Here is a 72,089-nt window from a genome sequence, read left to right as displayed (position 1 = left end):
TCTCACTTTTGCCCTCTTATTGCCTCTTTTTAAATCTCCTCCTCTGTACTTTCTATATTCATTTTTGTTGTACAATGAGGACTAGCTGCCACCAGTGAGATTAAAATGTCCAACTTGTGTGGTTATTTCTGTAAAGTTGGCCCAAAAGACGATTAGTAACTGTCTGGTGTTGTGTGAACTGGAAGATAAGGATAAATCTGGCCCTGCTGTGAAGGAAAAGCTTATGAATGTGTTGTTGTTAACATTATTTAATTATTCTATGCCTTTTTCTGAACAGTCCAATAAGTGCTAGTGATGCGTCTATAATTTTCTAAAATTATTGTAATCTCGAACGAGGATACCATTTTTTGATTAGGGCAGTTGTTCTCGAGCTTTTTTGTCCGCAGACCACTTAGGCGGGGCAAAAGACCCCGTGATCACTTAGGTGGGCAAAAGTCCTTGTGGACTCCCCAACGGTTCTACCACACCCACTTTCGCTCGCCTCCGCAAAAAATTCAGCAACATGAATGGGAAGAATGGCTGTAGCATATTTGCTTATGGAAACTGTAAATATTGTACTTCTTAATGATGAAATGTAATGAATTTATGTGATTTATGTGTGTTATCATTATTAAATATCATAAGTAAAATTATGAATTCATGCCAGAAACAAAAATGTAGCTATTTTTATATTATAAGCATTAATACACACTTATTTAAAACATTCTAATGTTATAAAATCATCACAATAAACTTTTCTGAGAAACTAATACTTAGCTTTATGTATATTAATCAAACAATATCAACAGTAACATTAATCTTGTTTATAAAACAACAGTGTTGTTGCTCATGCTTATGATGACTTGTGCTGTGAACATGGGAGGCGGTCTTGTTGTGTGATATCACGCAGGAGGTGGGGATGAGGGTTCTGGCCTGTGCTCTTGTATGGCCTCAGCCATGGCCTTGCATGTCACTCGACTTGCATTTTGGACCAGCCTGCGCCACACCGGGAAGACCCTTGCCACACTTTGTTGAACCTTTGGATTAGGGTAGGATGATAGTGTGTTCTAGCGACTTATTAATAATATACTAAGTCGTAAGCATTATTTATGTGACTTTGCAACTAGAAGACAATGCTTTGTGACCCTTCCTGGATTATCAAAGAAGAATTATACTTAGCAGAAGGTAAACATTTACTACAGGGAAGGAAAGAATGAAAAAATCTACAACTGCTTGACCCTGGAACACTTTCATATTTCTTCACTGGATCAGAAACAGATTGGCCGCTTGGTCAGGCATTAGGTGTTCCAGGTGGTTTTCATCAATAATAGAAAATGAAAATGCCAAAACTCTGTAAAAATCAAAAACAAGTTTTTATAGTCCAGTAAAATATATTTCAGTATATTATATAAATGTTAGTATTTTTAAAAGTACTTTTAAGACTTAACATATCTGGTACACAACTGATTGCAGCACCTTGTGCCAGATCTAGCAGGACCACTTCAAGCACCATTAGGCCTTTCTCTCCTCTGCCAATACTTACTAAAAACTGCTGGTTATTCTGAGTTTGGCCTTGAAAACAAAGATAATCCCCACCTTTTTATGTCTACGATCTACTGTCTCCTTTACCTTGCCCCTCACCTTTATCACTAAAAATAATTTGCATTTATATAATGCTTTTCATGACCACCATTTGTCTCAAAGCGCTTTATACAAAGTACTATTTTAAGTGTAGCAACTGTTGGAATGTAGGAAACACGGCAGCTAATATACACACCACAAACAGCAATCTGATAATGACTGTTCTTTGTGATGTTGATCGAAGATAATTATTGGTTAGGATACTGTGGATAACTCCCCTGAGAGCGAGACTATCCAGTTATCTGTGCCTGCCACACTCCCCCTTCCCCTTGCCCACCATGTCATATCTCCTCCAAAGACATCTTTTGCTTAAAGTCTATTATCTATGTTTCTTACATTTGGGTGAAGAGAGGTGAACTGAGGCAAGTTTCTCTGAAATGGGAATGAGGCCACAATACTTATATTCAGCCAATCCTAAGTATTTCTAATAGTTTGAGATGCGAATATATGTTTTCATCATTTTTTAAAAAAAATTGCATTTTCAGTATGGCTGATTGACTTGAGATTTTCATGGGTGTTTGACTGTATTTAGTTCTTAGTTGAGATTGAAGCAACTCCAGTGTTAGTCCCAAACTGATGCTAAAATGTGGTCATTCACTTGGCTGCTCTTTTTCTTTGTAAGTGCCAAAATTATGGCAGAAGCACATTTTCAGACAAATAAAACTGCATTTTTAATTGTTTACCTAATTTATGAAGATACTGTTTGTAAGTTGAGGAACTTGTTTAAAACATCCCTAAAGTGAGATTGTTGTACCTCAGTCTTTGTTTTTGTAGTGGCATCAAACTAAATAATTGCCCCATTATATTTCCCAAAGTTAGGTAAGCTGCCGTGATCTTTAAAATGATGGCCTAATCCATGATGAGCAATATCATATTCCATATAGCTATTCCCTGAACTTGTTGCCAATGTGATGCAATATTAACTGAGCTCTATTTGCATTCTTAGGTGGCCTAAAATGTCACTACTTGAAGCGCAAGGTACATTCTCCTGATTTCCTGGCCAATAGTTAGGGGGAGTTGGTGACGTAGTGGTATCGTCACTGGATTAATGACCCAGAGACCCAGGTTAATGCTCTGGGGACCTGGGTTTGAATCCCACCACAGCAGATGGTGAAATTTGAATTAAGGGTCTAATGATAACTATGGGCTGAATTTTATGCTGATTGGGCGGTTGCGCGCTTGCGTGATATTTCAGTTGGTGGCCGCGCATAAAAGTCGGAAGCACGCCCTCCAACAATTAAGAGGGCAGTTAAGCCCATTATTGGTGGAATTGTCTGCCCAGCCTTATGGTTGGTGGACATCCAAGGGCGGGATGAGGTTTCCATTATTAAAGAAATTAAAAATAGAAACCTGTGGACACCATTTTTATAATCCAAATGTTCAGATGCCTGATTGTGATGCTTGGGTGTTTTTTTCCTGATTTTTAAAACTTTCCTGGGTTTCAGGTCTTCAGCTCTCTGAGGCAGCTCTCTGCCTTCAAGGAGTTTTCTGTCAGCTCTTGCCCGCGCCCGCATTGACGCATTTGCCCGCCCTCCTCCCTCCCCCATTTTGACACGCTGGCTGTTAATTGGCCAGCCAGCGTGAAATCGTGGTCGGGGGCAGATTGTAGTCGGTGGTTCGCTTCCCAACCGCTCCCGGGCCACTGATGACACCCGCCCGCCAAGCTGAAAACTCAGGCCCATGAAACCACTGTCGATTGTCATAAAAATCCATCTGGTTCACTAATATCCTTCAGGGAAAGAAATCTGCCGTCCTTTCCTGGTCTGGCCTACATGGGACTCCAATGGCCTAGTAAGACACTCAGTTCTCAAGAGCAATTAGGGATGGGCAATAAATGCTGGCCTAGCCAGCAACACCCCATCCAATGAAGGAATAGAAAGAAACCAATAACAGTAAAAACTGATTAGAAGGCCTTTGATCTCCTTGTTGTTTTGAGAGATATTGCTTTGACAACAGTGACTATTTCATTGGCTGTGAAGAGCTTGAGAAAATCTGGAGAATGAGAAAAGCATTTAGACGCATTATAAATTCAATTCTCTCTTTTTATGTTAATACCCTCTGACACTTTCAGTTTATACATGTGAGGATCCATTAGCTTATAACTTGGATATTTCTAAAGACTTTTGCAAGGTGTAATATAGTGCACTTCTAAGCAAATTCTATCGTATGGCTTTCAATCAAACTGTTATTGATTATCAGTTTGCCTTTGAATTGCCTTCACTGTCCTGTGGTTGATGGCACATCCTCTGACTCCTGATCTATCAATTCAGGAAATAAAAACTGAAAATGCTGGAAATACTCAACAAGTTTGGCAGCAGCATCTATGGCTGAACTTTCTCAGAGTCCTGTGGAGGTGGAGGTGGAGTTGGAGGTGGGGGTGGGACTGGGAAAATGGGATGGAATCGTATCAAGACAGCTCCCCGACGCATTCCCTTTTCTGGGGCGCTTTCCTGGGGTGGGCTGGAACTGGGTTGGCTACCTGCTCCATGGACGCAGGTAGCCAATTAGAGCATTTAAAGCCCCACTTAGGGGCCATATTGCAATGATGTCGATCGAATCCCCCCTCCATTGGTGCACTCCCACAGTGCCCCAGCCACACCCCCATTGCAGAGACCACCAGTTCAGTCAAGGCAGCCTCCCAGTGGCAGGCCAGGTGGCCTTTGAAATGGGAGGCTCACAGCAGCTTTCCTAATTTTGGGAAATAGAACTGGGCAATTATTTATCTTGATGCCGCATGGGGCGACATGGATGAAAGGCTGAACCACATCCATAAGTGGATGGGTTTCCCCTCCATCCTATCAGACTTACTAACTTTGGGCTTCTTTATTTGATGGCTTCTCTGCAGGCAATTGTGGGAGCCTCCCTGTTGAAGTGCCCTCGCGCTCACCTGCCTGCCTCAACAGTGCTTACTTCTCTCCAAGGGCTGCTGGCCTCACATCAGTGTGGGCCCTCTGAGCTTCCAGTCTCAGGAACCCATTCGCCATCTTAGTAGGATGACATGTGACCAATCAGGGCTCCCAATGTCCACTGGAAAATTCAGTCCAATGTTTCAGGTTGGTGACCTTTCATCGGAACTGCAATCCCTGAGTTTCTCGAGACTTTCTTCATGTTACTAACCTTCTGCTACTTTATTGATTTATATCTTGATACTAACTCCTTTTAGAATGCGCAGTGCATTACCTCTCAGAGTAATGAAGAAATTAGCAAGATTTTCTCTATGCTTTTTGAGGGGCCATGAAAATTTTGATATGATTTTAACCCCTTGCTTGCCCAGCAGCAACCAGACAGGTAAACAGTTAAATTGGCCTTTGTTACTTACCCGCCTGAAAGCCGCCCAGAGAACCAAAAGTGATTTGTATTCAGGCTTCTGGATGATCACCTGTGATTTTAACTCAGGCTAGAGCAAAAAGATCACTGCCAGGCTGAAGACAGTTGGGATGTGCTGAGTAAATGAAGAGGTCCAAACAGATAATGTTGTTGCTTTGTTCTGTAGGGCCAGGCAGACCCAGAATCTTCCTCTGGGCCCCAAAAAGGAAAGTTATAGCCTTCCCTGCTTTGGACTCCCCAACTTCCACTTTCCTCTCATGAGGTCTCTCTAGCTCCCACATTCCCACATCTACCTTCATGATAGCAGGATATCTTGGGCAGACTTAGAATAACCTGGGTGTCAAATTTTCTCCAACACGCATTTTCTGTATTTTCATTATGCTTCCCACTCGCCCTTCAAGTTAAACATCAATACCTTTGTTTCATTTGTTTCTTCAAAAGCACAGATTTTTTCATATCTCACACAAATCCAACAAACATTTACTATCAACATTCTCTTTAGATGGAGTGCCCATATTTTTTTCATGCTAGATGATCGGTTTCCTTTTATGTGCCAGACATGTTTTCCCTAAACAACTATTCACCCTCAATAAGGCCCACATCCATCCCAGACTTGCATACTATTCACTTATCTTGAAGGCTCTTTTCAAGCCTCTCATGCTACCGAAGAAGAAAAAGCTTGTTATCAGATGTATATTCTCCCTTATGTACCTCCAAACTTCTCTCTCCTTTCAGATCTTTTCTTTGTGCGGACGTTTGCATCTTTCTTTACTTCGTGAATTCTATTATCATTAATATTTGTTATGATTATCCATTGTGTTCATTTTGAGCTATAAATAAAGAAAGAAGGATTTGATTAATTGCATCACATTGATTAATCGCATCCTCAGAATGTCCAGAAACACTTTACAGTTAATGGGTTAACTTTGAGGTGCAGTCACTGTTAAATGCAGGCAAGCATGAAGCCAACGTGCCTATAGCAATAACCAATGAACAGTAAATGAGTGATCCACCAGTTAATCTATCACTTTGTTGAGGGACAGAAGTTGGCATGGTTACCAGGCGAACTACCTACCTAAGTAGGTAAGCAACTAACAACCACCAAAATTTATATAACCTTTTTAATGTGCAAAAACTCTCAAAAGTACTTCACAGAGGTGTCAGGAAAAAAATAGTTGCTGAACCAAGCAGGGAGATATTTGCAGGAGTGACCAAAGGTTTGTTCAGAGCCCTGGGTTTTAAGAAGTCTTAATAGAGGAGATTGAAGTGGAGAGAGGGAGGGAATTCTAAAGAGTGAGACCAGTATGACTGATAGCGCAGCCTCTAATGATTAGGTAAAGTCAGGATAGGAGATCCATAAGAAGGCAGGGCCAAAAGAATCCAAAATTTGAGATGTTTTTTTCCATCCATGGGATGTGGGCAATGCTGGCAAAGACAGCATTTATTCCCCATTTCTGTTTGCCTTTGAAAATGTGGCAGTGAACTACCTTCTTAAATGGTTGCAGTCCGTGTGGAGTAGGTACATCCACAGTGCTGAAAGGAAGGGAGTTCCAGGATTTTGACCCAGCGATGCTGTAGGAAGTACAGTATGCTTCTAAGTTAGGATGTGACTAAGGCCAGAATTTTCCTGCCACGTCACAGTGGGACGGGGCTGTAAAATGCAGCGAGCCATTCTAATCTCCATTGACTTCGGTGGGAACGTAAAATCCTGCTACCATAAAAATCCGCCCTAAATGTGTAACTTAGTAGGAAAGTAGCAAGTGATGATGTTCCCATGTGCCTGCTCCCAAATGGTAGAGGAAGAGGGTTTCAAAGGTGCTGTTGAAGGAGGCTTGGCAAGTTGTTGCAGTGCATCTTGTAGATGGCACACAGTGTCCTAATCCATATAGCCAGGGTGGTGAAGGATAGAACTGGAGCCTAATCTTTATGCAATTTTAAGTTTTATTTACCATGACATATATTACAAACATCCACCTCTTAACCTAACCACCACAGTGTCAGTCTGTTCCTATATATAGAATACAAGTGAATCCTCAGTTGATGTCCACCAGCTGAATACAACTAAATATTCAATTGTTGTTACAATTAACACACAGTGCAGCCGTGCTGTACTGTTGGTGGAGGGAGTAAATGTTTAAGGTTGTGAATAATGTCAATCAGGTGTGCTGCTTTTGTTCTGGATGGTGTAGGCATGTTTGAGTGTTGTTGGAGCTTTACTGATCCAGGCAGAGGAGAGTATTCCTTAACATTTCTGACTTGTCCATTGTAGATGATAGGCCATGAGGTGAGTCATTTGCCACAGAACTCCCAGTCTCTGACCTGCTCTTATAGTCACAGTATTTAAGTGGCTGGTCCAGTTAGGTTTCCAGTCAGGATGTTGATGGTGAGGAATTTGGCAATGATAATCCAGTTAAAAGTCAAGGGGAGATTGTTAGATTCTCTGTTGTTGGAGATGGTCATTACCTGGCACTTCTGTGGCACAAATGTTACTTGCCATTTGTTAGCCCGAGCTCGAATGTTGCCCAGTCTTTCTGAATGCAGGTATGGACTGCTTTTGTATATGAGGAATTGTGAATAGACTTGAATATCCTCATTTCTGACCTTTTGATGGAGGGAAAATCATTGGTGAAGCAGCTAAAGATGATTGAAGTTGTGGCGCTGGAGGAGGTTACAAAGATAAGGAGGGCCAAGGCCGTAGAAGGATTTGTGGTCTGATAATACAATGAAGTAAAGTATTTGTATCCTTTCTAGAAATTATCTTCAATCTATTTTTGGTGTTACATTTTGTTCCATTCTTACATCAGCTTATATATGTTTCCTACCACAATTATCTACCAATCTAACGATATCAACTATATCGGAACATCCTGTCTTTTTCCATGCATCTTTCGTTTTTCAGTGTAATGGCTAAATCAACAATCCTATCCTTTCACTAATTATATCTTTTGTAGATAAGCAGCATATATCAAACTGGATATATTTTTTCTGAGTTAATACGCAATCCAGTTTTAAAAGGATGTGTGTTCCCCCATTCTCAAACAATTGTGACATGAGCAACAGGGAAATCTTGTTTGCACTGAATTTTTCATTAATATGAGTGAACAGAGGAAAAGATATACATACTTATGCACCTATCTCCATAAGTGGGAGCGTGGTCATAGGTTTCTAGACCTGGCATACAGTTACGATTCAGAATCCAAAATTCTTTAGAATAGTGCGAAACATTTTTGTTCCTTATACTGCCAATAATAAACAAATTTTCTTGAAATTCTTTCATTTTAATTTGTGAATGCTGACTAAAGATTTGTCCTATCATTGTTTCCTTAGTGTATGAAAGTTCAAAGTAAAAATATTAGCATGAGTTCCTGACATTCATTTGAATTCATGCTTATTGCTTATAATGTACTAATGTATTTTGCTTTCATAACAAAACAATCTTAGTCTCTGTATTTTGATTGGCCAAATTATGACTGGAACCATATACTAACATGAGATTAGTGACTAGGCACTTTACAGCCTTCCAGACTTAATATTGAGTTCAACAATTTCAGATCATGAACTCTCTCCTCCATCCCCACCCCCTTTCCGATCCCCCCTTTACCCAATATTTAAAAAAATGTTTTTACAAATATATTTTTCTTTTCCCGCCTATTTTTAAATTTATTTCGATCTATTGTTTCATCTCCACCTTTTAGCCCATTTTGATCCCTTCCCCCCACCTCATCCCCACTAGGGCCATCTGCCGCTTGCTTATCCTGCTTTCTACCCTTAATGTCCCCATTAGCACATCCTTTAGATAATATCACCACCGTCAACGCTCCTTTGTCTTTTTGTCTATGACATCTTTGGCAGTCTCTCCTTGGCCTGCACCTATCATTTGGCCCCCTATCGAGCTCTACCTGTCCCACCCACCCCCCTCTACCAGCTTATATTTCATCTCATTTCTATGTGTCTTAGTTCTGATGAAGAGTCATATGGACTCGAGACGTCAACAGTATCCCTCTCCGCAGATGCTGTCAGACCTGCTGAGTTTTCAAGGTATTGTTGTTTTTCTTTGAGATTAGTGACTCTGGGTCTGCTGGTGATCGTGAAATGTACCCTATCCTCGTGGAAGTGTTCTGGACCCCTCAGCTTCAAGAACATCCTGATTGCTGACTAAATTGAACAGTGGGTGTACAAATAGTGTTTTATCTTCAGATAAGACGACCAAATCACTAACAAAAAGATTGTGATGTTAGCTGCTAACCTAAAACATGCAGTTAAAATATTCAGCTCTTTTGCTTGGTATTATTGGTGCAGTTGGGATTACTCCTGCATGTGAGTCAAGAGCTTGAGATTTAATTCCCTCTATGATCTTAAACTGGAGTGCTATGTTGTCAGAGATGCTGTTTTTTTGACATTTAACAGAAGCAGGTCTGCCAGTTCAGATAGACATTGGGCGGAATCGTCCCAGGTTTGCACTAAGTGCAGAAGCAGGTGGGAAAAAGAACGTTTTATCTGCCGGCCACAATGGTGGCTTTTCAGGCCGTAACATCCCAATCCTGCCTCATTAATCATGTATTCCCGGGAAACACACTGTTCTGATGGTGGGCGGACTCTCATTCGCCCACCATGTCGTCACCTCGCTGCTTCCTCACGCCGGTTAACATATTTAAAGTGCAGCTGCACATACACACCTCAGTACTTCCAGTCCAGGACTGCTGCGCAGAAGACATGGCCCAGAAAGGCAAGAAGATTGCAGCCCCCCGATCCAGTGACGCATCCCTAGACAGCATGGGGGCCTTATATCGTGTCCTCCACACCTGCTTTGGCCACAGGAGGGGCAGCAACATCACCAATCTGGCTTGGGAGACGGTGGCAGTGGTGGTCAGTACCAATGCCCTGTGAAATATGACAGCACCCAGTGCCGAAAGAGGATGAATGGTCTAGTCTATTCTGCCAGGGTAAGTAACTCATGTCATCACTCTCAACTCATGCACTCACAAACCCATCACACATCCACAGAGGTCTCACTCAATAGTCAGTTCAAGGGGCATCACCATTCACTCTCTCACACACACCTTCATTGTTCTCAATCCATCCATGGCACTACTCACCACCCACACATGCTAGACATTCTTATCATCTGGCCTGGCAGGGCATCCTACATATACTCTATTCATCTGTATTTATGCAGGACAAGCTGGTACACAACAAGACAGAGAGGTCACAGACTGGTGGAGGAATACCCGACATTAAGGTTCTAACAGAATTTGAAAATTGAGACATCCAGCTGGCTGGCGAGGATCTGGATCATTCTTGTGCTGATGTTGAGGTCAGCGCTGCTCTACCAAGTGAGGATTCAGCAGTGCAACATCCATCAGACAACCATGGTGTGAGTGATGTGTCCTGTTTCACAGGACACTGCCATGCGCTAATTATCTCCCCTTGCTTTTGCAGGCACAACTGGGAAACAGCCAAGGGAGTCCATGACCCAAATCCTCAATTCAAGCCCCGAAGATACCTCAGAAGGGGAATCTGCTGAAACTCCAACAGAAGACACGTCAGAGCACTCACCCACACCCTCCATCAGCGTAGGGGGACACACCTAGCTTTAGAGCAGCCCCGGGATCACAATCTGGTGAGCACATTGCGTTGGCTGATCCACAGCAGGTGGAGGCAGGGACTTCCCAGGTTTCTGGCACTTGGAGGCCAGAATTCTGCTGAGGTTGAGTCAGATGAGGAGCCTCTGGACTCGGTCATGTCACAGTTGCTGGAGCTGCAAAGGCAAACTCAGGAACATCCGGAAGGGATGTCTGCTGCACTCCTCAGATTGCAAGGCACAATGGAGGAGTCCGTCTGAGGTGATGGTGCTGGCATGCCAACGCACTGAGGAACCACTGGTAGGATGGCGGCCGCCATGGAGACCTGGTCCAAGACATCACTCCTGCACAGGCTGAACTCCATCACTGACGCCATTGTTGGCCTCCAACAGTGTCAACGTGTGAGGGGTGCAGGGCAGCTTGATCTCACTCTTCAACTTCCCTTCTCCTCAAGGAGTCTGCCAGGGGCCCTCGGGCACGCATAGGGAGGAGGTGCAGCAGATGCACACCCCGGGACCATCCACCCAGGTGACTTGAGAGTGTCTGACCCTCCGAATCCCCTCTTCCTGTGACCTCAGCAGCTCCAGCTCCACAGGCCAAGGGGGTGCCACTGTCACACCCCAAAATCAGGCTGGAGCCCTCCAGTACTCGGTCCTCCAGAGAATGCCCATCAAGGTCATCACAGACAGGGCGTAGCTGTCAGCAGGCTGCCTCCACCTCCACCTCCACTGTTGATGTCTGGGGAGAACCAGGACGTAGCAGCAGGGTTAGGAAGGTTAAAAAGATAAGTTTGCACAGCCTGGGCATGAGTATTAATCATATGTACATAATGTTCACTATTGTAAATAAACTTCTAAGAGTGTCTCCTTGCCTATGGTTCCTTGTTCTGATGAGCAGTGTTCACGTCCCTCAGATGTGAAACCTTGGTTTTTGCACAAGGTAAATGCAGGTGTCTCGGTCCAGAGCCTCTTCCCTGTGCAGTGTGCAACCTTCAGACCAAAGTGATGGCCCGACTTCACACTCACTGTGCACACTAGTGATGCCTGCACCTCGATGGTGCTTGTCATTGTTGCCAGAATGTCGTAGGCAGGTGTCACAGAGTTCCATCATTCTCTCTGTGGCTCTCAGCACCTTTGAGATCGGGCTGACCCCCCATCTCTTCAACATCTGTAACCAGTGATGCTGTGCTCCTGAAGGCATCAGGTCCTGAAGGCTGACAAAGGATCAGGTGCATTTAAAGTTTCATGGCTGTGTCTCTATGATATGACCCTGGTCATAGAGTGCAACTGAGCTCCCTTCAGTCAGACAGGAGTCAGACATTCACAGAGCCTATGTGAAGTTCTATGGAGTGTCCTCATGACATCATCCTCCTCTTGGAATCTATGACTGTTAGAGCCTCTGCTGTGTCTCCATGACAAAAGCCTGAGCACTGAGGGTATGTGCACTGCCATCAGCCAGACTGGAGTCAAACGTTCACAGATGCAATGTGAGGATCGATGGTGTCTCCTCACTGCATGTCGCCATCACCCCCCAACGAATTTAGCAGCTATGAGGGCCTCCCGAGCGTGCCTGCCTTGTCTGGCCAGTGTGTTGGCCTCTTCACCATCACCTTCACCTTTGAGGACCTCCTCACCCTCATTCCTGTTGATGTCCTCATTGGAGGAGATGTGCAGCTCCTCCATCTCCTCCTCAGCCAGCTGCTCTCCCTGTTGCAATGCCAGGTTGTAAAGAGTGCAGCAGGTGATAACGATGTGTGACACCCTCTGTGGACTATATTGCAGGGCTCTACCAGACTGGTCCAGGCACCGGAATCAGATTTCCAACATCCCGATGGTTTGCTCCGCAAGGGTGCAAGTTGTAGTTTGAGCCTCATTGTACCTTCTCTCTGCTGCATTCTGAGGCCGCTGCAGGGGTGTCATCAGCCATGTCCTCTGCGGGTGGCCCTTGTCTCTGAGGAGCCAACTTTTCATCCTCCGTGGACCCTGGAAGACTTAGGGGTCTGAGACCTGATGAGAATGTAGGAGTTGTGGACACACCCTGGGAATCGTGCACAGACCTACAGGATGTGTTTGTGGTGGTAGCACACCAGCTGAACATTGAGCAAGTGGAAGCCCTTGCAGTTGACATAGTTGTTGCCATGGAGATCTGAGCGCCACGTGAGTGCAGTCGATAGCACCCTGCACCTGTGGGAAACCTGAGATCTGGGCAAATTCCAGCGCTGTTACATCCTGGCTTTCCTGGTCCTGGGCAAAATGCACTAAGTTATGTGCCTTTGTGAAGATGGCATCCATGACCTCATGGGCGAACTTGTGGGTGGTGGCTTGTGATATCCCACAGAGCTCACCTGTGGAGCTCTGAAAGGAGTTACTAGCGTAAAAACTGAGCGCCGCGGTCACTTTCACGTCCACTGGCAGTGGATGCCCTCCGTGTCCCCATGGCGACAAATCCTGCAGCAGCTGGCATATGTGACCCTCCAGTTCCCTAGATATGTGCAGTCTTCGGCGATACTAGTTCTCAGTCATCTGCAGGAATGAAAGGCGCTGTCTGTAGATCCTGCTTCTAGCTAGGCACGGACCAGTGACTGCTCACTATGGCTTATCAGCATTAGCAGGAGCCACAGCTGCTTTTTCCTGTAGGTGCTGTTCCTCCCTCTGCCCAGTCAGGGACTTCTGTCACTCTCTTCTCCTTCATCTTCACTCTCTGTATGCCATGAGGCATACATCTAGGTCACCAGGCTCCATGATCATGATGTACTCCTCCTGCAGGATGAAAAAGAGAGATACATGGGTGCTCTAAGAACCTCTCTTGCTTAAGTCTGAAGGCCCCCTAAAGCATTCCAACGAGTACTAGCAACAACTTGGATGGCCAGAGTTTAGTGCCTGAACCCCACCCACCTCCGTCCCACCCCCCCCGACCAATTGGCAGCAGCTTTGCCCATTGGACTGCACACTGCACTCTCAGCTCAGGCACAGGCATTCTCCTAACCCACACTGCAAGGTTGCACTGTAAGCTTGAAGCATAGGGGAGACCGGACCAAACCTGAGTGATTACATTTTGAGGGCCTGTGAGCACCTCCACCAATGACTGCTCCATGGCCAGCTTTTGCGAGGAGGTTGTACAACTTGCGCAGTCGTCCAACTGTTCTGCAGCCCACTAAAATGCTCATTAGTTTGCAGTCTGTGCCCGGGGAGTGAAAAGCTCTGGAGCACTTGATGGTACTTTTATGCCTCCGCATTGCTTGAGCAGGCAGATAAGCTAAAGGCTCAACTCCGTGCATGTCACTGTCACTGTGGCTGCACCTGAACAGTCTCAGCTGCAGAGGAATGGTCACTTTTTATAAATGGTTTCCCTAATGTGTAGCTGCTTCTCTTCACCCCACCCCGCATGTGCTTGTGCACTACCATCAACTGGAGTGCAGCTCTAGCCCCCTCTCCAAAGTCACCTGAACCACATGGCAGCCCTTGCCCCCACCCCCCAACTTGCCCCTACCTCAGGGCAGCCCTTGCCCCCCCTCTCCCAACTTGCCTCAGCTTGCAGCCCTTGCCCTGGCACTGCACTGTCAGCCAGCCGGGGAAAAGCAACTTGCGTGTGCCCTCACCTGAATGCATGGCGCCTCAACCTTGAGGTCCAACAGGCGACCCTTGCAAGCACTGCGCAATGTTACCATGCACTCACCTCGAAGTGCAGCCCACCAGGTGAGTGCCTTATAATGCTGTTGTAAAACAAATTGCTGTGCAATCACGCTGACGTGCTCGGATGGTCCAGCTTGTGGGGCTGATTCCAGCGAGCTGGGCTTTTAATGGTATGCAGATGTATTTCAATGAAGTTCCCAAAGTCCAGCAGCGGGAAACACAGCTTGCCATTAACAGGTAGAGCAGATGGTTGCAAATGTGTATCACGGTGGTGTGAAACTGGTTTTTGATCTTCCCACCATATTGTCCACTCATGCCAACCATGATGCCCGACGCCAGCGGGCACGGGCAATTTCGTCCATTAGCTTGGGAAAGCCTGAAGATGTGAAGGTGCTAGATAAAAACCGGTTGATTTTTTGATAATCTGATTTTAACTAGTTGAAGTGTGCTGGCTTTTTGAAAAAGCTGTCCAATGTAGACTCATACTACCCCAGTTTTTTTCCCAAAATCTTGAAAATAATCATCTTAAGTACCTTCTATTTGATTTTGAAAGTCTCTACGGACTCTGATTCCACCTCCTTTCCAAGTCATGCATTCCACATCTTAACCTACTATGTGAAAGAATTTCTCCCCATTTTCCCTCTGCATATTTTGCCAATTATTTTAAATCTACCACCTTTGGCTACCGACCTACTTACCAGAGATAGCAGGTTTTCCCTACTTGGTCCATCAAAACTCCTCATAATTTTCAGTAGCTCCATTGGGTCTTCCATAAACCTTCTTTGCTCTAAGGAGAATACCCCCAGCTCCTCCAATCTCTCCAAATAATTGAAGCCTCTCATCATTGGAATCATGCTGGTACACCTCTTTTGTAAAAGCAAAAACAGAAAATGCTGGAAAAGCTCAGCAGATCCAGCAGGATCTGTGGAGAGAGAATCAGGATTAACGTTTCGAGTCCATGTGACCCTTCTTCAGAGCTCTTTTAGTACCCTTTCCAAGAGTTGTCTTTTGGCTGGTTTCGATGCAGTGATTCCACATTATGGCTATGTTGTTTAGTTGTCTTCATGGATGTAGCTGTATGGAGCAGATTTCCACATTTTATTCCCAAAAGATCTTGATTTGTAATAGATTTATCTTCTCAGAATGGTTACTTTGCAAACCCGGGCACGATTATTTCAAGAGAGAGGGACAGCTTCTTTGCAGCCTTTCAGTACAGTGTTTTGATCTCTGATCTCTCCGACTTAGTAAACAGCTCTTAAAATCCTGCTGGCTGTATATTCCAGAGGAATTTGGTTGATCATCTCTGCTGTAGTCATTGTTTTTTTTTGGAACAGGTAATTGCATTTTGATGTCTCATCTCAAAAACTTTTGAAAAGTTTCAGAATAGTGTAAAAGCTAACAGAAGATGGGGTCTTTCATGCTCCCCAGAGGGTTTGAGTGTCTGTTCCTTTTTAACCCCCTTGATGGAATCCATATTGTAGCTGGCTGGCAGTCCTCCATTGTCTTAATAGGATTACAGTTTACTGTTTCCTAAAACAAAATCCAGCTAGGAAAAGAAGAATTAGAAATTGTATCTTTTTTTTTGGAAGGACACATCCTTGTAACAGAGGCAATCAGTGATATTTTGGGAAGATTGCACAACAAGACTTTCCCTGATGTGTTGAGTTTTCAGAAGCCTTGTTTCAGTATTCTAGTTGTCTGCTGTTCCAAGGCTTTGGTAACAGCATGTGCCTCGTTGTATTTCTGTTCAGATTTCATGTTTACATTTTTCAATGTGAGCCAGGACTCCAGGGAAAGACTTATTCTGCTAGAAACCATCTCAGAAGTAAAGAAATCCTAGGCCTAGGCATCCAATGCATGATGTAGCAATGCAATGTCAGTTAGATACTCGGCACATTACTGCTGCCATGTAACTAGGCTTCTGTACCTATCTGGGTGTCATTGACTTTATCAAGTTAGCTCAGCAAATCTGTTTTCTTTAACTGGCTCAAACATGATGCTCAATGTATCATTGCAACAAGTTGAAACAAAGAAAATGATATAAATTTGAAATCATTTTAAAAATAAAATTAAGGAGCAGTTTCAAGGCTGCAGCTTCAAGGACTGAACAACTGCTGTAAACTACTATATAAATGTCAGCTGTCAGCTAAACTCCTTAAATTGACATTTTGGACAGATTTTCATGGAGGAGCTGGGAAGGTACACACTTGTCTCATTTAAAAAGACACTGACCACCATATGTTTGTGCTGGGGAGGCAGAGGCAGGATGGAGTCGGGCACACTGCCTCAGGAGGCAGGCCCAAGGCAGCAGCAAAGACAGGTGGATGGCGAGGATGGCAGGCCTCTGTTTACTCAGACATCAGCCCAATTTGAATAATGAATATGAGGCCATCATACCTCCCAACCTCCCATCCCCCATGCCCCTTCACATTTGCCATGACCCCTTCATGCCCCCTCATATGTCCCCAGTGCCCAATCATATTCCCTATGCCCTCCATGCATCCTCCATAGCCACTTACCCAGCATCCACTGTGGGCAGACCTCAGGAGCCATGTCTTTGCAATGGAAATAAAATATTTAAACTTCTAACGATCTAACAGAGCTCTCACTCAAACACTTTCCTATTGAAAAAAATGATATTCATAAAATCCATCCAAAAACTATAAATCCCCTCAAGTGATCAATCTGTTGTAAAAATAAACATCTATTTCACGAACCACATCAAAGATATTTAATCTTTTAATGGCCTCTTAAAACTGTCAATCAAAATGTGAACACTGCCCTCTGCTGAGATAAGTGGTTCTGGACCTTTTGAAACTTAGCCAAGCATTCATAATTGATTCAGCTATAATAAACACTGGGAAATGTAAATAATGGAGCCTATTGAAACTGAAAACCAGATGACTTTTTTTTCTAAACTACACCAGAAGAGTGGAATTGGTCCAAGAAGCAGGTGGGGCCTTTTTTTCTATAAGTGAAAGCATGAAGCACAGTCCTTGGTACAAATTAGTACTTAATGGAAATCAATTTTTAGGTTCTTTCAAGATCTGCTTCATGGGAACCTAATATCTGCTAACCCTGTGCACTGGCACTGAACTTCCTAACATCCTTGGTGGAAGTGGAGGATCATTGATGAGCAATAGCCTGCCATTACTATTTAAATCATGCTTCCTGTCCTATACTACATAAAATTTGCCAAGGTCACTGTCAAAGCTTAGAGCAGATGAATCTCAGCACCTACATCGAGCTACACTGCCCTGTGCATTTTCTGGGCCTCTGATTATTTCTGTTGCATGGAGCTTCAGAGTTTCAAAGCTTCCTCAGTTTTCAAAGCATTTTTGCTCTCACAAGCTTTTATGTTGCTTTCTCATCACAAATAGTCCTGTATTTCCCAAAACATTAGAAACGTTATAGTAAATAACATTCTATTGCAGAAAATAGCAAGATTGAGGTCTGGATTTGCTGTAATTACTTACCACAGTTGTAAGAAAGCTTTACTGTAATTTTGGTGATTACTAGATCATTTCATTTCATAATTCATAGTTAGTGCACAGCTGGACTACAGCAGGGATCTTGCTTTTGTGTTACATGTTTCTGTCAGGAACAATTCCTCTGATAAGTTAGTCATCAAAGCTCACAAGTATTTTTTTTCTGTGCAATTGGGATTTGCAGCACTTGATGACTCATCCATAGCATGGAAATGGTCATGAATTTAGGAATGAAATAACCTTCAATTAAATCACCAAAGTAGACAAAATAAATTGCACTTAAAATGATAATGGGTGGAATCGTCCCAGATTTGCACCAAGTGCGGTAACAGGCAGGAAAAGGAATGTTTTACCCGCCAGCTGCAATAGTGGCTTTTCGCATTGTCCCAATCCTCATTAATCAACACTTCTGGGAAACAATTCGGGTTACTGGCAGACAGCCTCTCATTCGCTCGCCATGCCGTCACCTTGCCACTTCCTCGCGCCAGGCACCATATTTAAAGTTCAGCCACATGCACACCTGTCGGTGCTTCCATCCCAGGACTGCTGCACAGAAGACATGGCCCCTAAAGGCAAGAAGACTGCAGCCCCCCGATTCTGTGATGTGTCCCTGGAACTCTTTTTGGACGCCATGGAGGCTGTGATGTTCTCTACCCCCACTCTGGCCGGAGGAGGGGCAGTAACAGTCACCAATCCGGCTTAGGAGGCGGTGGCAGCAGTGGTCAATGCCAATGCCCTGCAAAACAGGACAGCACCCGGTGCCGAAAGAGGATGAATGATCTCTTCCATTCCGCTATGGTAAGTCACTCTTCTCCTCACTCACAACTCACACTCACAAACCTATCACACATCCACAAGGATCTCACTACTGCCGGTTCAAGGAACATCACCATTTACTCTCTCACAGACATCTTCATTATTCTCATCCCGTCCATGGGACCACTCACCACCCACACATGCAGGCAAACTTATCATCTGGCCTGGCAGGCTTCCTGCTTACACTCTCTCCATCTGTATTCATACAGGACAAGCTGGCACACGACAAGAGGGAGAGGTCACAGGCTGGTGGAGGAGTGTCCAATATCAAGGTCCTCACAGACTTTTAAATCAGGGCCATACAGCTGGCCGCGAAGGCCTGGACTGTTCCTGTGCTGATGGTGAGGTTGGCAGCGCTCAATCAAATGAGGATCCAACAGTGCAACATCCATCAGATAACCATGCTGTGAGTGATATGTCTTGTTTCACAGGCCAATGCCATGCACTATCTCTCTTTGATTTCACAGCCAAGGAAGCAGCCAAGGGAGTCCACGGCCCAGGGCCTCCAATCAAGCCCCAAAGATACCGCAGAAGAGGAATCTGCTGAAACCCTCATTGAAGACCGTCACAGCACCCAGACACACCCTCCACCAGCGCAGAGACACACACCTCTGTGGGACCTAGAGTTCTAGAGTAGCCTCGGGGTCACAATCTGGAGAGCACATTGCACTATCTGATCCACAACCGGCAGTGGCAGGTTTCTGACACTCAGAGGACCGTTGAATACCAGAAAACTGCTGAATCCGAGTCAGATGAATAGCCCCAGCACTCGATCATACCTCAGTTGCTGCAGCTGCAAAGGCAAGCTCGGGAACATCAGGAAAGGATGCCTGCTGCACTCCTCAGATTGCAAGGCACAATAGAGCAGCCCGTCCATCTTCAGTCAGAGGTGATAGCCCTTGGTATGCCAAAGCACTGAGGTCAATACTGCTAGGATGGTGGCTGCCATGGAGACCTTAGTCTAGGACATTGGTCCTGCACTGCTGCGCAGGCTGAGCTCCATCAATGATGTCATATTTGGCCTCCAGCAGTGTCAACATGAGATGGGTGCGGAGCAGCTGACCTCACTCCAGCTTCTCTTTCTCCTCAAGGAGTCAGCCAAGGGCCCTTGGGCCCCCATAGGAAGGAGGAGCATCAGGTGCACACCCCAGGGGCATCCACCCAGGTGACTCACGGAGTGTCTGGCCCATCCAAATCCACTTTTCCTGCGATGCCAGAAGCTCCAGTACCACAGGTCAAAGAGGATGCCACTAACTCCGAAAACAAGCCAGGGTCCTCCAGGTCTCGGCCCCCCATCAAGGCCGCCACAGACAGGGCATAGCAGTCAGCAGGCTGCCTCCACCTCCGCTGTGGATGTTGGGGGAACACAAGGGCAAGGTTAGGAAGGTTAAGATGATGTAGTTGCACAGCCTGGGCGTGGGTGTTAATTACTTGTACATAATGTTCACTTTGTTAATAAACACACAAGAATCTCTCCCTGCCTATGGCTCCTTGTTCTGATGAGCAGGGTTAATGTCACACAGATGTGAAACCTTGGTCCCTGCACAAGATAAAGGCGGGAGTCTCAGTCCAGGGCCTCTTCCCTGTGCTTTGTAAAACTTTCCCAGCACACTGATGGTGGACCTTCACTGTCACTGAACACATCAGTCATGCCTCACCTCAGTGGGGCTTACCATTGTTGCCAGGAGGTCCTGGGCCAGCGGCACAGAGTTCCATCATTCTCCCTGTGTGCTCCCAGCACCTTTGAGGTGTGGCTGGCCCCACATCCCATCAGCATCTGTGTCCGGTGACAGTGTTGTCCTGAAGGATTCAGCTCACGAAGGATGCCCTTAGGATCAGGAGAAGTGAAAGTTTCCCCACTGCATCTCCATGATATGACCTTGTTCACGGAGTACAAGTGAGGTGCCATCAGCCAGTCAGGATTCAGACATTCACACAAGCTATGTGTTAATCAATGAAGTGTCCCCACTACATGTTGTCATCCTCCTAGAATGTAGGGACTATGGGCATCTGCTGCTTCTCCATGACAGGAGCATTATCACAGAGCGTATATGCGCTGCCATCAGCCAGACAGGAGTCAAATGTTCACAGATGCATTGTGAGCATCTATGGTGTCTCCTCACTGCATGTCGTCATCGTCTTCACAAATCTAGCAGCTATGAGGACCTCCCAAGTGTGCCTGCCTCCTCTGGCCAGTGCGATGGTCTCATCGCTGTCATCTTCGGCTTTGAGGACCTGCTCACCTTCATCCCTGTCAATGTTCTCCTCATCAGAGGAGACGTGCAGCTCCTCCATCTTCTCCTCAGCCGGCTCCTCTCCCCCTTGCAGTGCCTGGTTGGAAAGGACACAGCCGATAATGACGATGCATGACACCCTCTGTTGCAAGGCTCCAGCAGACCGGTCCAGGCACCGGAACCTCATTTTTAGAATTCTGATGCTTTGCTCCATCAAGTTGTGAGTTGTAACATGAGCCTCGTTGTACTTTCTCTCTGGTGCGATCTGACGCTGCTGCACAGGTGTCATCAGCCACGTCCTCTGTGGGTAGCCCTTGTCCCTGAAGAGCCAACCCTGCATCATCTATGGGTGCTGGAAGGCATTGGAAATCAAGAGGCCTACTGAGAATGTAGGAGTTGTGGATGGACCCTTGGATTCTTGCGCAGACCTGCAGGATACATTTATAATGGTCGCACACCAGCTGAAAATTCAGTGATTGGAAGCCCTTGTGGTTGACATAGTTGACCGCTTGTTGCCACGGATATCTGACCACTACATGAGTGCAATCAATGGCACCCAGCACCTGTGGGAAACCTGAGATCTGGGCAACTCCCAACGCTTTTACATCCTGGCTTTCCTGGTCCCTGGCGAAATGCACAAATTTGTATGCCTTCACAAAGATAGCTTACGTGAACTGGATGTATTTGTGGGTGGAGGCTTGCGATACTCTACAGAGGTCACCTGTGGAGCCCTGAAAGGAGCCACTGGCATAAGAATTGAGCACAGTGGTCACTTTCACGGTTAGTGGCAGTGGATGCTTTCTATGACCCTGTGGCGCCAAATGATGCAGCAGGTGGCAGATGTGGACATGCGCAGTCGTCGGCAACACTGGTTTTCAGTCATCTGCAAGAATGAAAGGTGGTGTCTATAGTCCCTGGGTCTAGCTAGGCGCCGACCAGCAACGGCTCACTGTGGTTCTTCAGAGGTGTGCATGGAAGCCCCAGCTGCCCCTTCTTCCTGAGGGTGCTGCTCTTCCCTATGCCCAGCCAGGTACCTCTGTCACTCTCTTCCCCTTCATCTTCACTCTCTGTATGCCATGTGGCATACAGCTAAGTCACCAGGCTCCATGATCCTGATGTACTCCTCCAGCAGGATGAAAAAGAGAGATGCATGGGTTGGCATGGTTGTACTAAGAACCTTTCTTGGTTAAGTCTGAAGATCCCTTAGTGCATTCCAGAAAGTTGTGGCCACCACTTGGATGGCCAGAGTTTAGTGCGCTGCATGGCTGTCTGAGACCCCACCCACATCCGCCCGACTCCACCTGACTGATTGGCGACAGCTTTGCCCATTGGATTTCATGCTTGCTCTCAGCTCAGGCACAAGCATACTCCTTACCCACACTGTAAGGCTGCAGTGTTAGCTTGAACCATGGTGGAGACTGGTCCAAACCTGAATGATGACATTACAAGAGGCTGTGAGCACCTCCACCAGTGACTGCTCCATGGCTAGCTTTAGCAAGAAGATTGTACAACGTGTCTGGTTGTCCAACTGTCCTGCAGTCCACTAAAACACTCATTTAGTTTGCAGTCTGTGCCCGAAGGTTGGAAAGTTCTGGAGAACTAGGTGGCACTTTCATGCCTCTGCGTTGCTTGACTGGGCAGATAAGCTAGAGGCCCAACTCTGTGCATATCAATGTGTGGCTGCACCTGAACTGTGTCAGCTGCAGAGGAATTATCACTTTATACAAGTTTCCCTAATGCGGGGCCGCTTCCTTCCCTGCTCTATCCCCACATGTGCTTGTGCACTATCATCAATGCTGTGCAACCCTTGCCCCCCAACTCGCCTGAACCACAGTGCTACCGTTGTGCTGGCACCGCACTGTCAGCCAGCTGGGAAAATGTGACTCGCCTGTGCCCTCGCCTGAATGCACCTCAACTTTAAAGCCCAACAGGCGACTCTGGCGAGTGCTGCGCAACGTTACCGTGCACTCACCTCCAAGTTCCCCTCGAAGTGCAGCTCACCAGGCTGTTGTGAAACATGCCAACCTGCTCGGATGATTCAGCATGGAGGGATGATTCTGGCAAGTTGGGCTTATAATGATATGCTGATATATTACAATGTAATTCCCGACATGTGGCAGCAGGAAACGCAGCTTGCCTTTGATGGGTGGAGTGGACAACTGCAAACTGGTTTCACATGTCATGAAACCGGTTTTTGGCCTTCCTGCCATAATGTCCGCTCATGCCTGCCATGACGTTCGATGCCAGCAGGTACGGAAAATTCCGCCCAATAGCTACAAGATTCCTGCTATACTGTGAACCCTAATGTGTTATTTGATTGATGATCAAATGGAGCTTTATAGCACAGATTTACACTAAATATCCTAAATGCTGTAAAGGTAATGGAAGTGCAAATGCCACAGCTACTCCAGGCAAGAGCAGATAGGATTCAACATAGAAATTGAGAATTGCTCTTAGAAATGTGCTGTTCTGCCATAACATCATAAAGTTGACCTTTTAATTCTGAAGAAGAGTCATACGGACTCGAAACGTTAACTCTGTCTTTCTCTCCACAGATGCTGTCAGACCAGCTGAGCTTTTCCAGCAATTTTTGTTTTTGTTTGATAAAGATGACGTCTTGCTGTCTGATTCCCAATTCAAATACACTGGGTAGTGTAAAGATCCTGTAGTTACACTGTAGATACGATGTAAACTTGCCACAAAAAGTTAACTTAAACTCAGGAGAGTGAGTTCAGGGAGCATATATGTTGTAGGGTGGCCGAGTTGTACTGTTAGTAATAGAGTTGATCTGCAGACACTTCTTAAGTGGAATCATTAAGTTTATTTACAATATACTCATCAGCAACTACTCATTTGCTTTCAACTCTCCAACTTTAACTCTACACAGTCTGCTGAGGTAGCCAGTGCTACTCTCCCCTTGGTTACTACAGATTGTGGTCTTTCCTAACCAGTATTATTCTTAAAGGTATATTACACACTAAATAAAACCATAATTACTACAGTATACAACATAGTTTTCCAGAGATAAAAACAAAAAACTGCGGATGCTGGAAATCCAAAACAAAAACAGAATTACCTGGAAAAACTCAGCAGGTCTGGCAGCATCGGTGGAGAAGAAAAGAGTTGACGTTTCGAGTCCTCATGACATGTTCTGTTGAAGAGTCATGAGGACTCGAAACGTTAACTCTTTTCTTCTCCGCCGATGCTGCCAGACCTGCTGAGTTTTTCCAGGTAATTCTGTTTTTGTTATAGTTTTCCAGATCTGTGTGCTAAAGAACCAACTTGGAAACAGGTTATTTTGGATCTAGTATTCTGTAATGAGAAAGGGTAATTAATAACCTTGTCATAATGGAGCATCTAAGAAAGAGTAACGATAATATGATAGAATTTGACATTGACTTGGAATGTAAATTGGTTAAGTCTGAAACTAGTATCTAAAATTTAAACAAAGCAAACTACATAGGTATGAAGACCAAGTTGACTATGATAGATTGGAAAAGAACCCTAAAAGATGCTTAGCATTTCAAGAGTTAATGCATAATTTGCAACAAATATACATTTCTTTAAAACAAAAACAAAAACCCCACAGAAAAGGTGGTCCAAGCATAGCTAACAAGAGGAGTTAAAGATAGTGTTAGATCAAATAAATAGGCTTACAATTTTTCCAAAAAGAGAAGTAGACATGATGATTGGGAGGATTTTAGTATTCATCAAAGGAAAACCATGAAATTGATAAGGAAAGAAAAGGGGAGATGAGAGTGACCAGCGAGCGACATTGAACCAGATTGCAAACCTTTCTATGGGTATATAAATAAGAAGGGATTAGTGAAAATAAATGTAGGTTCATTGGAAACAGAGGCCAAGGAAATTATAATGGCAAATGAGGAAGTGGCAGAGACAACTACTCAGCATCTGTCTCCAGGGTAGAAGACACAAAAATACATTTCAGAAATAGTGAGGAATCTGAATCGCAAAAGGTTAACATTCAGGTATAGTGAGGTCTTAGGAAGGCAAATAGAATGTCAGCTGTTATTGCAAGGAGGATGGAGTATAAAAGTATGGAAATCTTGCTACACTATGTTACAACAACATTGTTATATATCTGCATATCATTACGCAGATGTGAGACCACATCTGGAGTACAGTGTGGAGTTTTGATCTCCATATTTAAGGGGGATTTACTTGTATTGGAGGCAGTTCAGAGAAAGTTCATAAACTTGATTCCAGGGATGAAATGATTGTCTTGTGAAGAAAGGCTGAGCAGACTGGGCCTATACTCATTGGAGTTTAGAAGAATGAGAGGTAATCTTACTGAAACATGCAAGATTCTGAGGAACTTGACAGGATAGATGCTGGGAGAATATTCCCCTTGCGGGGGAATCTAAAACTAAGAGGCACAGAGTCAGAATAAGGGTCTCCCATTCAAGACAGAGATGAGGGGGAATTTCTTCACTGAGGGTCATTAATCTTTGGAATTCTCTACCCCAGAGAACAGTGGAGACTGGGTCATTGAATATATTCAAAACTGAGTTAGACATTTTTATCGACAAAGGAGTCGAGTGTTATGGGGGGCAGGCAGGAAAGTGGAGTTGAGCCCACAATTGAATCAACCATGAACTTATTGAAAGATGGAGCAGGCTCAAGGGGCCAAATGGCCTACTGTTGTGTTCTTAGGTTCTGGCAGGAATAAGGAACTTAAATAAATCAGTATTAGTAAAGAAATAGTACTGGAGAAATTAATGGCATTAAGTGGCGTCAAATTCCCTGGACCTGACGACCTGCACCTGAGGGTTTTAAAAGATAGTGGATGCATTGGTTTTAATATTCCAGGATTCCTTAGATTCTAGAACAGTTATCAAGGACTGGAAAGTAACAAACATACTCTGCTATTTAAGAAAAGACGAAGCAAGAAAATTGGGAACTATAGGCCAGTTAGCCTAACATCAGTAGTCCTGGGGCCCCGTCATGCCATGTCATACGCTTCTGACAATGTTTTTGAAGGCATGATACTCCACACCATAACAAGGCCATTGAGAATCTGCCAGGGAAGGTGGGACCTGCCACATTTGGACCTCAGCCTCATTTATGGTTTTTCCATTAGTGCTAAGGAGCACCAGAAGGATTATGGAATTTTGGCCCCATTTTCTGTAGTCTGACAGGGGATTTGTAGTTCCTTGGTCTACAAGTCTGTCCGAAAAGAGATTTAATAGCTTAAACACCAGGAGTTGCCTCTTTGATGTCAAGTTCCTGGAATCCAAATTGAAAGAGAATGGGAGAAAAACAGTTACTAAATGTTTCTCAATGTTTTTCTTTGTACAAATGATTTGTGAATGGAGACATTGGCTCTGATCGCTCCGCAAGGTACATTTGTCTACTCCTTAGGAATTAATTGCAAAGTGATGGAAAATTATTATAAACTGAAGATTGTTGCTGACTTGATATATATCATTTAGAATAGTTAGGTGCTTGATGGCCAACAGGAACATGACGGGCTGAAGGACCTGTTTCTGCATTATAAAACTCTATGACTCTATATTCATACTTGTATTATTCTTTACAATAACTTAATAGTTACTCATAATTTGAATTGAATATGGGTATCCCTGTGAAGAAAAAAGCCTATATGTAGATTGAAGAACTTTTCAAATAAATGGAACAATCCCACAGCTATACCATATGATTCATTCTGTGATTCGCTTCATTGGGCCAGCAGCAGAAGTCCCTGCCTCCAACTTCCCTCAAAGACAATGAACAGTACTCAACAAAATCCACAAAGGCATGGAAGTTGTGACAATCTCAAAGAAGATGAGGGACAACCCAAAGTGCAATTGTGGCCATGAGTCTCAGACCATGGAAACACATTACAGCAACCTGACCACTAAGATCTTTGTGGGAAGGACCTAATTTACCACTTGGCATTTTGGGAGACCATCAAACGGGTATCCAAACTAGACATCCCATTATAAGCTTTTGCTGTCATATGAATGACACATTCATTCTGTCATATCAGCCTTTGAGGCTGACATTAGTTTTATATGAATGACATATGCTGTCATATGAATGTCATATTCATTCTGTCATATCAGCCTTTGAGGCTGACATTAGTTTTTTTGTAGCCTAATCAGTATTTATGCATTTGATTGCAAAATTCAGCGCAGTATAGGTCTCTTTATCCCTGGTTCTGCTCCTACCAGAACCTGGATCAGTTTTTCTTTAAGGCTGCTTCTGACTTTAATGGCAGGGATTCCTGTATGATATAACATATGGAAACTCTCCTGAGAGCAGATTTTCGACTCTACTATACAGACCCTATAATCACAACAACAAAACAAACTAACCTTTATGTAACACCTTTAACATAGTAACATGTCACAAGTCACTTTACAGGACTGTTATCAGACAAAGAAATTGCTGCTGAGCCAAAGAAGGAGATGTTAGGACAGGTGACATAAAGCTTGACCTCAGAGGTAGGTTTTAAGGAATGTCTTAAAGGAGGAGGGGTTGAGAGGTACTCTAGAGCTTAGGGCCTAGACAGTTGAAGGTGTGACTGTCAATGGGGATGCGAAAGAAGATGAGGATGTGTAAGAGGCCAAAATTAGAGGAATGTAGAGATATTGAAGTGCTGTAGGGCTAGAGGAGGTTACAGAGATTGGGTGGGGGTGGGGTGGTGTGGTGGGAGGTGTCGAGAGTATGGTGGAGTTTGAACATAAAAATAAGAATTTTTAAATCGAGGTGTTCGGAGGCAAGGGTTCATTGTAGGACTTAGTGGGAGTTAAGAGATGGACAGCAGTGTTTTGGAAGAGCTCAAATTTATGAGGGTGGAAGATGGGAGGCCTGCCAGGAGCACATTAGAATATTCTGGAGTTAACAAAAGCATACATTAGGATTTCAGCAGCAGATGATCTGAGGCACCGTTAAAGATGAGTGATATTACAGAGGTGGAAGTAGGAGGTTTTGTTGATGGGAAGGATATCTGGTCAGAAGCTCAGTTCAGGGTTAAATAGGGCACGGAAGTGGTGGCGGAAAAGATATATACTAACAAGTAGGGATAAGTAGTTAGAACTTTGCTATGTGATTTTTGTGGCAAATTAGCTAATGATCTAATTTCTTAATGCTCATTATTTATAGTAGTTTGCCAGTTTGCTGATGTGTATTTTTGCACATTTTTCAAATTGTTTATATGTTAAATATTAATGAAATGTTTCCTTCTCATCGTCAGATTGAATAATTAACCATGGGAGATGTTAAGATTGTTCAAACTGCCGCTCGTATTTCCAAAACAACACTAACTTTGGAAAGACCTCATGCTGACACTTACCCTCCTGAAGCACCAGCATTCACACTGCCTCCAAGAAACGTTCGGATTCCCATTGGTGGGACAGCCAGGTTTGATGGAAAGGTAGGAATGTTGCATTAAAGCTACTCTAAAATACTATCACCTTATTACTCACTATTGAATGTGCTAATAAAAATCTTTGAGGCGAAAGTAGGACTTTCTTTTCTCAGTGCCTTTCATCATGTCCCAAACCACTTTACAGTCAATGTAGGAAACACAGCAGACAACTCACACTCAACAAGCTCCCACAAACAACAATGTGATAGTGACTGATTAATCTGTTGTTGTGATATTGGTTGAGGGGTAAACATTGACCAAAACACTGGAAAAACTCCCCTGCTCTTCTTCAAAATAGTGCCATGGGATCTTTTACGTTCACCAGAGGGCAGATCTCAGTTCAAGATCTCATCCAAAGGACGGCACCTGCAACACCGCAACACATCCTCAGTACTGTACTAGAGTGTTAGCCTAGGTTTTATGCTGAAGTTCCTGGAGTGGGACTTGGACCCACAACCTTCTGACTCAGATGAGAGTGGTGCCAACTGAACCACAGCTGACACCATATAAGAAAAAGAGTTTCACACAAATGTTGAACACAAATTTAGAGTCTCTTTCTTTTAAAAGTATGTCCTTGTATAGAAGAATTTTAAAATGTGCAAACGATTTAACATCTGGCACCAGAAAGAATTGCTATTGATAAGCAAAACAAATATACTGCTTTTTATTTGTTTATATTTGATGGCAACTGATGCATGGAGATGATAGAGCACAGCATTTAAAAAATGTAAATAGGCATGTTAATTCATGCTGATTCTTTCTCTCAAACTGTAAGATAATAAACTTAAAAGGGTCAAAAAGTCTTTTAACAATATTTAGGAAACAGTATTGTACTGAACAAAGATAAATAAAATGTGCACCATCCCAAGCCTTCAGGCATGCATCATGCAGATTGGCTGATTGCTGGAGGGTGAGTACTGTGTTATAAAGCTGCCAATTAACTAACGAGGTCTGTATCATGTCTGACGTCAAACGCTTTTTAATAATTATCTTGATTTTATCTCATTCTGCTGGCAGGTATGGGGAGTTGGTCATTTAAAAATAACACTGCTGTGCTCACTGCCTTACTCCTAAATTGTTTGTTCATTTTCACCTGCCGTGATTTTGCTCAGAGCCTTCACTGGGGCCCCCTGGAGCAGACTGGACTTTTGTTAAAGTATTTAAATTGGGATCAATAGGACCACAATATTTATTGTGAGATGTTGAAAAATAATGTACACAAAATAGAGATTTGAAAGGCTAAAGCAGCTAATCAAGTTAAATTGTAAAATAAGCAGTTATAAAATACAGCAGCTTGGAAGAACACTGGGGAACATAACTATAAATGTGCATTTCATCAGTATTCTCTCTAGTTTTACTTCAGCAGGTAGAATGTACTCGTGGAATTAAACTTCCTGACAACTGGCACTGCTAAGTATCCTTGTAGACCTTAATAACAGGGCATTGCTTTGGTTCATATTCTTCAGGTATGCAGCTACACATGGAATATCTAGCCAAACAGGCATCCAGCAGTTCTTTAGCCTGAACAATATTGTTTTAGCAAGAATTGAAGAGTTTGTAGGTAGAGGCTGTCTTTATCTGCTTAATTCCTTTTAAGGTGATGTCGAAACCCCAAATACACTCCAAGTTACAATAGCTGAACAGGACAACCCCAGGGGAAATTCCTGGAGTTTGTGTACAGAGAGTAAGAGCTACTGGCTCATCTGTCAGCATCATAGTTTGTGTTGCTGTTAAATGCTGGCCTCTCTAAGAGGGGCATATAGACACACAGCACAAGAAATTATATCATACATTTACAGGAGTTAACAATGAGAACCATACAGTAACAGGCATGACTTTCTAGTCTCACTCTAGACTGCAGTATATCTGATTACAATATACATGTTTAGTCTGAAAAACTCAATGTGATTTCAGAGAAAACTGCAGATAATTCTTTTGTTGAGTGCACAGTTGCACAATAAGTGATTTCCATCAAATAGAGGTTATAGCAAACACATATGCCAGAACATCAGTCCCAGTTTGAACAAGACAATTGCAAAAATAAATCAAAGTATAGTGGCATGCTTCACAGTATATAGAATGCGGAATTTAACTATATACTGCCTGTTTAAGTGGATTTAGCTGGTATGTGCTGCTCTAAAGTATATAATTAAATAGGATTGACTATCAGGAAATTCTGTAAGGTGATGCTAATTCTAATAAATAAGCTTCATGTTTTTGGTTCAGTCAAAATTCCGTAGGGTTATGAAGAAAATTTTGTTAGTGCTAGTAGTGGTGTACTCAACATTTTCTGAGAGCAATGGCATTATTGTGTTTGATTCACTGGGAATGTTAATATTTTTAAAAAGAATATTGTAACCATAAATTAAAGTAGTGCCTTACTGCCAAGTTTACCATTCTTACCTTTTTGTTACTGGGTAAGAAAATCATGCACTGTCTGAAATGGCAGATTAAGGCCTGAATTTAACCATGGGCATTGGAACCCTGGCATGGGGGCAAAAAGTGAGTCCCTGGCCCAAACATACCAGCACTGGGACTATCTCAGCAGTTTTACCACAGGCAGCTTCCTAATTGGCAGCCTGAGGGCAGGGCCAGCAGGCAGGGTACTGATGCTGCCAGTTCAATCAGAGGACTGGCAGATCTGAAGCTTCAGCAGTGCCACCAGAAGAGATGGGCACTGCTGAGGCTGCAGGAGACCTCAGGAGCTGGGCCAGGTAAATTTAAAAATAGTTTCAGTGAGCCAAGGATCAGAGGGGTAACCCCTCCGTGAGGATTGGTGAGGTCACGGGATCTGCTCACAGCCCCCTTTTTAGACTATCGAGCTTCCAGCTCAGATAGTCACCACACCCCCGCCCCAGTTGCTGCATGGAGGCCACCCCCATTTAGCTGACGGCCTCCCCATGCAACAGGGAGTTGTCCTACTGCCAGCAAAATGCTAGCAACCCTGTGAAATGACCTCTGAGTGGGCCTTTAATTATGCCAATCATCTTTGGACTGGGTAGCTATTCTGCATTGTGTCCCAGTGCTGGGAACCCAGCAGCGGAACCACATGAGGGACCTGTACTGACACAACATCCCATGACTTTAATGCCTGTCCGTGCTGCACCCCCTTCCCAACCCACTGCCTCCCAGCCAACCACACAGGAGGCAGTAAACCAGTAAAATTCTAGCTTAAAATTCAGCAGTATTTTAGTGGTTTAATGGCATGTTTCAATTTTGGTGATTTTGTGGCTGTTCTGCATCCAACCTTCTTATGACCTGGTGTTAGTGGGAAGCGATGACGGGTTATATTTTTGACTCCTTCTGGTCATCAGCTGGCAAGGAAAAATGCACTTATTTTCTTTTGTGATTTAACCGTTACTATGAATACCCGTGAGGCCACTTGTTTTCTATGTTGAGCCATTACTAAAGAGGACTGTGAAATATTTATATCTATTTGATATAGAAGTCTATGTAGTGCAATTACATTGAATATATAATGCATTTTACTCCTCTATTTGTGTAGTGAGATAATCAGGATTGCAGACCACACTATACTCTCCCTCCCACTTGTATATTACAATTTATTCTAAGTGTAATCTTTGCTTAAATATGCAGAAGATAACAAATAATACTGCATAGATTCAGATGTCCAATTGTCTTTACAATATCTAGGTGCTAATACAGATAGCACTCTGCCAGAAATCAACCTTGCCTCTTGTTCTTCAAATAATAAAATTCACTGTTACCGGGTCAAAATCCTGGAACTCTCTCCCTAACAGCCCCGTGAATGTACCTGCACCGCATGGACTGAAGCTGCTCAAGAAGGCAGCTCACTACCACCTTCTCAAGGGCAACGAGGGATGGGCAATAAATGCTAGCCTAGCCGGTGAAGCTCACATCCCATGAACGAATAATAAAATATAAATGGATAAACAAACAAGCAATGACACACTGAAGATTTATAACAGTTACAGGCTTAACTAATACTCCTTGGAAGATAGACATACTAAAATGCGATGTAAACTGGGTTTCATGTCCCTGAATATTAATCGTTACATTGAGATTTGCTGCTGACCATCCAGGAAGTCCCTGTCTGTCATCATTTTTGTCACATCAACCAACAGAGCACAAATGAATATTTCCCATAGAAAAATCTTACAAATAATATTTTTCAAGTCCATTCATGTGCAAGTATTCTTGTGAAAATGTGACCTGATGCCTATTTTGCCCCTTGGTCATATGAACTGTCAGCATTTTGTTTAAAACAGTCCAAGCGAAATGTTCCAAACTTTAGGTAACTTCAAATAGTTGTGAAATGGCCTAAACAGATTCACTTTGACCTTTATTCCAGTTTTATACTGATGTATAAGATTGATTCTGCTCTACCCTGAAGGTGAAGTGATGACAGAAATAGTGAAAACAAGTGATTCAAAAATATTTTGTTGACAAAGCCAAAATAAGGGGAAAGGCCTCTTCTACCTCCTTGAAGTTGCTACCTTTAAATTGCAACTTTCCTTTCATTAATGATTCACTTGCATTTGTGTTGTTGGTTAAGAACTTCTGCTTTCACTAAAATGCTATTGTTTAGTCTTTTAAGACTCAACCAGTGGCTTCAGCCCGCTCAATAACTAAAATCATTTTCTTTATAAAGCATGACAATATAACACCTCCCTGCCAGGTAAAATGAAATACTGCAAACCTTTTATTATGATTCCTTATTCAGAAAAAAGGAAAAGAAACACACACACATTCATTCTCAAACATTCACTCACACATACATCAGACACTGGTGCTGCAACCTGTACAGCCTGGAACTGGTCTCCTTTTATCCAGTTTTTGGGATGGTTTCATGTCAATTCAAACCTAGATAAATTGTCAACTACCACATTCTTTTTTTTTTCTGCAATGTGAGTAATCTTTAGGTGATATGGTTGCAAAAGTAGTCACCATCAAAATAGCCTTGCCTCATGGGTTTTGAATTTCTCCACAAGTGTTAAGAGATTGTGATCTGTGTAGACTCTCTATATCCATTTCTGACATATATTTCAAAGTGCTTGACAGCAAGTAGCAGCCCTAGATATTCCTCCTCTACAGTAAGTACCTCTTTTAGTGTCTGTTCAATTTCTTTGAGAAGTACCCTATCAGTCTTTCAATGCTTGATTCATCATCTTGGAGCAGACCTACGCCTACCCCTGTGTCACTGGCATTGATTGCAATTTTACAGTGTTGGTTAAATTTCAGAGCTCCCAGCACTGGTTCATTGGTTAGTGTGACTTCAGCCTCTTAAAAGCCGTTTTGCAGCTTTCTGACCAAATTACCTTTGCCTTTTACTTCAGCGAGCTTGTCAGTGGCAGCTAAAGTACTAAAGCTCGGAATGAACTTGCGGTAGAACACACACATTTCCAAAGATCGCATTATTTCCTGTTTAATCATGGGGATGACTTTCGCTGCCCTGGGCAATGCCCACCTTTACCCACAGCATGCCCTAGGTATGTTGCCTAGCTTTAGCGAATTTGTTCTTTGTGCGGTTTACCATTAAATTAGCAAACTGTAACCTTCAGAATAGGGCTTTTAACTGCCTTAGGTGGTCCCTCAATGTGTCAATGTAAACTAGCAGATCATCCAGGTATACTACACAGTTAGGCAGGGCAGCCACTTTCTGGTTCATCTGTTTGTGTCCTTTATTGTCATAGTGCTTAAACAATTAAACAGTCACTGAACTGGCAAGCAAATTCTTTAAAATCTACCTGTTACAGAGTCCAAACAAAAATCACTAGTATATGGATCCTGTAGATCAATGGCTTAGATGGTTTCAGACTGGGCATGATAGTTCCCGGACTCTGTGTCGAGACAATTTGAAGTTGTTTACGGATGATTTCTGTCTTTTTCCCCCAAAGTCAACAGCTGCTAAGTTGATTCTTTTCAGACACTACGCACTGTGTTGGCTGGTCAAAATCAGGCAAGACACAAGCTTGCAGGATGGTTGGAGAGAGAGAGAGAGAGAGAGACAGGATCCATTCAGGGTCTTTCTAGTCTCGCTCTCTGACCTAACTCATTGGCCTGGAAAGAAGTATTATCTTAAAGCGCAAGACAGTTAATGGATTTCCCTTTTCAGATGTGTTCATCATCCAAAGTGATTGCATCTAATGGATTGGTCCACACCCAGCTGAATACACAGGTTAGCCTAGATGCTTTGTGAATGGTTCAGTTCGGTTGTTCACACTCTGGTTCCAATGCCGAGCCCCATGCCACCCACCATGAGCGCACTCTCAACACCCCAACAGCGCTCCAGAGCTTTGCAATCTTCTTACTGATTCCTCGCTGAACACAATCCGGGTTACAAGGCCCACCTCTTCCACCTCCAGGCCTCTGTGATTCAATCCAATCAAACCTTTGCAGGCTGCTATTGCAGTGCCATCTACGTTATGATAAGGTCCAGGGCCCAAATTCTAGGGCTCCTCAGACCTCTGCATTTGTGGAAACTTTTAATACTGTGCGTTAAGACACCCAAAAATAGGCATGCCTGAATTTCTAGGCCTCAAGGGTCTGACCTCAACACAGATATATTTCGTACCATCTGGAAGACTTCACCACATGCTTGGCTGTCTTATTTAAAATGTAGCCTTTGTGGGCAACTCAATACAAGCACAGCCTTTAGTGGAAGCCAATTTAGCTTTTGTCTGTATTTATTATAATGTTATAGGACAACTTCTCCTGTAGTTTAAACTGTTATAAAATTATAAAGCTTAATATTTGTGTAGAGACTATAAGTTTTAATAAGGATCATTAATCACAGAATTTATTTGATTAAATAAAAGTTGGATCTATTACTGGTAACAATGTTCATTTTTTGAAAGATGAATGGTAAGGTAAGAGCCCTGATATTACTCAGTAGTGTAGCTGGACAAGCTGTACATAGTGAAAGTCACTGTACAAAATATAGCAGTAAATCCTGAAACTCTAAGGGTTTAACAGTTGTGTTTTATTTCTAGAGATTAGATTTTAGACTCTACTTATGCTGGAGTTGCCTCAAACTTTTCATTAAAAAACACTTTACATTAAAATTTCTTTTATCCTTAAAACGTTATACTGCATGTGTTTAAGAGGGTACAATTGTGTGGCTAGGCCACTTGTCGAGTATATTGATGTTTATGTAAGGCAATTTGTAATTTGAGGAATCGCCTAATTCACCCCATATTTTATTTCAATTAGATCAACTGGCACTATATTGAATTATGAAACACAGTCCCAAAATACTAATGTTTATTGCATGGGCAGAAATTTTCGTTTGGCAGACGGGTGCAGGCTCGACCCACTCGAGCGTGAAATGATGCGCGTTGACGTCGGCCGAGCGTGCCAACGTCAACGCGCAGTCACACGATAGTTCGGTCGGCGGGCACGCGCCGGACTCAGCAGCGCACCTGCCGACAATTAAAAGGCCTGTTAAGACCATTAAATAATCAAGTAAGCTAAATTTTTTGCTGCCGTCCAACCTAATGGCTGGCGGGCAGGCGAAAAGGCCAAACACGGGCGGGGTGAGGTTTCCAAAAGCAAATAACATTTTTTGAAATTGAATTAATATCATGCCCCTGCTCATGTGACAGTCACATGAGGGGACATGTTTAATCACATTTTTATTTTCTTTACTATTTTTTGGTATTTATCTTCATCTCCCTGAGGCAGCTCAGTGCCTCAGGGAAATTATGAAGTGCTCACTCGCATGCTTGCACGAAGTTCGCGCTCGGCCTGCTCGCCCTCCTCCTCACCACACACAGACTGCCCTCAGTGCTGCCGCTCGCGTTTCACGCTGGGTAGGCCTTAATTAGCCCACCAGCATGAAATCGCGGTGCAGTGCCAATCGTGGGCGTTGGTCAGCTTCCTGACCACCCCCTCCTATCCCACCCGTCAAGGGCAAAATTCTGCCCCATGTCTTATGTGGCAGAATGGTAAAATGGCATTTTCAGGCCTGCAAATTAGTGCAAGAATGATTTCTACTGGGCTTCTGCTCCTGAACTGATGTGGCTTGGTTCAAAGTTGGCTGTTTTGGCCTTTTTCCATCAGAATCCTGAAGAATTTCCTGCCCTTTTAGGGAACCTGTTCACTCCTGATTGTTAGGAATTCTGTTCTCCCTAATCTCTTCAAGGAAAGAGCATAACAGCATACTTACATCGTACAGCATGCAACAAATTCTTTTAACTATTTGCTAATTATTAATTCTTGCAAATGAACATCTCTGTCATTGAAAATTAAAAGTTTTGAGTCCCATTCCTTCAAGTTTTAATTGCTGTTTAGTATTTTAATAGTGTGTAATGTAAAATTCTAATGATTTTGTTTTAACTTTTCCTAAAGGAGGAACTAACTGCTAAAGAAAATTAGATTATTCTAAGAATCAGGGTGGAAGGTGTAAGGCTTTCATTATTTTATTCAACTACCAATAAGATAATTCTATTTTTTGCCATTTTAATTGAAGATTTTGCTTTCTTTACAAAAGGCAATACCTCTCTCTCTCTTTAATTTGAAAGCAATCCCCATTGCTTTAAAGTCTCTCTGAGAACAATGATATATTCACCAGTGCCCTGTGTATTGAAGCACCTATCCATGCAACCAATATGCCTTGCATCCTTCAATGTGACCAACCCACCTCCAGGCACCGGAAGTCCAATCTTCTATCTCTATTCTCTGCATTCTAACTATGTTGTGTGTTAAGCATTGGGTGCAACAGGATAACATTGTAATGAACTGACCTTGTGTTATGTGGGGGCATCAACCTATCCAGACACAGTTGTAGCCAATGCCTGAGGACCAGTTATTTCAGTGCTGGGATCATGTTATCAGATTCTTTATCACATAGCAGAAATTCTATGAAAGACAAAGACTTGGAAATTTGTTTAATCCAATTTTCAGGCATAAAATGGGTATAGAAAACAATGCCTTCATCAGAAGACGGAGGCCCAAGGATCATGAGTAATTGTTCCTTGGGCCTCATCCAAATATTGCGATAAGTGCCGGTGTCTGCAGGACCCTGTCAGGATCCTGACTGCAATTTTCAGATTGTTACTATCCCCATGGAGGAACCGAAACCAAAGCAACCAAATTTACTGAATGACCCCCAAATGAAGAAATTGCCAACAGGATTTCACTTTTTGCAACTTTTACTTTAACAAAAATCTGAATACATGTAAATTACAAATGAATTAACAGGTGAAATAAAAAGATAAAGTTCACTCTAAGTAGTTGATGCAGCAGAGATACGGCTTATGCAATCACAAGTATTTGCATCACAAATGTGGCACTAGTGAGAAAGACTCTAAGGGAGGGATGCACCATCTGTGGCTAACTAAGGAAGTTGAAGGATAGTATCAAAAAGCGTATAATTCCACAAAGATGAGTGCTCAGAATATAAAGAACAGCAAAGAATGACTAAAAGATTAGTAAGGAGGGAGAAATTACATTACGAGAGAAAGCTAGCTTGAAATATAAAAACAGATAGTAGGGGTATCTATGGGCATTTGTAAAGGAAAATAGTAAGTAAAGTGAGTTTTGGTCCTCCAGTGGGTGATGCTGGAGAATTAATAATGGAAAATAAGGAAGTGGCAAATCAATTGAATGGATATTTTGCATCTGTCTTCATTGTAGAGGATACAAATAACATCCTAGAAGTAATTGTGAATCAGGATGTGAAAGGGAGTTGAGGACTTAAAACAAATACAATCACCAGGGAAAGGATACCAAGGAAATTATTAGAACTAAAAGCTGACAGGTTTCCAGGTCATAATGGATTTGATGCTAGAGTCTTAAAAGAAGTGGCTGCTGAGATGGCAGATGCATTGGTTTTAATTATCCAAAATTCCCTAGATTCTGAAAAGTTCCCATTTAGATTGGATAATAATGAAGATAACTCCTCTATTCCAGAAAGGAGGGAGACAGAAAACAGGAAACTTCAGGCCAGTTAGCTTAATATCTGCCATAGGGAAATTGCTGGAATCTATTATCAAGAAGATTACAAGCAGGGCACTTAGAAGATATCATTGTAATCAGAAGATCTCATTGTAATCAGGCAGAGTCAACATGGTTTTGTGAAAGGGAAATCGTGTTTGACTAATTTAACAGAGCTCTTTGAGGAAGTAACAAGCAATGTGGATAAATGAGTACTTGTGGATACGGTGTAGTTAGATTTCTAGAAGGCATTTGACAAGATGCCACATCAAAGGTTTCTTTGCAAAATAAGAGCTCATGGTGCAGCGAGTAACATATTAGCATGGGTAGAGGATTGGTTAGCTAACAGGAAGCAGAGAGGAGACATAAATGGGTATTTTTCCGGTTGGCAAGATGTGATGAGTCAGGTGCCACAGGGATCAGTGGTGGGCTACAACTATATATAGTTTATATCAGTGACTTGGATGAAGGGACCAAATGTATGGTAGTTAAATTTGCTGATGAGACAAAGATAGGTGGGAAAGTAAATTGTGAAGAGAACATATGGAGTCTGTAAAGGGACATGGATAGGTTAAGTGAGTGGGCAAAAAATTGGCAGATGAAGTATAATGCGGGAAAATGTGAACTTGTCCCCTTTGACGGGAAAAACGGAAAGCAGCATATTATTTAATGGAGAGAGATTGCAGAACTCTGAGGTACAGAGGGATCTGGATGTCCAGGTACATGAATCACAAAAGATTTGTATGCAGGCACAGCAATTGATTAGGAAGGCAAATGGAATGTTGTCATTTATTGCAAAGCAAATGGAATGTAAAAGTTTTGCTACAGTTGTACAGAACATTGTTGAGACCACATCTGAAGTACTATGTACAGTTTTGGTCTCCCTATTTAAGAAAGGACATAAATGCATTAGAAGCAGTTCAGAGAAGGTTCAGGGGACTGATACCTGGGATAGGGTGTTATATTATGAGGAAAGGTTCAACAGGCTGGGCATATATCCATTGGAGTTTAGAAGAATGAGAGGTGATCTTAGTGAAACAAAGAAGATCCTGAGGGGACTTGAAGGTGAATGCTGAAAGGATTTTTCCCTCGTGGGAAAGACTAGAACTAGGGGACACAGTTTAAAAATAAGGGGTCACCCATTTAAGATGGAGAAGATTTTTTTTCTCTCAGGGAGTCGTGAGTCTTTGGAACTCTTCCCTGGAGAGCGGTGAAGGAAGGGTCATTGAATATTTTTAAGGCAGAAGTGGATAGATTCTTGATTAACAAGGGAGTCAAAGGTTATTGGGGGTTGGTGGAATGTGGAGTTGAGGTCAGCCATGATCTTATTGATGGCAGAGCAGGCTCGAGGGGCTGAATGGCCTGCTCCTGCTCCTAATTCGTATGCTCGTTATTGTAACAATATCATATATTTTTAATCTACTGCCATTCAATTATGGAGCATTTAGATGATTATCAAAGCCAGAATTATTTTTAAGTCAAATGAATGTCTGGCATGTACAGAAACTCATTTCTATCCTTTATGATCTCGAAAACAAAGGTCCTGACAAAACCACAGTAAAAAGTCTCTTGTTGCTCAATAAAGAATTCACACTTTAGAAGGTGAGATTTTAATGTATTCAATGGCCATTCACTTATACAGAGTTCAAATTAGGCCCAAATTTGTCTCCACAGAGACACACACGCAGAGGCTTGATTTTTTAAATTAAATAATTTATAAAGATAAAACTCAAGCAACAACTGTATGCAACTAGATACTTTTTCAAATTACCTGGATTAGCCAATTTCATTTTCAAAATGATGGTTAAACCTGCACAGCAATATTAGGGGAAGGAAGCATCTGTGGAGAGAGCAACTGAGTTAACGTTTCAGGGCAATAACTTCTCTTAGAAACTGGGAAAAGTTAGAAATGTAATAGATTTTAAGCAAGTAGAAGGGGAAGGATGGAAAAAGAACAAAAGGGAAGATCTATGTCCTATGAAGACAGGAAAGATAAAAAGACAAAAGAGCTGGTGGGGCAGGACCAATGGGAGCAATAATGGAACAGTAAAACTAAAAAGCAAAAGATGTATCTAAAGGAGGTGCGGATGGCAGAATGATGAACAGCTGCCATCCAATTCAAAAACAAGACTAAGGCTAAAACTTGCAAAGAACAGGAAACAAAATGGGGGTAGAAATTATGGTTGAATTGCTGATTTCAGTGTTGAGCCCAGAAGGCTGTAAAGTACCTATTTGAAAGATGAAGTGTTGTTCCTTGAGCTTACATTGAGCTTCATTGGAACACTGCAGGAGAGGTCAGTGTGAGACTAAGATGGAGAATTAAAATGACAAGCGACTGGAAGCTCAGGGTCATGCTTGAGGACTGACCTTAAATCTGTTCCACTTTGCAAAGATGCTGCCTGACCTGCTGAATAATTTTAACATTTTCTGCTTTTATTTCAGATTTCCAGCATCTGTACTATTTTGTTTTAATATTAGGGGAAGTACTGGTCCAGTCAATATGTGAGGTGAATGCATTTATAATGTCAGAACACAAGTGATCAGAATAATTCATCCCTATTGCTCCACGTGCTTAAAGTAAAAGGTATTGCCACTCATCAACAACCACAGTTAGGAATAATTCACCACCTTTTTTTTCAGGTCAGGGGACATCCAGAACCTCACATCACATGGTACAAGAATGGACAGCTTGTCCCAAAGAGCGATCGGTACATTACTGAACAAAGTACACGTGGAACTTTCAGCTTAGTCATTAAAGAAGTGCAAAAGGAAGATGCTGGAAAATACACATGTGAAACTGCCAATGTTGGTGGTGTTCGCCAAGTAACTGTGGAGTTAACTGTACAAGGTATGTGCATATGATTAATCTGGTAGAATAATGATTGTGACTCATTACACAGCAAGCAAAGGGATGAATTCTTTGCAAGCTGTGAGCTTTCCTGCATTATTACTTCAGGACAGATTCCCCCATGACCCATATCTTCCTTTCCATTTTACTTACTCCTGATACAAATATGTTCAAGAATAATAATACGCCTGTATAATTATAAACTTTGCACGTAGCATGCGCCTGTACTGTGTGCATCATAAGAAGTGTTAATGGGGAAGGGAGAAACTCCTATGGTCATGCGAAAATATGTGAAAGGTCGAAAAATTGTGATTGGCTCATGTTCCCATCTAAAAAAGAATAAACCACTATCTTTAAGTGAATTGTTTATCTCATATGTTGCATTATTTTAAAACTGCAACCTTCTTTAAAACTGTAGATCTAATAATCACAGCATTGTTTTCAAATGTTTGTATTCAATTAGAAACAATGAAAAAAGATTAGTAATCAACAAATACCAAAGCAATCAACCAAATTCTTCAAATTATTTTTCTAGACCTCTTCGAGTGTCTGTTAGTTTTTTACTAAGCTGACTATATACTACTAAAATGATCAAATGGGGTTGAATTTTACGCTGATCAGGCGGGCGCGCGCCCAACCCAATTGGGCGTGAAATCACGCAAGATGACGTCGGCCAAGCATCCCAATGTCATCCCATACTCATGCAAAAGTTGGACATGCATCCTCCAACAATTAAGAGGGCAATTAAGCCCATTAATGGCGTAATTGCTGTGATTTTACATAGCCCATCCAACCTTACAGTTAGCGGATGGGTGAATTGGCCAGGCGGCCTTTGCATTTTTCATCAAACCTCATCCATGGGTGGGAGGAGATTAACATGGTGAAATGAAATATAAATACGTTTCTGTGGACAGCATTTTCATTAGCTAAATTTTCAGCTTTTGAAATCTTTATTTTTGCTGTTTCATTTCTTCAGCTCCCTGAGGCAGCTCTCTGCCTTCAGGGAGCTTTCTCTCAGTGTTTGCCTGCACCCGTGTTGACGTCATCACCTGTCCTCTTCCCACTCCCACCCCAGCAGTGCTGAGCTTTTCAGTGCGCGCTTCTTGCTGGCTGGTTGTTAATTGGCCAACCACCGTGAAATCATGGCCGGGGGCCGATTTCAGTTGACAGTCCGTTTCCCGACCGGTCCCATGCCCACCGATTGCGCCCGCCCGCTGAGCTGAAAATTCAGGCCATAACATACATATTGGCCTAGAAATTGGATGGCTTAGTACCCTGGCTTCCTAAGGTCTCAAAATGGTGTGCAGGAAGTGCATTTATGAGCAGAACTGCATTGTCCACCGTATTGAGCAAAGACAAAGAGCTGTATTTTTACCATAATGGCGAGAAGCTCTAGTCAGGAAGCCCCCAGACTCAGCAGACGTCTCCATAAAAATGACCCCCACAAGCACAATTTTCGCTTGAAGGAGGTGAGGGTGTGATTGTGTCAGGCCTGCCACCTGCAAAGGCAGTTCAGAGGTGGGAGGGTGGTGAGGCGGGCTGGTTAAAAGGCCTGCCTTGGTTCTCTGAGACTTCAGCCTAGTTTTGTAAAAGACTAAAACAAAAACAGAATTGCCTGGAAAAACTCAGCAGGTCTGGCGGCATCGGCGGAGAAGAAAAGAGTTGACATTTCGAGTCCTCAAGACCCTTCGACAGAACTAAGTAGAAATAGGAAAGGAGTGAAATGTAAGCTGGTTTAAGGTGTGTACACACACACACACCTTAAACCAGCTTATATTTCACTCCTTTCCTATTTCTACTTAGTTCTGTCGAAGCGTCATGAGGACTCGAAACGTCAACTCTTTTCTTCTCCGCCGATGCCGCCAGACCTGCTGAGTTTTTCCAGGTAATTCTGTTTTTGTTTTGGATTTCCAGCATCCGCAGTTTTTTGTTTTTATTTTTGTAAAAGACTGTTAGTCCCTCTAGCCCTCACCCACTACCATACTACCTCAATTCACCCCCACCACCACCCTATGCCACCTCTCCACTATCCACTGTGGGCAAACCTTGGGAGTCATAAAATAATTAAACTTCTAACAGTCTAAGAGAGCTCTCATTCATACAAACTTGATATTGAAAAAGATCTTATTCATGAAACCCATTCAAAGATTTTAAATCATCTCAAGCGGTCAATCTGTTATAAGAACAAACTTCTATTCACTGACCACATCAAAGATAGATAGCAAATTCTTTAATAACCTCTTAAAACTGTCAATCAAAATGTGATCTCAACACTCCCCCCGCCCCCCACCTCTCCCGCCCCCCACACACCCAACCCACTGGGATAAGTGGTTTTGGAGAAACTCCGCCAGACTAACTGAATACACAGAATTCCCAACCATGAAAGTCTCCGTTATATGACAGTCCTGTCATTCAGAAAATATTGTTCCTCAACCCCACCCCCCCAACCCACTTCACTCACCATGCTATCTATGTGAACTGCCATAGTTTTCGTAGGAAATTGACTGTAATAAGTATAGTGGTGATGGCTCTTACCTCATTGAAAGTTCATTATTAGGAACTGCAGTTTGTGTTACTCCTGTGGCCGGCACTTTGCTAGGTATTTTTATTGTTAAAGGTGGAATTCTGTGCAACACACAATAGCTATTGCACTATAAACAGAATGTTACCCTGAAGTTGCATAATACACCCAAATCATTCAAAATAGTTTCATTGTATGTTTAAATACTCTGTTGACTTCATGGTGAGACCAGTTCAAGTTTGGATCACTTTGAGTATGCTCTTACAGCGATGTAAGTAGCACATTGAACACTATGGATGTAATATTTTCAGAGGATATTGCCAAGCCTGGGTGGCTGAGCAGGCAATCAATAATTGATCTTATTGCTCAATGGAGATGCACTTATACAAAGACCTTTTGTTTTATCTTCAGAAGGCTTGAAGCTGCTATTAATGAATGCAAGGCTTTAATTTTCATGGCCAAACACATTAAATTACAGAAACAAAAATACCTGAAAAAACTCAGCAGGTCTGACAGCATCTGCGGAGAGGAACACAGTTAACATCTTTTCTATTTTTCCTTTGTTTTGTTGAAGAGTCATACGGACTCGAAACGTTAACTGTGTTCCTCTCCACAGATTTTGTCAGACTTGCTGAGTTTTTCCAGGTATTTTTGTTTTTGTTTTGGATTTCCAGCATCCGCAGTTTTTTGCTTTTACACTAAATTACAGAATGTAATTGCAAAATTCTAATAAAAAGTCCTGCAATCCAATGTGATGGAAATAAATATTACTTATTCAGTCTTCATGTAGCAGCAGGTTTAATCTAAGGCCTTTCCTCGTGGCTGTTATTCAGCTTATATCCTTTTGTTTGAGAACTGCTTTATTGCAGCTATTTGTCAGTTTTTGAGAATTTTGTAAGTTGGCATGTATGAATTTATTTGGAATCAGATGAAACTCTAGATATTAAAACCTTACAAGCATGTGCCTGGTATTCAACTCGTGTTCAGAACTTCCAGTAACAACTTTTGTATTACATGGGTGTTGAATTGATATCCATGGTTAGTATGTCAGTGACAAAGATAGGTTTCAGATGCACATTTCCAGCATCTCCTGCTGGGTACTGAAGGAGCACAGTACTGTATAATAATCGATGGTGCCTGCCACAGGGAAAGTGTGACCTGGATCACTGAAAGTTGGTAAACTTTTAGGAACTACCACTTCATGGAATGAGTACTGAATGCCCAGAATTTGCCTAAAAAATGTGTGAAGGCCACACAATTATTAGTATACAAATCAACCAGCAATTTGTGGTGAGGCAGAGATACTCCGTGAATTGTGAATCACCATGATTTGCTGGACAGTTTGTGCTGCTTCTCCTTTAGCAGTGCAAAACAGCATCTGGCACTTCAGCTTCCTGTGAGCTTCCCGTGAATTTCATAATGTTGCTGCATTTGAACACTTCTGGCCATTAAACTCAAAACAGAAAGTTAAGTCTAGTAATTAAATGTAAGTACCTTTAGTTGTTAATGACTGCCATTCAACTTCTCTGGTCCAGAATGTGAACAAATAGTGTAAAGTCTCATCCTTCGGGAAAAAAAAGCACATACCTTTCCTTTCTGTCTGTTTTCTTTCTCTCTTCATTACATCTTTTGTTCTTTCCCTCTCTCCTTTCTCTATACTTGATCTGCCTCTTAATCACCCTCCTTCTCATTCCTTCCACTTTATTTCTCAATTGTTAAATGTCATTGGACAGAATTTTGCCCTTGGTGTACGGGCTGGGCGGGAACGGTTGGGAAGCAGAGCGCTGCCTACGATCGGGCCCGGAGGGCAATTTCATGCTGGCAGTCCAATTAAGGCCCGTCCAGCATGAAATGCAAGCGGCAGCGCTGAGTGCTGCCTGTGCGGGGGGTGGGTGGGGCGGTGGGGCAGGAGGGCAAGCGCAACCTTCTCACATGCGTGCAAGTGTGTGCTACATAATCTCCCTGAGGCAGAGAGCTGCATCAGGGAGATGAACTGATTTCAAAAATCATTTTTAGCCGAGCTAAAAATTTTACCCATTGATTAAGGAGATACAATGGACCCAATTGTAACTCACTCCATTCACTTAGACAGTGTTAAAAACCAGACCCAGTGTTGGCCCCGTTATTCACCAAGGCCCAGATAACCTGTTGCTGTCGCCATGCTCTTCAGTTTGCACTTCCAGCAATTTTGTAAGCAAAATCTTTTTGAACTGAAAGATGCAGGAACAAGTCTAATAGACATTGCTTAAGAAGCCCCACTCCAGCAAATTCTGGAGACTTTTATTGCAATTAAGAATGTATATCTGCTTTCTACCATATAAGAAATGGGAAAATAATAATTTCCAAAATGTACCTTCATTAAGAATGTGATAAATTTATTTAGCATTTGTAAATGCATCCCAAAATATACCATGATTTTCAATAAATTTTTAAGAAGTTATAATTAACATTTTGTGAATACTACAGCAGTCCTCTAAACGTTAAAGAAAAGATATTTCTAAATTAAAGATTGGAGCTTGGATCAGAGCAGTAGACCACTGATGTCATGGACACCATTTCCAAAAATGTGTATTATTAATATTATCTGTGCTGTAGCACTGGTGCATTCTCATAGAGAAAGAGAATATTGGAGTGCGAGTCACTAGACTCCTCTCAAATGTCTGCTGCATAAATCAAGAGGAACATTAGCAGTGGTGTGGGATGAACTCTTGGGGCTGATTTTCATGGCCCGAGTTGGTCCAAACAGAGGAAGGCAGCTGAAACATTGGCGGCGAGGTCATGTGTGCCATGTCCCATTTCTGTTCTGGATGACCAAAATTTTTGTGAAGGAGGAGAAAGCATGGGCCTGCAAACTCACCTGCACTCTTGGTGAGTACCATTAGTTTAGTTAAAGGGCTTGTTAAAAGTCTATCTTTCTACAGGTTTTTAAATTTGGTAGAGGTGGCCAAAGTTTAGAAGCTGCCTGCCTCAGATCAGCTGAAGGCAGGCATGGACCAGATTAGTGGGTGGGGTTGGGAGGGACTGGAAGTGAGGCCAGAAAAGCTTCTTCAGGTAAACCTAATGGCTGATCATAGGTAAAAGGGCTTACTACTTTGAGGGTATGTTTAAGCAACTCATCAGAGGTCAGGGGAGGAGTCAGCATTAAGAACTTTATCAGTTCAGGAGGTCGTCATACTCCTGGCATCATGTGGGCATCGGACAGACGGCCGATGAGTACCAGGAAGGGTGCAGCTGGAAATGGGTACTGCACCCTCAGAAATCGAGGCCATTAAGGATCAGCAACCTGCAGAGAAATGGAGGAAGCCTGGGTACCAGGAGGCCAGAGGAAAAGGACAAAGGACACAAAGGAGAAGGAGTCACTACTCTGAACACAGGATCCACAGGCAGAGGTGAAACTACTTGTACATTACTAAAAACCAGTGCCAAAGGAGACTGCAATTCTCTCGGCAAATGGTCACAGAGATCTATACCCTTGTCAGTGTAAACCTTACACCTCATTCCACTTTTGGCCAGTAACAGTCACAGTAACATGCCTTGAATTTCTTCACCATTGGATCCTTTCAAAGGTCAAATACAGACCTGTACAGTGTCTCACAGGCGGTTGCACACCAGTGCATCACCTAGGTAATAGATGGCCTCTTTACCAAGGCCAGACAACACATCAGTTTCACAACTGATAGGACATCACAAGCTCAGAGAGGGCACTGGGTTTTGCCATCATCACTGGATTGCCCCAAGTGCAGGGCATCATCAGCTGCACCCTTGTGACCATCAAGTCACCCAGTGACCGGCCAATGAGACCCATCAGCAAGAAGGGCTTCCACTCCCTCAACGTCCAACTGGCCTGTGACCAGAACAAGATCTATCTACTTGTATGTCCTTGGTTTCCTGGCAGATGCTATTGGCAGCTGCCATGACTTCTTCATCCTCTGCCAGTCCAGCCTGCCTCAGATCTTCACTTGAACCCCCAAAGTGCATGAATGGATCTGGAAGACAAGCGCTATCTCTTGAAGACATGTTTACTACACCTCTATGCAAGCTCCAGACAAAGGCACAGAGGCGCTAAAACCAATGTCACCTGTTCAGGACAAACATTGAACAGGTCATCAGGCTTCTGAAGATGCAATTTCTGTGCCTGGACTGGTCAGATGGTGCCCTTCTGCAAGGGTCTCAGTCATTGTGGTCGTCTGCTGTGCTCTCTATAAAATGGCCCTCAGAAGAGGTGTAGACCATGAGGACAGTGAGGCCCTGGAAGGGGACAGCTTACCGGGGAGGAGCAGGAAGTAAGAGAGGAGAAGGACTTGGAAGGAGATGATGCTGAATAGAGAAGTGCCTTCGATGCATGAAGAGGTGGTCTTCTCCTGCCACCCTCCAGGAAGAAAGGCGATGGCCTTGAATATTAGATCCAGGTTGGCATTGATGAAGCAAGGGCCTGCCCTGCCCCAGGTGCCTGGCCTTTGGCTTCCCTGTGAGACCTCGTTTCTCTCTGGTGCAGTGGTTTGGCACAAACCAGAGACCTCTCCCTCAGGACAAGCAGCAGACTCAGTGATGGCTGCTGTGGGGGATGGTTGTCTAAATGAATCCCACACTTCATCTGACCCACCTCCAATCCTGCCTTGACTGGCTATAAGTGAGCAAGAAACCAGTCAATATTAATTGAGGGCTCATTCCCGCAAAAATCCGAACTTCAGCCAGTTTCTCACCAGAGGTAGGTTTTTGACTCCTGTTTCTCACCTCTGTGATCCAGCCCTTGGTGTTGGACATGGCATATGATGCAGGGTGTCCCAATATGGGGAAGAGTGAATATCATGAAAAATTAACGTTCTTAGCACCTCCTAACAGCAGTTACAGAGGAACAGTGGCAGCAGGTGGAAAGTATTCACAAGTGCACTCTGCTGGTGTTGAGTGTGTGCTCTGAGCAACATTATAAAACGCAGAGTAATTATATCTAGTGCTTTCCGTTGACAGGTATAATGTGTGGAATCATAGGTGCAATGATTATATTAATTGATAAACCAATGAAAGCTGAATCTTTGAGTTAATCAGCTAAAATTTCAAAGACATGAGCCCATTAGTATTTTATGTATAAAAATCTAACATTTATAAATGCATTCCAAATATACCATGTTTTCTCAATGTTTGTAAGAGAAAAATCACACTTAACTTCTTTAAATACTACAGCAGTCCTCTAAGTGTTTAAAAAAAGGCACTTACTTAAGTTTCAGATTGGAACTTGAATCAGAGCTATCAGAGTGATGTCATGGACACAAACCTCACTGAGAGAAAACTATAAACTCAATTCGGGTGAACACTGCAAAGAATAGATAGATTGAAACTAGTTATCCTGAAGTTTTTGCATTTCCTAAAGGCATTAAACAGTACACCCTCCATCCCTTCACAATGGATGGTATAAAAATGAATAAAAAATAAAATGGATATGTATTAATTAACTTAACTAATCATATGAATTAGTTTCCTATTAATGCCAGTAAAGTGTTGTCTTCAGAAAATAAATTTTAACTATAGTCATGAGATTTATAAGTGTAACTTTATTAGTGTCACCACATACCTTTTCCTTTGTGCCATTCCCCCTTTGAGCACACTACTCAGGTTTACCAGTGATATCCTCTTGCTTTCTATCTGCTTTTGTAGTGCCCTCTGTTGGTGCATTGATGTCATTGAATCAGTCACTTTTGAGCAACAGTTCTCATTTACTTATTAATGTGAAACATTTGCAAGAGTCTTCACACATGGAAACGGGAGAACAAATGCAAAGAGATTAGTAGGAGGAGTGGCAGCGGTGCTTGTAAACTTACTGAAACATTGAGTTTGACAGACCTCACCCAATGTTCTGCAGGAGTCACAACGTAGCAACAAAGAGGGGGACCCCTGGTTAATTGATTTCCCCTCCTCCCAAACCAGAACATCTGCTTTGCCTACCTTACTTAAGTCCTGCAATTTCTCTTTCTGATAAATTGTTTGGATTCATTCTTTGCCTTTTAGTTTTCTTATATCTTGCATTTTATCCTTTTCATTCCTCATCATTATTTTTATCTTTTGTAATTATCTGATTTTTCATCATTTTACTGTTTTCTCATTTCTTTGCCCAACTGTTTCATATTTTTGTTAGCTTTGAGACTCATTCATGACATATAATTTTGTTTTTGTTTTGCAATTTTAACTTGCTTTAATTGAGTTAATTTTTTCATGTGATGAATTTTACTGAGGCTATTAATCATATTTCTATTTTACACCTTTTATATTTGTACTTCTGGTACATATGTGTATCTATATAAATATATATATAGATATATATATATATAAAGGTTACATTTATCTTGTTTGGGGCAGGACACATTTATAACACTTAGTTATTGCCTTAACTGTGAGCTTGTTGTTATTTTCCAAATACTGAATAAGTAAGGGGATAGAGGAGATAGTTTATAGGTATAACATGATCGAAGTGATGTGTTGGTAGAAAATCATGCAAGAAAAGATTAGTTTGATTGTGAATTGGATATAATGGGCAGAATTTTATGAGTTGGCGAGCGGGGGTGGGACCTGCTCGCCAACATGTAAAATGATACACGGTGACATCGGGGGAACTCCCGACATCACTGCGCCTGATTTAAATTTTCAGGAAGGTGGGAGCGCAGCGAAATCTGCTGCGCGCCTGCCGACCTGTCAATGGTCAATTGAGGCCATTGACAGGGTCAATTAAGTAATTAAAGGACCTGCCCGTCCAACCTTAATGTTGGCGGGCAGGCCAGGAGCCCCAGCGGGAACTAGAAAAAACATGAAACCTCATCCACGGGTGGGATGAGGTTTCATGCAGGCTTTAAAAAATTTTAATAAAGATTTTATAAGAATTATGGACATGTCCCAACTCATGTGACATTGTCACATGAGGGGACATGTAAGGGAAATTTTATTTTTCTATTTTTATCGTTTTTACATGTACAGTCGATCTCCCTGAGGCAGCAGTTAGCCTCAGGGAGATGAATGCGTTCTTTGTGCGCATGCACGAAAGCACGCACTCTCGATTTTGGGATTCCTCCCCCGTCCGCACAAGGAGCGTATAGCGCTTCTGCGTGGACGTCACGCTGGGCGGGCCTTAATTGGCCTGCCCATGTAAAATAGCGGCACAGCACCAATCGGAAGCGCGCCTGTATGAGCCCGCCCATCAACTTCCCCCCCAACAGGGGGAAAATTCAGCCCAATGTGTATGTTCTGATTTCTACCATTTTCCCAAATGACAGGCTTAATTTGGTTTGTTGGTGGATAAATGAAAAAGGACATTAGGAAAACTTCTGTGCTTTTCTTCAAAAAGTATTCAAAGAGATCTTTTGAAGGCAGCCATACCTTGGGTTAATGTATCATCTGAAAGAGTGTATACTTGACAGCATACTATTCCCTCAGTACTGTTCAGAAGTGTCAGCCTAGATTTTGTTCTCAAATCTTATTTGCTAGGCTTGGACCCATGATACAAATGCAAGTTTTATTTTTGTCCTTTGTTTGTGTGGTTGCTTCAAAAATCTTGGAACAATTCTGAATCAGGCTACCTGCCGACCCAGGCTGTGTGATTGCAGCACCCCATATTCATTTCTTAGGTAGGTGAAGTAGACCTTGCAGAAGTTGTTGGTGACATCTGTTAGATGCAGCCAATGAGGAAAACGTTTTTCACCCAGAGGATGGTAGGGGTCTGAAACTCACTGCTTGAAAGGGTAGTAGAGACAGAAACCCTCAACTCATTTAAAAGGTAACTGGATGTGCACCTCAAGTACCGTAACCTTCAGGGCTATGAACCAGATGCTTGAAAGTGGGATTAGGCTGGGTATCTCATTTTTTTGGCTGACGTAGACACGATGGGCTAAGTGGCCTCTTTCCATGCCATAACTTTATATGATTCTATGATTGTGACCAGCTTTGTAGCTAGTGAGGCATTCTTAAATCTTGGCACTGTCATTGGGTTTATTCTCCATGTTTCATTCGGGAATAGGCATCTCTGCCTGTGCTAATCATCTGCCAAATCAACCTTTGTCTCCACTTATGGGTGAGTGTGTACAGAATACGTCTCATGGAGCTTGAATTACCTGACTGTAGTAATTGTAGCTCTAAGGAATGTAGCGACTGTAGCTTTAAGACATTGTGTTGTATGGTATCACGTAACAGCATGAGCAAATCAGCTCTTAGAGTGGGGGATCGTTTTCTAGTTGTGGAGCTTGATGGAAGCATGTAACTGCTACTGCAGCCTGTTAATAAAGTTCGATGTTTCTAATGAGAAACCTGTCTGCAAAATCAAGTCCATTACATTCTGTCTTTTTGGCCTTATTCTTCCAACTGCATTAGGCCAATTTTACTCAGGGAACTCAGTAGTGCCAGCAATGATGAAGAAAAACTAAAAATAAATTTCTGAAATTCGCTCTCCTTAGTATCGCTAGGTTCTTTCTATTTTTTTTCATGTTACATATCACTGACTAGCAACCCTCAAAAGATTATTTCACATGGGCATGATTTAGGTCTTACTTGCAGCAGGAAATGTTGTGCTGGACAGACACATTACTATAAATGAGACAGTTGCTTCCATTTTCCATTATCCCATCACCCCTGGATGGAATTCTAGTGGAACAGATCTCCTCCTATTTTCCATTCTTAGTCACCCAGTTAATGTTGTAACTGAGACGGCAGGTTGCTGCAAATAGAAATCTAATGTGTCAAAAGGGTAATTGAAGTTCTGTGCTTATGCATTTTTTTTCAAATTAGAGTAAGAGTTTGCTTATTCACTAATCTTTGTTGTGACACTTGAATTTTCTAATTAAATTTGAAGAGCCATCAGCCTAACACTGATGAAACAATGGGCCATAACTTCCGAGCTCCAGGGCGTCGTATTGAGGGGATACCCCAAAGATGCACTGGGGAATCCCTTTCACAAGTTCCCAGCAAGGTTTGCATGGAAAGTGACCGGAAGTACAAACTTTCCCTGGGCAATTGCCCTGCACTGGGAACCATACAAAAATGTGATTTAAATTGCAAACTTTGGATGATTTCGACTGGGTTACGCCAATAGTTACCCAGAAAAAATTAGAAAATTTAAAACATCTTCTAACTTCTGGGTAACTATTGCACAGACCCACACTGACCCCCCCAAAGGACTACCCCCAGCTTCCCCGCCCCCACAAGACTCCCCCACCTACCCGACTACCCTAGGCTCACGGGACTCCCCCCACCCCCAAGGGAGTACACCCCCGACAGGAACACCGCAACCCACTGGATTCTTCCCACCGCCACTGGACTATTTCCCCACCACCCCACCAGGCCCAGATCTAGCCCCCCACCTCCCCCCTCCCCCACCCCACAAAGTCCGACTGGGCCTGACAGCACCCACCCCCCAGGGCCCAACGCGACCCCCACCCCCCCCACAAGGCCCACCACCACTGTCCCCCACACCGAGGCCCGACCCCTCCCCAACCCAAGGCCCAACACCTCTGCCCACCAACCCCCCCACCCCACTCCCAAGATGCTAAATGCCACTCCGAGGAAGTTCAGACCCATTATCATTTCTGTAGAAACTGGAATTGGGTGATATGCAACAAACCTGCGCAAAACTTCATATTTATGTGTTTGGCCAAATATATGAGTGCGTTAGCAACTCATACATCCCATGCCTCAGTATGTCTCAATCTGTTAGCAGCATGTGATGGGAATATGTAACTTCACAGGATCTATTCATTGTATAAAGTAAAATACAATCAAGTGTTCAGAAAACCTTACTCTTACAAATAAGACCTTTATGAATTGTACTTTTTGTATTACAGAGGACACTGACAGAAAATATGGATGGCCTTCCAACACCAACACTACCAGGTATATACTTACTAAATACAATGATAATTAATTGTTTGCAATATTGCAATAAAGATGAAAGTGGAAGTTTGGAAATTGATGTCAGACCTACACATCTGGTAGAAACTGTGTGGGTAGGCACTCAAGATCCCCCAGGGTATTTAGCACCGAGAGCTGAAAAGCAATGATTTCTACCTATTCTACTGAGTAGGTGACGATGACACCATGCAATTTCTCCTCAATGCAACTAGCTGCCATAGTCTGACAGAATGACTATTTATAGTACACCTGTCACCTCTTTACACCTTACTCTTTCTGTTAATTTTTTCCAGTTACTTAATCCTTTGCATATAACAGCAATAGTTATAATTTACAAGATATCCCTGGACGAAGAAGGCTATTCAGCTCATCTATCCAGAATGAACCTGAAGATCCCTCATTGCAGTTCAGTCCATTCCTAAGAGTTTCCAGGACTTTCACCTTCACCACTCTATTCTTGATCAATTAGGGAATCCATTCAATGTATTAAATACTCTTTGTGTGAAGAAAACAATTCCTGATTTCAAGTATAAAATTTTCTTTTACAAATTGTAACATATCCTACTATGGTAAATCTGGAAGATTGCTATAAATTATATTGCCTCTTCCTTAGTATTTACAGTCTTCCAGACATATACAAGATTACCCATCAGACATCTTCTTTGGAAGGCTGAAGAACCCAAATTCCCTAGTCTTTCCTTGGAATTGAGACCTCTAAACCTGAAAACCATCCTTGTGATTCTGCTTTTCATTGCTTCCGAGGCTTGAATGGCTGCCTTGTGTCTTAGTGCCCAAGACAGTATACATTGCTTAAGGTGTAGTCTGAAAAAAAAACACTGCAATTTGAACCTGATTTCCTTACTTGTAGTGCTGGCTATATAGCTCAGGATTCTATTGACTTTGCTGCTTGCTGCTGTACATTAGTTGATCACTGGGATCTTGCTCACAAATCGGTTTTCTGTTTTGGAAGCTGGTGAGGCCCTGGTTCCTCAGAGGTGTGCAGTCAGAGCCAAATTTGTGGCACTACAATTGGCTGAGCTGTAGAGGTAGGAAGGAAGAAGAAAAGAAGAGCAATAGTGATAGGGGATTCATTAGTTAGGGGAATAGACAGGACGTTTTTGTGGACGTAGATGAGCCAGCAGAACGGTATGTTGCCTTCCTGGTGCAAGGGTCAAGAATGTCTCCGAGTAGAACATTCTTCTGGGGGGAGGATGAACAGCAGGAGGTCCTGATCCAGGTACCAGTGACTTAGTAGGAAGGAGGATGTGGTCCAGACATCAGAATTTATGGAGCTAGGGAGACAATTAGCAAGCAGGACCTCACATATAGTAATTTCGGGATTACTTCTAGTGCCACATGCAAGTGAGTACTGAAACAGGAGGATAAGGCAGATGACTGTGTGGCTGGAAAGATGGTGCAGGAGGGAGAGCTTTAAGTTCCTGGGGCACTGGGACTGGCTCTGGGAAAGATGGCACCTGTACAAGCTGAATGGACTGAGTCCCTTGTGGTGCACTTTGCTAGTGCTGTTGGGAGGCCTTTAATCTAACTCGGCAGCAGTGTGGGAACCACGAGAGAACATTAGAGAGGAATTCCAGGGTGCACAAAATATTGGGAGAGACAGATAGTATTAGAGAATAGTAAGTTAATGGGTGGAGTCAGAGTAAGAGAGAACGTAATGATGCCTAATCAGGGTGTCATGAAGTAATTAATGCATATAATATTATTGGAAATTATTATTTTTTAAATAGAGGTTTAGTCTGTGGGTGTGTATGTGTGTGTTTTAACTGGATTAAAGCCAGCTAGTCTGGGTGCTTTGATGAATAGTAGTTTTGAGATGTAAACACAGAGGTAGAGGACATTTGCATTTTGTTGAATAGAGCATTCAAGAAGGGGAGTGAAATCTTGCACCTAGCTAGGAGACACCAATCAATGTTTATATTACACATAAAATTGGTATTATAAAAGGGGTTTTATTGTTAGAAGAGGTGGAGTTCAAAGGGCCTGGTGATACCATGAAAATTTATATTCAAAGTGCTGGGTATAACATAAAGCAGTTTTGTATGTACAGGGCAGAGGCATGTAACATCAAAGCAGCTGTAAGCCTACAGCAGTCTGTAAAGGAACCAAAGTGAAAGAAACCTAATTTTGAATTTGTAAGGTGAAAATGCTTTGCCTGGTGTCTGCTTAAAGTCTATGGGTTGTTGGTGCCTAAATGGAGATTAGTTTGGGAATTTGTTATAAATTATGATAGTGGCAATTTGTAGCCATGTGTATATGTTTAACCTGTGTAACTTAATAAATGTCTCATGTAGTTTGATATAAAAACCTCTTGAGAACTGATGGTCTTATTCCTGAACTTAAAGCTGCATCTCAAACATACCAATTGAAAATATAGGTTATGACAGATGTTTAAAGTTTCCCTCTGGGATTTTAAATAACTCAGCTTTTAACAACTGTTGTGTCATAACACAGGGTTACTCTGCATGTATGTGAATGCACGGTGTATAGTAAATAAGATTGGGGAGTTACAAGCGCAGATTGCCATGTGGAAATATGATGTTGTGACGATAACAGAGACCTGGCTCAAGGAAGGACAGGACTGGGTGTTAAATATTCCTGGGTACAAGGTGTTTAGAAAAGATAGGAAAGGAATAAAAAGAGGAGGGGTGGTGGTATTGGTTAAGGAAAGCATTGCAGTGCTGGAGAAAGACGATGTCCCAGTGAGTTCAAGGACAGAATCAATTTGGCTAGAGCTAAGGAACAGAAAGGGTGCAAATACATTGTTTGGTGTAGTCTATAGACCTCCAATGAGTGGAAAGGATGTAGAGGAAACATATAGGGAAATTACAGAGATGTCAACATTATAGATTAGTTATAATGGGGACTTTAATTATGTAAATATAGACTGGGACAGTGATATTGTAAAGGGTGGAGATGGACAAGACTTTCTAGAATGTGTTCCGGAGAATTTTCTACAGCACTATCTGTGCAGTCCAAGAAGAAAGGATGCACTGTTGGATCTGGTTCTTGGAAATGAGGCGTGCCAAGTAGATCAAGTGTCAATGAGGGAACATTTAAGGGACAGTGACCATTATATTGTAAGGTTTAGGAAGATGTTAGAAAAGGACAATAGGCAATCTAGAGTAAGAATAATTAGCTGGGTGAGAGTCGACTTCAATGGGACAAGAACAGAGCTGGGCTAGATAGACTGGAACCAAAGGTTGGCAGGAGAAGCTGCAGCTGAACAAGGGGCTACTTTCAAAGAAGAGATGTTTGGGCACTATCAAAGTATATTCCCTCAAAAGGCAAAGGTAGGGCAAACGAATCCAGAGCTGCCTGGATAAAAGAAGAGATACAAATTAAGGTAAAGAAGAAAAACTGTATTTATGACAGGTGTCAGGTAGAAAATACAATTGAAAACCAAGCTGAATACAGAAAGTTCAGAGAAGAGGCGAAGAAGCAAGTAAGAGAAGCAAAGAGGGATTATGAGAAAAGACTGGCAGCCAACATAAAGTGGAATCCTAAAGTCTTCTATGGGCACATAAATAGTTAAAGGATGGGAAAAGGAGGAGTACGGCCAATTAGGGACCAATTAGGGTTTACACATGGAGGCAGGGGGCCTGGTTGAGGTGTTAAATGAATATTTTATATCTGTCTTGACCAAGGAAGCAGATGCTACCCAGGCCATGGTGACAGAGAGGGAAACTCTGTCAGTAGAAGGGTTCAAAATCGATACGGATTAAGTGTTGGATAAATTGTCAGTATTTAAAGTTGACAAGGCACCGGGACCGGATGAGATGCATCCAAGACTATTGAAGGAAGTGAGAGTAGAAATTGCAGGGGCACTGGCCATAATCTTTCAGTCTTCCCTAGACTCAGAGTAAGTGCTAGAGGACTGGAGAGTTGCAAACATTACGTCCTTGTTCAAAAAAAGCTGTAGGGCTAAGCCCAGTAATTACAGACCAGTCAGTTTAACTTCAGTGGTGGGGAAGCTTCTATAAATAGTTATTCAGGATAAAATTAGTAGTCACATGGAAAAATGTGGGTTGATTAGGAAGGGCCAGCATGGAGTTCTAAAGGGGAAATCATGTTTAACTAACTTGCTGGAGTTTTTTGAAGAGATAACAGAGGGGGTTGATGATGATAACACTGTTGATGTGGTGTACATGGATTTTCAAAAGGCATTTGGTACAGTGCCACACAACAGACTTGTGAGAAAAGTTATAGCTCATGGAATAAAAGGGACAGTAGCAACGTGGATACAAAATTGGCTGAGTAATAGGGAACAAAGGGTAATAGTCAATGGATATTTTTTGGGCTGGAGGAAGGTTTGTAGTGAAGTTCCCCCGGGGTTGGTATTGGGACCCTTGCTTTTCCTGATATATATTAATGACCTAGACCTTGGTGTACAGGGCGCAATTTCAAAGTTTGCAGATGATACAAAACTTGAAAGAATTGTAAACTGTGAGGAGGACAGTGTAGGACTTCAGAAGGACATAGACAAGTTGGTGGAGTGGGCCGATAGGTGGCAGATGAAGTTCAATGTGGAGAAGTGTGAGGTGGTGCATTTTAGTAGGAAGAACATGGAGAGACAATATAAAATAAGGGGTACAACTCTGTGCAGGAGCAGAGGGTCCTGGGTGTATATGTGTATAGATCATTAAAGGTGGCAGGACAGGTGGAAAAAGCAGTTGATAAAGCATACAGTATCCTAGGCTTTATTAATAGGTATATAGTACAAGAGCAAGGAGGTTATGCTGACCTTATAAAAAACACTAGTTAGGCCTCAGCTGGAGTATTGTGTATAGTTCTGGGCGCCACATTATAGAAAGGATATGAACACATTGGAGAGAGTGCAGAAGAAGTTTACAAGAATGGTTCCAGGGATGAGAAACTTCAGTTATGAAGATAGATTGGAGAGGTTGGTACAGTTCTCCTTGGAGAGGAGAAGGTGAAGGGGGAATTTGATAGAGGTGTTCAAAGTCATGAGGAGGCTGGATAGAGTGGATAGAGAGAAATTGTTCCAGCTTGTAAAACAATCGAGAGCGAGAGGGTACAGATTTAAAATGATTTTCAAAAGAAGCAAACTTTTATCACACAGCAAGTGATTCAAGTCTGGAATGCACTGCCTGGAAGCATGATGGAGATATGTTCAATCAAGTCATTCAAGCATGAGGTGGTTATTTAAATAGAAACAATGTGCAAGGGTATGGGGAAAAGGCTGGAGAATGGCACTAAATCATAATGCTCATTTAGAGAGCCGGTGCAGACATGTCCATGTCTAAATACAGCAAGACCTGGACAATATCCAGGCTTGGGCTGACAAGTGGCAAGCAGCATTCGCACCACACAAGTGCCAGGCAATGACCATCTCCAACAGGAGAGAATCTAACAACCGCCCCCTTGACATTCAATGGCATTACCGTTGCTGAATCCCCCACTATCAACATCATGTACCAGAAACTGAACTAGACTGGCCATATAAATACTGTGGCTACAGCAGCAGGTCAGAGGCTAGGAATCCTGCAGCAAGTAACTCACCTCCTGACTCCTGAAAGCCTGTCCACCATCTACAAGGCACAAGTCAGGAGTGTGGTGGAATACTGTTCACTTGCCTGGATGAGTGCAGCTCCAACAACACTCAAGAAGCTTGACACCATCCAGGACAAAGCAGCCTGCTTGATTGGCACCCATCCACAAATATTCACTCCCCCCACCACCAACAAACAGTGGCAGCAGTGTGTACCATCTACAAGGTGCACTGCAGGAATTCACCAAGCCTTCTTAAACAGCACCCTCCAAACTCAGGACCACTACCATCTGGAAGGACAAGGGCAGCAGACACATGGGAACACCACTAGCTGGAAGTTGCTCTCCAAGCCACTCACCATCCTGTCTTGGAAATATATCACTGTTCCTTTACTGTTGCTGGGTCAAAATCCTAGAACTCCCTCCCTAACAGCACTGTGGGTGTACCTACAACACATGGACTGCAGAGGTTCAAGAAGGCTGTTCACCACCACCCTCTCAAGGGCAATTAGGAATGGGCAATAAATGCTGGCCTACCCAGTGAAACCCACATCTTGTAAATGAATATTAAAAATGATGGGCCAAATGGCTTCCTTCTATGCTGTATCAATTCTGTGATTCTGATTCGCTGTGGGCATTACCTCTACTAAGACTCCTGCAAGCTTTGTTCGTAGCTATTTCAATGCCATTTGTACCTCTGTCATTCATTTTTCCCTTCGATATGTAATGCGTTCCATTTCTTTGTATTAAATTTTATCTCCTTTTTTTGTACACGTACACATTTGTGCAGCTCATTCTGTAACTTCTTGGTTGCCAACCCAGTTGCACACCCCATTTGAGTGCTATCTCCTGGGAAATTGAGTATCTGAGACCAAGTCATTGATGTAAATTGGTAATTTTAGCAACACTAATCTCTAGAGCAACCCACCAACTACATCTTTGCAACTTGACAGAACTCTTTTAACCAATGTTTTATACCCATCACTCAATCTCTTGCCCATAACCAAGATTTACCCTTAGTCATCAGAGTTTAGAGCATTATTAATAGCCTTTTGTGCGCAACTTTGTCAAGTGCCGAGTTGAAGTCTAGTGAAGACCATGTTTACCACAATCTACTTGGGACATCATTTCCTCTAAGAAATCCAGGAAGTTAGTCAGGCAATATTTTCCTCCCTGGAGTCCACTTTAATGATGCTAATTAAGTTATTATTTTACAGATAATATTCAATTTTACACTTTCAACCAGTCCTATTATTTTACATAAGTTCAAAATGACAGACTCATCCCTTTTGAATACAGGCATCATGTTGATTTGTTTCCAATCTGCAGTGTCCAGGAACTCCTTCATACTGATTGTCAACACTTCACCTCTTCTGAATTTCCTTTTAGGACTTGAAATAAATATAATCTATCCCTCGGGATTTATTGCTTTTCAGCCATTTTAGCTATCCAGAACTTCCATCTCCATTCTATCAAAGACGTGATTTTGCCTGATTAACTCTCATTTGGGGAGAACTGGGTTGTCATGTCTTCGCTTGTGAATGCTTGAAAGAGAAGTAATCATTCAGAATATTTACTATCCTGCATTCGTTGTTTCATTCAAGCCAGTTTACCTCTTTTACGATTCTCTTCTCCAATTACCATCTCACAATTGAAATACTGAAAGACTTTCTTCCTGATATATTTTGTGTCTATAACTAAGCTCTTTTTGGTGTCTTTCTTTACTCCTTAATCATCCTTTTAACTTGTTTTCTTGTGTTTTCATACTTATCCAGTGATCCCTTTTCTTTCTGCAAAACTGTTAGTGTGTTTTTTATTCTTTATTTTATTAAGAATGTGTTTATTGATCCACTTGGAATCATTCCTGTGTAATCCAAGCTTGCTAATAATTGCCATGCATGCTCAACAATCTTGAGGGTGGATTTCCACAATTACTTATAGACCGTAACGTTGGCAGAAGAGCTGTAGAAACCCCAGAAAAACTGACCAAGGGTGATGGTGAACAGAAAGAGCCAGGTGTTGCCAGCATAGACACAGGAAGACTCCATAACAATGAATGATTTTGCTAATTGTTTGCGTTTAATGGAAAAGAAGGGATCCAAATATGGAATCCTGGGGTAACAATGTAGAGCAAGAGGAGAAGATGGACTGCGGCGATTCAAGAAGGTGGCTCACCACCACCTCCTCAAGGGTGATTAGGGAAAGGCAAAAAATGCTGATGTTCAGATCCCAAACAAGAATAGAAAAAGTGCTATTGCAGGAAATGTGCCGGCCGTATTGGGACAAGTAGTCGCCGAATCAAACAAAAGCAGTAACGTGGAGAAATGAGGGCAGTGCTATTGAGACAACTTAGAGAGAATAGACTATGTAGGAGAATGAACCAAGTTGATTACAGTAGAGTCAATGAGGAAGATCATGAACTATCGTACACTATGGGCCAGGTATTTGCAAAGTCCAGAAGACTCCACAGACCTTTAAAAATGGCGGGTGGAACACCGCTCCCATTTCTGACAGATCCAACTTTTGCTGGCAGGAGGGAGGGGGCGGGGCATGATTCATACGGGTGGCCCTGAACTCATCAGGGCCATTTGAACTTAGTGCTGAGTCCAAAAAGACCCCATTTTGACTGTTCCAAGGGGCCTTAACCCACAGTGTGGGAGTCCCAAATTGATGTAGTAGATGTAAACACCCTTGAAGGGTGGATAAAGTCTGTTATGTGTCATGATCTTATTTTTAAAAATTGCTCACTCTTTGAACATGTAAAAGCAGGCTTAAGCTGTCAGTGAGAGTTTAAAAAAATACATTGTTTGTCTGCTTTGACTGACAGGCCATTTGGTATAGGTTAGAAAAAAATTACCATCTGGTCATGCAGCTTCAATAGAGGTCTTAGTTGACATTTCCCCATGGGCTATTATTATGCCATTATGATGCCATTATGAGTTTCAAAAGCTACAATTATCTCAGCAATGGGTTCTGACTTTACAATTTGATTAAAGGATTAGCTGTCTTTTATATGATATCTGAATTGAAGTTTGTTTGTCTTTATAAGAGATTAATCACTTGAAAGAGATTCAAAAGCTTTGAATAGGTTTATTGAATGGGAGTTTTTGTCACTATCAAGTGTATATGAGTTAGAGGTATATTAGATTGTTAACATTTTATTTCTTTCATACTCACATGGCTCCTGAGATCTGCCCTTGATGGATACTGTGTGAGTGGCTATGGAGTGGTATGGTGTATGGGGGCAAGGAGATGCAGAAATATTTTTATGACAGAATGTGTGCCATTGTTTCCAAAATTCAGCTTGATTTTAGAAAATCCAACACCTAGTTGATTACATCAAGTATTATAATATCTAAATGCAGATGGCAATGCTGATACTGATAAGTTTAAAACCCACTACACTTCAATTGCATGAAAGTAGACAGTGAAACTGTCCCAACAGTATGGAAATAAGGGAAACTTAGAGAGAAAAAAAGTAGCATTTATATAAATGACAATGAGCAAAAGAGCACAACATTTGGTGGGGGGAAATAGATAATAAATCCAACAAAATGCCATTCTAACATACAAGTTATGTTTACGATCATTGTTTCATATCTCTCCAATATTATTATTAATATTCTCAGTTAGATGTGCAAGGTGACAGGAATTCTAAGACTGTATGTTACTCATTTAACAAATTATACATCATGTATGATAACTTGCTGGACTCTTTAAAAAAACAGAACAGAGGGAGTTAGATTGCAGTAATTTTGCATCATGTTTTTAATTACAAGAGTGGGACATTGTGATCAGGGAATATTATAAATCCCTGATCCGTTCATCACTTACATTCCTGACAACTTTAGTACATTGAGAAAATGATCTTGTGATTTGTGGTCAAAAGTATGGTTTCCAACTAGAATGTGGTGTAAAGATGTACCAGATTTGGAGGGAAAAGCTCCTGTTTTACATACCAATTGGAAACATAATTTAAAAAGATACATTTTTGTGACATCACAGAACATTTGCCATACCTTATACATGCATCAGAAGTGCACAACACAAATGGACTTGGAGCCCTAAGTATTTAGAAACACATACTCCAGTGTTCTTGATTAAAGTTTTAGTTCAATTTTATCTGTTTTGATCGAAGTAAAACCATTTCAGGAACTCCTGTGTGTCAAATTAAGTGGAAAGAGTGGAAAAATCTGGTAATGAGGCTCACTACCCTTGGGTTTCCTTCCCTGCCTCAGGAGGCCTTTCACTGCCATGCACAATTGGGTGGCAGTGAGGAGCAAGGCCCACAAACCAGTTTGACCCCTGTTCCTACTGCCACTGACCCAAGAGATGGTCAGGAAAGTGGTGTCATAGTTTCTGAGGCAATGGCAGAAGGCACTTGAACTCCTTTTTGGTTTGAGAATGCCCAATGGCGAGCACTTCTCATCACCCTCGATTTTTGAAACTTTAACTGATTTTACGCCTCAGCCCTTTGGAGGCAGATCTTCAGGTCTTTTCTGTTCCTTTAAAGTTCCTCCTATCTCTTCAGTTGCTTCAGTGAATATCCCACTGCTATGTTGGGACATCCCTCTTCCCCCTATAGAAGCGGGCTTCTCCTACCGGTCTTCACCTTGTATAATGAATGAGGCTCAACCCTTGAAATTGGGTGGGGGCAAGCGGGCATACACTGGATTTAAGCCAGCAGGCAGAAAGCTTGCCCATTTTGTCTGGTAGAGAATGAAGGATTCAGAACAACAGCTCTCCTCATGTTGATTAGCTCCATTTCTGAAAAGGTATTTTCCATGGGGAAAACCAAGGGCCAGAATGCTAGTTGTCTATCATACCTCACATAATAATGGTTCACAGCATTTAAACATTCCCAATAATAAGAACTGTGTAATTTTTCACCCATTACCAAAATGGCTGAGCTATGACTTAAGTATTAATTATTGAAGTAGTTAATGTTTCATTGAATAAAATATATTTGTATTTTACATGTTAAAGATGGAGTATTTGTCAGAAGTGATAACTGACTATAAAATTTATCTTCATACTTTGTGGGGCTGAATTAGTTTCAGGGTTCCCGAAAGTGATGCTGGACTCAATCCTGGGTAAGGAACCGAGAGGTGACTGTGACAAGACTCTGGAAAAGATTTTTGAGGACCCAGCCAATTGAGAAGCCACTTCTGGGACTCCCAAACAATTAAGAATGGCATGCTGCTAGGAAGGGCCCATCCGCCACCTGGAAAACACAGACAGTGTACGAAGAGTCACTCGATTGGCACTTTAATTGGCTAGCTGCCCCTGATGGGCGGGTAGCTATCATCCTTCCAAGAAGCTGCCTCTCAGAAAATAGGTTAGAGGTGGGAGCTTACTGGCAGACTAGCATGCCAGCCAGTAACAGGAAATTTGCTGGCAACCCTCCTCCAAACCCACCACCCCCTTGGGATGAAAATTCTGCCTGTGGTAATTACACAAACATTCAAATGAAGTACTTTTACAGCCTCTGCATAGAACATTTAAATTGGGGACCATTTTAAAATCAGCATAGCATAGAGACACAAATGAGGCAAATTATCAGTTTCAGTGCTGCTTTTGCTACAGCTGGAAAGTTAAAAGCAAAGCACAATTTGCAAAGAAATTTAACCATTTTTAGCCTTGCTTTGTCTAAAGCCTTTTCAGATCATTTTCTCAACAGATTTGTTTATAGTTTTAGGTACTAAGAGACCAACTTTTGCCTTGCTGCTGCCTATTTACGCTATAAATGGTCCCGTAATGGGACAAAATTATAGGGTTATGGCTGAAGAGTCTTCCATTCCAACTTTAGGCCTTATTGAAACAGACAGCCAACCAACAAGCTGATTTACCCCCCTGCCAATATCATTGGGTGTGCAGAATGACACTCCTACCAAAATTGATCCCTCAATGTCCTGCAGGGATTTTAGGAATCTGTATGATATTTCCTGAGAGAAGCAAAACACTCACTCATGGTGCTGAATGCATTAAACAGCTGATTAATGAGACATTTACCTGCTTCTTTATTCCTTAATATGTTTAATAACAGTAAGCTTTTCAAGTCCATTGTAGTGCACTTTTGCAACTCCAACAAACAATTCTGTAACCAAATATCTATCATAGATACTATCAACATTGCTGCACAAGACATTAATATCATCAAAAAAGTTTTGTAATTTGGGTCTTAATCATGGTTGAACAATGCCACAATTTTACTTCAAAGTTCCGATCATTTTCTTTATAAAGTGCAACATAAGAAAAGAATTTTAAAAAGGTTTTCTTTCTTTTATTTGCAGTCGATATTCTACTCCATCAATTGAAAATAGACCAAGTATTTGGGGTGAAAGTCCACCAAAGTTTGTCACTAAACCAACCCGACTGATTGTCAAAGAAGGACAGAATGGCAAATTCTCCTGTAAGATTACAGGCAGGCCTCATCCTCAAGTAATTTGGCTGAAGGTAAAGCAAATTTGGTCTCGATATTGTATAGCACTGCTCTTAGAGAGCTCAAGTCATTGTATTTCATAAATGACTAAACTGAATAAAGTTTTAAAAAGTTCACAGCTTTAGATTTCTTCTGACCTAATTTGCCCAGTCTACGGGCGAAATTTTACGGCAGCGGGATTTTATATTCCAGCCGATCCCAATGAAGTTTAGAATGTCTTGCCGCATTTTATAGCCCCATCCCCGCTGAAACAGGGCCGTAAAATTCTGCTCTATATGTTTATTCCTGAAGTTGCTTACAGCCCTTTAGCTATTTATACAATATACATATTTTCTTTGTGACTTCCTAGGTTTTAAAATTAGTCATTGGTAGTAAAGTCTTTTATAAATAGTAATTTAATTGGATAAATTTTATTTATTTCCTTCATAATTTTGAAAACTTGAATTAGAGCATCTTGAACGCTCTTATTTAAAGAAAATCCACCATCCACAATCTTTCTGAACCAGAATCATGGTTGCTTGCTTCCATACCACCTCGAGGGCAGTAATATCATTGTGATGTTTAGATGGTCAGAACTACACAGAGAACTAATTAATGCCCTTGATAGCAGCAATTCCTTAATTTTTTTTAACTGAAGCTAATCAATTTGTTCATGATTTGTTCAATATAACGCTAGATTGTGTTCTAGATCATCACAAGGGCACCACTGTTCCATTGCACATACTCCTCTTGTGATTCCTTGTTAGCGTACTACTTATTTGACACTTATCTACTAAAAAAAGCAACTGCCGATTGCCTTAAAGATTTAAATCCTCTTTATTCATCAACTTTATCTGTTCCATTTAATTTGCTGAAGAATGTTTTCATGCTTTCTTCTTCTCCTTTCAAAGATGTACAATTGAAAACAAATCTATGGCCAATCTGTCTAACTTTACATCCTATATTATATGTACCAAGCCAGGGGCTGAATTTTCTGTTCATCGGTCGGGTGGAGCTGACCCAATCACGGGCGGGCGCGGAGCTAATTGCTGCCGGCGATCTGGGCCATTCCGCCATTTTGCACAGGCAGGCCAATTAAGGCCCGCCAGCGCATTTCACACTCCCGTAGAGAGTGGGATTTTTAAAATTGCGGCAGGTGTGTACAGATTGCCGGTTCCAATGGGGAACCGACAGTCTGTATAAAGAAAGGCCAGGCAACCTCCTTTAGGCTGATCACCATGGCCAGCTCCAGGTGCAGGGGGTTTGCACAGCAGGCTCCAGAGGAGGGCAGGCTGCAGGGTAGGCCAGTGGGGGGACATTGTGCCCCTCGTTTCTCTGATGCCTGCCTTGCTACACTTCTCGAGGAGGTGGCAGCATGGCGAGAGGTCCTGTTTCCCAAGGATGGGAGGAGGAGGGCCCCCCCACATTACAAAGCGGGCCTGGAAGGAGGCGGTGGAGGTGGTCAGCTCCCTGGATGCTGTCCGTTGATCGTGGAGCCAGTGCCGCAAGCGCTTCAATGATTTGTTGTGCTCTGGAAGGGTGAGTACCATGTTGGCCTTGGCCATTTAACCCAGCAGGTAGCCTTAGCCTTTGAGGCACCCCGCCCCCGCCCCCGCCCCCCACGTCTTAGTGTTGTTACTGCATTGGGCATTTGGTGCACGCTGGGTGGGCAAACAGATGGTGACCATGCTTACATCAGTCTTAGTGGTTGAGGAGAAGATGGGTTCTCCCCGCCGCATATGTTGGTGTTTGTCGCATTTGAGTAGTCTGGGGGCAATCTGCAGGGGAGGCAGCTAGACACATACTCAGAACTCCAACACATGTCTTATTGATGTTGATGAGATGGTGGAAAGGGAGCCTCAAGGTGTCAAGGCCAAGAGCCATCTGCTGACCACGGCGCCGCACCTAGTTGCGCCTCCTTGCCATGGGTGCTAAGACCTGTGTGTTACTAAAAGTGATGGACACTGAATGTGTCCAAGGTGGCCATTGGGGGAGGGAGTTGGGAGCAGCCGTACTATCTGCTGGTGACTGATCACCTGTAGTGTGGACAGGAGCCGCTGGAAGCCTCAGATGGGCCACTGTGGTTGGGGTGCGGTGTGCGTGTGCAGAGTACATGAGCAATCAGCCCCAATAAATGGTGTTCTATGTTCTGCAGGTAAAAACTGCGCACAACAGCCATGAGCGTTTGCGCACTGGTGGTGGCCAGGCTAGACACACTGACCCAATTCGAAGAACAGGCCATGGAGCTGGGGAGGAGGCAAGCGGCCAGGTCGGCAGGTATCGGTAAGACTGGGGTCCAATGGCCAGGTGTTTGAGGGCCACAGTCCCATCCACTCTGTCTTCCCACCATCCAAACCACTGATGATTGCTGCAGTCGTTAATGCAGCAACACTGCTCATTCACAGACTGATACAGTCAGACATGTGGGTCATACACAAAGGTTCCTTGGCCCCTTGAGGATGCGCGTCTCTAGCACCTTCCAAAGTCACCTTATCCCATTTGTGACCACTATCCCCATGGCCTAACATGCCATGGCATCGCTGCTGCACAGCCAGAGACTTATTGCATCTTAGGAGAGTTTGTACCTCCACCACCCTTTCAGCCACTGTGTCCACATTACTCTGTCCAAAAGGTCCTCAGCACCTCACCTGTCAACCTCATGGCACTCAACTTAAATAAATGCCACCATGTTAGTCATCCTTCTACCAAGGGGAAATGTTGCCTTCTGTCCACCTGGTCTATGCCCCTCATAACGGTATGAAGGTCAATAATGTGACCTGTCAATCTCCTGTGCTCCATGGCAAATGTCGCAAGTGTTTACGATGTTTCCTCATAACTCCAACTCTCTAGGCCAGCATGCATCCTGTTCAGGAACCTCTACACTCTCCTCACTCCAATGCCATCCCTCCCATGAAGCGCAGGTCACAACCGAACGCAGAAGTGTAGATGTGGCCTTGACAGCGTTTTCTGCACTTGCAACATGACCTCCCTTTACCTACATTCTATTCCTAGGCTAATAAAGGCAAGTTTGGCTTTGACCTTGTTAAACGCCTTATATACCTGTTCTGCTTCCTTAACAGGTCTGCCCAGCAAGGTCCCTGTAGTCATCCTTACTTTCCACGGTCCTACCATTTCTCCTGTATTCCCGTACCTTGTTTGTCTTGCCCAAGTGCTTTACCGCACATTTATCCACATAACATTCCATGTGGCATTCCTTAAGCCATCTGACCAGCCTGTCTGTATGCACGTGTAATGTTTGGGCCTCCTCTTGACTATTTACCACCCAACCAATGTTCGTCTCCGTAGGTTCCGGAAGGGTGAGCACATTATGAGCCTGGGGGGAAAGGGATGAATTGTGTTACTGAGTGAACACTAACTGATCCACTGTCCTTGTTGTTAATTTCTGCATCACCACCGCATGGCAGCCAGGAGGACATCCAGAGTCCCCCTTCCATACCTGAGGGATGTCAATTGACATGAGTGTCACATCATTTCAGTGAGCCAGGCACCACCACAGCAACTACCACATCGGTGGGGAATATTATGTCAGCTAGTGTCCTGGGGCACATTGGAAAGGGCACTTCAAAATTGCGGGAGGAGATGGCACAGACAGAGAGTGCCAATGGCATCAGCTGCCGGAAGACTGCAGGGGACCAGGCACATGCTGAGTCAGGCCGTGATGATGTACCTCTGGAGATGTCCGCCATGCAGCAGCTGCAGGACAAGCGGCCGGGTGCGTGGGAGCATCTGGCAGTGTTGCATGAGAGTGTTTCACATGATATCTGTGGTGGAGGAATTCAGGCAGAGTGTCAGTGATGGCATGAACCTCAGGACAGAGCATTAGTCTTCCTTCATTGAGAGATTGGCAACTCTCATGGAGAGGGGCTTCCAACGGATTGATCAGCATCTTACGGGGTTATGCTTGGACCTGCATGCCCTCAGCACCAATGGCAACTGTTGGTCATTGGCAATGTGGGAGATGTTCTGGTCACCAAGTGTCCCAGCTCAGTGCCCATCCATCTGCAGTGAGCGGGGAGGTAAAAAGTGACCTCACATCGGCGCAGCAGCTGCCTGTCATCGCTGCGAGCTCCTCTCAGGGCGCTCCGGATGCAGGCAGCAGCTCCTCCGCCCTCTGCCAGTGACCGTTGCATCCGTTGAGGCTGCGACAACTGGGGAGGTGCCAGTTCTGGAACTGGCCACTCCCTCCCAGGCGGGGCCAGCACAGGATCCACGGGCCAGAGGACGCCCGCCAAGGTCATTGAGGTCAACAGGACAACAGAGTCAGCAGGCTGTCTCACAAGCCACTCGGAGCAATGGGGTGGAACCAAGACCAGGCACCCGCAAACGTAAGCATAAGGCATGTTAGGCACGCCACAGGGTTCTCACTGGTGATTTTTTGTTGCCCCTAGATTAGCGAATTTATTTTTGTCAAAGTTGGAGCAATATTTTGTTTTGTTTTTTGTGGCACCACCTGATGGATGGGAATAAAATCCATATTTGTGACCATGGCTGAGGGTGTCTCCTTTGTGCTGTATTTGTCTGTTTCACAGACATATCATGAGTGTTTGAGTGGACATTGATGTTTCTGCACTAAGCCCTTAGTTGCAGCTGATGAAGTGGAAGATGTAGCACTTAAGTGCCACATGTGGAAGCGCCAGGCAATGCTGTTCCTGCTGATCTGTTTGTGTGGAGCTAGCTGAAGGTTCATTGGATTAAGGTGTCCCAGATGCCCCTGCCTCCATGGTGTAGTAGCGGGTCGGCATGCTGCCCCTCATCGTTGCCCTTTGCTTCCTCATCCTCTGAGCTACTGCTGGATTCATCATGTGCAGCCGCATCCACTGTGTCAAGGTCTTCATCGTCAACTGTGCCCCCCTTTCTAGCGCAAGATTGTGCAGAGCGCAGCATGCTACCACTATCACAGAGACTTGATCTGGGAGGTACTGGAATGTGCCCCCTGAGCAGTCCAGGCAATGGAAGCACATCTTGAGAAGACCAATGGCCCTCTCCACCACAGCCCTTGTGGTGCTGCGTTCCTATTGTACCGCTGCTCAGCTTCTGTTCTTGGATGGTGGAGAGGCGTCATGAGCCACCTTCTGAGGGGATAGCCCTTGTCACCCAGCAGCCATCCATCCAGCTGAGCCAGAGCACTGTAGACCCTCGGCACCTGGGAGTGTCTGAGGATGTAAGCATTGTGGGAGCTGCCTAGGTATCTTGCACAAACTTGCAGATTCTGTATCCTGTGATCACACACTATCTGCACGTTCATGGAGTGGAAGCCCTTCCTGTTGACAAAGGCACCGGGCTCACCTGCTGGCACCTTTATGGCCACATGTGTGCAGTCTATTGCACCCTGGACATGGGGGAGGCCAGCAATGGCCACAAAGCCTCTGGCTCGCTGTGCCTGACTTGCCTGGTCGCAGCGGAAGTGGATGAAGTTCAATGCACGTCTGAACAGAGCATCTGTAACCTGCTGGACACAAGTTTGGACAGTTGATTGGGAGACACAGCAAAGATCACCCATGAGCCCTGGAAGGAGCTAGATGCATCGAAGTGGAGGGCAACTTCAGGTTTGCTGGCATGAGGTGTCCGCCCACAGAGTTAGGAGATATCTCAGGGCCAATCATTTGACAGATATAGTTGACTGTCTCCCTTGACAGTCGGAGCCTCCTTCGGCACTGCACCTCAGACATGTTGAGGTAGCTGCTTCGCGTTTGTATACCCTGTCAGCAGGATAGTGCAACTTCTGCGGCCCCTGCCACCTTGGACTACCTCTTGGCCCTGCGCCCCTTGTGCCTGCGCCTGGCCTCCCAAACGTGGCTCCCCTGGAGGCTGATTGTCCAATCCTGGCCTCCTTATTCTAGCCCTCCCTTCCTCCTCAGAGGAGCTGCCTCCAGTGGAGATGTCAGAACCCATACCCAGGCTAAATGGAGGCCTCTGGAAAGCTGCAGGCCCGATAAAGATTCCTGACTGCAGACTGCTGAGCTGAAGCTTCAAAGTACAGAGAAAGCTATTGGAAATCGATCTGAACTGCTAACAATCGCACAGGCAAACTTAAAACTCTTGCTGCAATTAATACTTCACATAAAACATTGACAACCCCACTGAGCCCACATATCCCGCCCATGGATGAGGTTTGTTGAAAAGTCTCTTACCTGCCTGCTCGTTGTGCCTGTGCGCCGAGCTGAAGATCGAACGGGCACTTCAAAATCGGCGTCAATTGCCGAGTTAAGGGCCTTAACAAGCCCTTTAATTAATGGTGGGCGCGCATCTCACATCATTGTGCAGCCGCCCAGCTAAATATCGCGATGGCGCACGGTGACATTGGGACGTTTGCCCACCGTCAGTGCGCGCCATTTTAAACGCTGACGTGCGAGGCCCGCCACCCGCACATCACCCAGAACATTCTGCACATGATTCAGTTATCTCTATCCATAGTTAAGGGTGGAATTTAAGTTTGGAGTTTTGCTCCCAAGTCAGTAGTTCTATTTGCCCGCCTCAGGATTTCCTTCTTTCTTCTTTCACATGGCTTTAGGGGCAGAAGCTGTCATCACAGTTTTAATGTCAAGTTCCCAAACCAGTCCAATGCCCTGCTGTAGAGCAAGTGTAACTCCAGGATATCACCTTCAAGCTTGAGTTGGCAACAAGATATTGTTGTGTGCTTCATGGCTTGGTCAGGGTTTCCACAGTTACAGCCAGGCAAGGTTTTAAACTGACACTTGTACATCAGGTGCCCACATTGGGCATATCCAGACCATATTCTATTGAGGGTTATCCACACGCTCCAGGGAAGATTGAAGCCTGGTTGTTGAGGTGTTGGGTCGGAGACCATGCGTGGAATTTTCCATGCCTGCTGGCATCGGGTGTGTTTCGTGGCATAA

The 72,089-nt window shown here is 43.2% G+C and overlaps 1 long non-coding RNA gene across 1 annotated transcript; it reads left to right on the top strand.

The window, feature by feature from the left end:
• Positions 1-27,965: 27,965 nt before the first annotated feature.
• Positions 27,966-53,230, top strand: LOC121284865. Its single transcript, XR_005944564.1, has 3 exons — positions 27,966-28,098; positions 40,651-40,858; positions 53,195-53,230. It is a non-coding gene; the product is annotated as an uncharacterized LOC121284865 (long non-coding RNA).
• Positions 53,231-72,089: the final 18,859 nt, after the last annotated feature.

Source organism: Carcharodon carcharias, chromosome 12 (genome assembly GCF_017639515.1).
Source record: "Carcharodon carcharias isolate sCarCar2 chromosome 12, sCarCar2.pri, whole genome shotgun sequence".
Lineage (NCBI taxonomy): Eukaryota > Metazoa > Chordata > Chondrichthyes > Lamniformes > Lamnidae > Carcharodon > Carcharodon carcharias.
Note: the sequence above shows the minus strand (reverse complement) of the source record. Positions and strands in the feature narration are given on the sequence as shown.